Source organism: Rutidosis leptorrhynchoides, chromosome 1, assembly GCF_046630445.1.
Source record: "Rutidosis leptorrhynchoides isolate AG116_Rl617_1_P2 chromosome 1, CSIRO_AGI_Rlap_v1, whole genome shotgun sequence".
NCBI classification, from domain to species: Eukaryota; Viridiplantae; Streptophyta; class Magnoliopsida; order Asterales; family Asteraceae; genus Rutidosis; species Rutidosis leptorrhynchoides.
The window spans coordinates 713,017,795-713,089,883 of NC_092333.1; the positions used below are offsets into that span (position 1 = coordinate 713,017,795).

General features: G+C 33.6%; 2 protein-coding genes across 3 annotated transcripts; one reads left to right on the forward strand and one right to left on the reverse strand.

Moving 5' to 3' along the window:
* Nucleotides 1–29,509: 29,509 nt before the first annotated feature.
* On the forward strand, nucleotides 29,510–33,352 carry LOC139886217 (uncharacterized). 2 transcript variants are annotated; one of them, XM_071869960.1, is made up of 5 exons: nucleotides 29,510–29,592; nucleotides 30,494–30,965; nucleotides 31,512–31,540; nucleotides 31,619–32,529; nucleotides 33,067–33,352. In XM_071869960.1, exons 2-5 carry the CDS (start codon nucleotides 30,665–30,667, stop codon nucleotides 33,068–33,070), a joined length of 1,245 nt encoding a protein of 414 aa, XP_071726061.1. In that variant the 5' UTR covers nucleotides 29,510–29,592; nucleotides 30,494–30,664; the 3' UTR covers nucleotides 33,071–33,352. The 2 variants fall into 2 exon arrangements, with proteins under 2 accessions (XP_071726061.1, XP_071726062.1); XM_071869961.1 differs by lacking the exon at nucleotides 29,510–29,592 and adding an exon at nucleotides 30,362–30,380.
* A 2,356-nt stretch (nucleotides 33,353–35,708) lies between these two features.
* LOC139886218 (SUMO-activating enzyme subunit 2-like) lies at nucleotides 35,709–51,307 on the reverse strand. The gene is made up of 11 exons (XM_071869962.1): nucleotides 51,083–51,307; nucleotides 50,907–50,996; nucleotides 48,663–48,746; nucleotides 48,330–48,548; nucleotides 48,021–48,122; nucleotides 46,902–47,360; nucleotides 46,135–46,364; nucleotides 45,895–45,988; nucleotides 45,575–45,757; nucleotides 36,531–36,628; nucleotides 35,709–36,365 (listed from the first exon to the last, which is right to left on the reverse strand). The coding sequence occupies exons 1-11, from the start codon at nucleotides 51,113–51,115 to the stop codon at nucleotides 35,990–35,992; spliced, it is 1,968 nt and encodes a 655-aa protein (XP_071726063.1). The 5' UTR covers nucleotides 51,116–51,307; the 3' UTR covers nucleotides 35,709–35,989.
* Between the last annotated feature and the right edge of the window lie 20,782 nt (nucleotides 51,308–72,089).

Genomic DNA, 72,089 nt, shown 5'->3' on the forward strand with positions numbered 1-72,089 from the left:
TCCTTATGTCCGAAGTCAAATATTCCAACTAATTGGGAACTTAAACTGTAACAAGATTTTAATACTTTGTTTAATAATTACACCAGGTTATCGACTGCGTGTAACCCAAGGTTTTAATACTTTGTTATCAATTATGCCAAGTGTCCTTGTACATATGTCACCCCTGTTTTAATAATTCTAGTGACTATTAATCCATTTCCGTGTCCGGTTAAATGAACTATTATTCGTACATATAAATACCCCGCCCATCGTGTCCGATTGAGTGTATATGGTTATTTATAGGGACGTCCAATTGTAAATCTTTATATTAAAATTAACAAATTATCATTTAGTTAAACAAATATAAAGCCCATTAATAGCCCATAGTCTAATTTCCACAAGTATCGTTCTTTTGTCCAAACCCCAATTATGGTACAAAGCCCAATTACCCCGTCTTTAATATTTAGTCCAACATCATGATTACTTTGGCTCAAATAAGCATAATAATAACTTAAGTACGACACATTAATTTAAAAAGGAGAACATAACTTACATTGAGTATTTATCGCGTAGTGTTACACGGACAGAATTTCGACTTCAAAAACCCGTAAAATAACCTTTACATAACCCGAACTAATCTAATATAAAACTACCCTATACTATATATATTATATATATATATATTTATTACAGAGTATTATTATTATTATTTTTATTTTTTATCGAACGAATGCATGGCCTTTTATAGGCGTTTTAATCTCTGACAGCTCCGCGAGTCGTGGAGTTTTTGGCCTTCAAACTCCGCGAGTCGTGGAGTTTGAAAATCCAGCTCAGGATCCTTTGTCTCATAGCTTGTCGACATGATTATATATATATATTTATAATATATAAATAATTTATATAATTATTTATATATTATATTTTATTCTTGTGCATAGTTGACTCATAATTTTTGGTCCATTGCGTCAGGCATTGATAGTTGACTCATGTCCCGGTTCCGGATTTTCGAACGTCCTTGCGTACAATTTAATATCTTGTACTTTGCGTTTTGTAACTTGTACTCTTGTCATTTTTAGACGTTTTTCATCAATAAATTGAACCACTTGGATTGTATCTTGTACATTTGAGCTTTTTGGTCATTTGCGTCTTCAAATCTTCGTTTTCGCCTTTTGTCTTCGCACTTATTTAATATAAACGATTACAACTTAAAATAGGACAATTACAACTAAATAATTTACATATTGGGAGGATATTGCTACTAAATATATGTTCATTTGGAGCACTATCAACACCTCACTCGTACGTTTGGTCCTTGGCCAAATATCTAATTAGACAACAGTAGATCCGTACGGTTGACCATATGAGTGACATATGACTCATACGAGTCACATCTCAACTGTACGATCCAACTAGTAAATATAATAGTTCAAGTAACCACTCACTCGTGCGGTTCACCATGTGGTTGACCGCCTCAATCGTACGTGTGAAGGTTCACTCGTGCAGTTAAAAAAGAACATCAATAGCAACATGTAATGACATTTGTCAACCTATATTCATCATATATTCATTCATTCATAAGCCTATATCAAGAATTCAACCCATAATAACATATTAAAGCATGCACACTAGACACACACGCGAATACCTCTATTTCTAACACAAATAAATTTTCATATAGCTTCTAAAAAGTTTACCATTGGAAAGAATTTTTCATTACGATTCCAACAATACTTGATTCATAAAAAACGGATGTGAAAGTTATGACCAAAACAAGTTTCCACAAAGTTGACAGGTGCTCACACGCGTGACTGAGACCTCACTCGTGCGAGTGAGTCCTCACTCGTGTGGCTGACCCTCAAACGTGTGGTCACTCGTACGAGTGACCTGTCACTCGTGTGGGAGCTGAAGAACAGCTCCTGCACGCTGATTTTTGCCATTTTGGCCCAAAAACTCGATTTTTGCAAATTCTAACATCAAAACCACTTCCAAAACATCATATAAACTATATAGCAAATATTTCTAACATCAATTAAGCATAAAAAACACATAATCATCAAGATTCAAGCTCATATTCATCAAAAACCCATTTTACACCCCAAACCGAATTTCTATGAATTAAAGCACGAATTCAATCAATCAAACCTGGATAAAGGATCACAAGTATAACGACCCTCATTTTTCCATTCTATATTTCTCATTTTTCCATTCTATACTTTTCCTTATTAAATGCCCAACAATATAATTAAACTTAATAATTAAACTTTAATCAATAATTATTAAGCGTTAAGAATTATAAAATATAATGATTAACTTTGTAAACGACAAGTTAATAAAAGATAAAAAAATAATAAAGGACTTATTAAATTTTGTGAATAAATAAATTACTTTAAAACTTGTGTACTTAAAATAATTAAACTTGGATAATTAAGGAATCATTTGAACTAATCTAAAATACAAGGACTTAAGTGAAAAAGTTAAACCCTAACCCTAATAAAACCCTAGCCGATTTTGGAAGGGCAAAATTACCCTTCTACCCCTCTAATTTTCAGCCCAAACCAACAAACCTAACCTCCTCTTAAAGCTAACTTGTTCCCTAAGTAATTCCTTATTAAACCCTAACTCTAGAATAATCCTAACACTCCTATAAATAGAGGCCTAACCTAAACCTTTTCAATGTACCAAATCACAACAACAATTCTCTCTCTCAAATCTCTCTCCCTCTCTCCCTATTTCGGCTCCCAAAACCGAAATCACCACCACCACCCATCGAAATCATCATCAATCTTCAAGGTGATCTTCAAGTGTTCTTCGCGTTCTTCGTGTTCTTCAAGAATCTTCAAGGAGTTCTTCAAGTTTTTCAAGGATTTGATCTTCAATCTTCATCGTGTTCATCACTTCTTTGTTAATCATCTTGAATCTTCAAAGGTATAACATAAACTCTAACTTGTTTACATAATATTTGATCTTTAATTCATGTTATAAACTTGTTTATTCATAAGTATATACATCAACACACCTAGATCTATATATACATGAAAGAAAAAAAAATATGTATGTATGTATATATGTGTCGACTAGAAAAAAAAAAGGAAAAAGGAAACTTTGATCTTTAAACCCTAGGTTATTACATGAAAGATTTGTTTATGGTTAATTTAGGAAACAAAATAAATATATATACATATACATATATATCGACATATACATATATGTACATGTAAAAAAAATATTTTATATATATATATATATATATATATATATATATATATATATATATATATATATATATATATATATATATATATATATATATATATACACACACACATATATACGAATTACATATACATATATATATAAAACCCTAATTACTTAAAACCCTAATTCATTAAACCTAACCCTAATTATTTAATACCACTTTAATTATTAAAGCCCTAATCATTACCTAATCATTACTACATTAAATAAAACCCTAACTTACTAAACCCTAATTTATTAAACCCTAGGACATTAATTACTAAGCCTTAGTTATTAAATACTACTTCAATTAACTAACCCTAATTAATGAAACCCTAATACTACTTATACTATTAATTAACATGTATACACTATTACTATTACTAACAACTATAACCTACTACTTATATTGTAACATAAAAATATTTTAGGATATGTATTAGAGATGTATAGATCTTCGAACTTTCTTGATGAATGGTTTCTTCGAAACTCTAGGCGGAAGGGTTTGGATTTTCCGATTTAAAGGGTCATATAGCTCAAGCCCCTAGACCTGAAATGGCCATTTGAAGGGAAATGGGTGATTGGAAGCTTATCTAATACGGAAAGTATCCTAAAATGGAAAACACTCTTAAAAGTAGAAACTTTCTAGTTATAGAAACTTACTAAAATAAGGAACCTACTAAAAGTGGAAACTTTCTAAAAATAGAAATTTACTAGAAAAGGAAAACGAACTATACTTAAAACACTATCATACTTAAACATTTACTTAAACATGGGCAAAAACAATTACTACTCTTCAATGTCAATAGGTTGACTTTCTGTTTGTTCCAACTTTCTATTCCAAGGAATAATCGTCATCTCTCTCTGCTTACTAAGGTGAACTCATAGCCCCACTCTTTATTGCTAGCAAACTTACTTACTTTTATTGGGGTGAGACACATGCTGTTTTTACATTTTACACTTTAGACACAAGTACCAACTGCTAAAACTATGCTATACCCGGCTATGTCCGACTAAGTCCCTACAGTGATATTTTTAATTGCTCGTTGATTGCATGCTTAATTATTGGGGGTAGGCCTATCGGGAGTAATGTCCCCGATACATTTGACTAAGTCTTTATATTACTTAATAATGAAATTAAACCAACAAGGATAGTCACAACTTGTCATTGGGGCAAACTTGAACGTTTAGTCTAAATATCACGCCTTGGCATAACTTTTTTGATCCTGCGGGAGATCAACTTTACAAACTAAATCTTGTGGTCTAAAACAACGGTCAAACTTATTTATTAAACCTATGAACTTCACTCAACCTTTTTGCTTGACACTTTAGCATGTTTTGTCTCAGGTGTTGTTTGATCAGGTTATTTATCTACTGCTTATGTGATGCTACTTGGACATAGGATCAAGAGATATCACATTTATTACTATTGCATTTAAACATTTACTTTATTCCTTTGTAACGACATTTCATTTTCCGCTGTGTACTCTCAATAAAGTTTGATTTTATCATTTAGTATTGTTCTCGTTTATTATAATATGTTGGTTTGTTTGGTATTAAGTCACATTTCGCCCAGGCCCTAACTGGGGGTGTGATAACAAGGATGATAATAATCACTCCTTAAAGTCTCTTGATTCAATTTCTAGCTTGGATTAGATTAGGGTTCTGTGAAGGAGATGAAGTAGATACGAGCTTCTTTTTTGGAAGTTTGAAGAAATGGATGGAAACATCCAGATATTACACACTAAATGGGTTTAAAACTCATACCCCACAACACACGGGTATTTATCAGTTATCTAAAATCTTTCGTACTTAATTTGGCAACCCTAACGGAGTCCAAATTCAACAAACGAACCATTTCTGTGACCCTTGTCACAAACTGATCTTAACCACATTTTCAATTAACAATAAACATATTATTAAAATAAAAGCATATTTTAAACACAATTATAAAACTAAGGGTAATTAAGTAATCTTACTTCTAACCCCGATTTCAGTCTGTTACAATCGTCACTGGTGCAACCCTTATAGTGTTTACTCTTTCCTAGGCAAAGGTCGAACGGAAGTCCTTATATCACAAGCTATGACAATGATATTCACCATATCCCACATCTATTTCCTACATCATACATATACCTATATATCATTGTCACCATCAACATACATTCACTGTTACGCCCTAAATGTCTTAAATATGTTTATATTGTGCTATCATGAAAAAAAAAAGAAGAGGAGAAAGTGAAAGAGACGAATTTAAAAAAATATGCCAAAAATTGTGAAACGAGTGCCCTAAAAAGCATGGACCACTGAGGCATAGAAAAAAAATTGATGAAAAAAGAGAGTAGAAGAAGAGTATGCTAAAAATTGTGAAACGAGTGCCTTATAAAGCATGAACCACTGAGGCATAAAATTCGTTCTCATTGAAGTGTAAAGTCAAAATCAAAGTAACACTTCTCATAACCTCAAAAAAGTACCTATACCTTTCATGTAATGCCGCGTCAAAATGGGCAATGTAACCAATATCCGCTTCACCTGGCTTGTGGTATAAGGTATTTCTAACTAGACTTAGGAGGTTCATTGGTCTAATTGAAATTAATCGTTTTTAACGAACCTTTATGCACTTAATACTAATGTAGACAAGGGCATGAGTTTGGTTAGTTACAAAGTTAAGGAGGATAAAAACACAAACATATGCATGATTCTAGTTATAGTTGACATTCCGATTTAAGTTTAATTAATCTTTGTACGAATGAGGGTGATAATGCTAAAAACGAAAATATATTTCATAGCATTATCCCTCAAGAAAGATAAGCTTTTAGTTGCAATTGTTCTATTTACAAGTGATATTTGTTTAAATAATAAAAGGTGAACACAAAAGACAGATTCGACGAATTGAAGACGCAAACGACCAAAAAGCTCAAAAGTACAAAATACAATCAAAGTGGTTCCAATTATTGATAAGAAACGTCTCAAAATTACAAGAGTACAAGACGCGAAATGCAAAGTACAAGATATTAAATTATACGCAAGGCGTTCGAAAATCCGGAACCGAGACCAAAGTCAACTCTCAACGCTCGACGCAACGGACCTAAATTACAAGTCAACTATGCACATGAATATAATATAATATATAATTAATTCTTAAAATTAACATATATATTATATTATATATTATAAACGTCGGCAAGCTAGGAAACAAGCCCTGGTGAGCTGGAAAAAGGGGCCATGCGATCGCATGGCCTGGAAGAACAAATTCCATGCGATCGCATGGCAGTAGGTGGCTGGCCACATCCTATAAATTTCGCAGTTTAGTGATCAGTTTTATATATCTTTCCTCTATCTCTCACTCGTATAATATATATATATATATATATATATATATATATATATATATATATATATATATATATATATATATATATATATTATAATTTTAATTTTAATTTTAATTTTAATTTTAATAATAAGGGTATGTTAGCGAATGTTGTAAGAGTGTAAGTCGAAATTCTGTCCGTGTAACGCTACGCTATTTTTAATCATTGTAAGTTATGTTCAACCTTTTTAATTTAACGTCTCGTAGCTAAGTTATTATTATGCTTATTTAATGCCGAAGTAATCGTGATGTTGGGCTAAATATTAAAATTGGGTAATTGGGCTTTGTACCATAATTGGGGTTTGGACAAAAGAACGACACTTGTGGAAATTAGACTATAGGCTATTAATGGGCTTTATATTTGTTTAATTAAATGATAGTTTGTTAATTTAATATAAAGATTTACAATTGGACGTACCTATAAATAACCATATACACTCGATCAGACACGATGGGCGGGATATTTATAAGTACTAATAATCGTTCATTTAACCGGACACGGGAATGAATTAATAGTTAATGGACTTATTAAAACAGGGGTGAATTATATACAAGGACACTTGGTATAATTATAGTTTAAGTCCCCAATTAGTTGGAATATTTAACTTCGGATATAAGGATAATTTGACGAGGACACTCGCACTTTATATTTATGACTGATGGACTGTTATGGACAAAAACCAGACGGACATATTGAATAATCCAGGAAAAAGGACAATTAACCCATGGTAATAAACTAAAATCAACACATCCAACATCATGATTACGGAAGTTTAAATAAACATAATTTATATATTTCATATTTAATTGCACTTTTAATTATCGCACTTTAATTTATTGTCATTTATCGTACCTTTTAATTATCACAATTTTATTTTATCGCACTTTCATTATCGTTATTTACTTTATGCTTTAAATTAAGTTATTTTTAATATTTTACATTAGGTTTTAACTGCGACTTAAGTTTTAAAATCGACAAACCGGTCATTAAACGGTAAAAACCCTCTTTTTATAATAATAATATTTCTTATATATTTTTGTATTTTTACAATTATATTTTTTAAAAATATAGCGTTAAGCTTGTTTAAAATTTCCCTGTGAACGAACCGGATTACTAAAAACTACACTACTGTACGATTAGGTACACTGCCTATAAGTGTTGTAGCAAAGTTTAGGTATATCCACTCTATAAATAAATAAATCACTTGTGTAAAATTGTATCGTATTTAATAGTATTTTCTTGTAAAAATTAATACTATTTTATATACACCTCGCATAACACCAAGTATTTTTGGCGCCGCTGCCGGGGAACTCTTGCTTAAACGCCGGAAGCGCAACGCTATATATATAAAAAAAGATTTTATTACAATTTTATTAAGTTTTTATTAAAAATATACGTTTTTTTCAAAAAATATAAAAAATATTTAAAAAGAAAAACAAAATATATATATATATATATATATTTAAGAGTTTGTTACATATATATATATATATATATATATATATATATATATATATATATATATATAAAATTATAAAGTTTCTTTATCTTTATTTTTAGTTTTTAAGAATTAAGTTTTTATTTAATTTATATAAATATTTATTTATATTAAAAACAGAAAAAACAGAAAGAAAAAAAAGATATAAAAACACTCGAGGCCCGGTACTGTAGCAGCCCATAACCTGGCCCGAAACCCTAGCTCATGCGATCGCATGAGCCAGAAGGCAAAAGTCCATGCGATCGCATGACTGGTTCTGACACGCCACAGTTGACTGATTACAGCAATAATTACGGAGTATATTATTATTATTATTATTATTATTAAAACCCTAATTAGGGTTTAATTTTAAATTAATTAAGTTTAGTTTTTATTTAATTTTTTTTTAAGTATTAATTAGTTTTAATAAATTATAAATTAATACTTTTATAAAATAAATAATATAAAAATAATATTTTTATAAAAAATTGTACTTTTTACAACTTTAAGTATATTTTTATATTTTGTATCTTTTTATTTGTTTTAGCGTAATATTTGTATTTTTTGTTCGTATTTAGTTCTAAGTTATAGTTTTTGCCATAGTTATTTTTATTTCTAGATTTTTAGGCTTTGCCGTAAAATTCCTTAAGTGCTTTTTCTTTAGACTATGATTTAGGTGCTTTAGAATTTTGCGACGCCATTTTAAGTTTTTAGTACCTTTTTAAGTTATTGCCATTTGGGACATAGTATTTCTTTTAAGCTTTAATATTTTTAGCCGCAACCTTTATTTTTTTAGTTTTTAGTTTTTTTTTAAGTTTTGATGCGCTACTTTCTTATTTTTATTTTTCGACGCCTATTATTTTTCGACGTTTTTCGACGCGCTCTTTTTTCTTATTATTTTTCGACGCTCTAGTTTTTAGGACATAGAATTTTCTATTTCTTCTCTAAAATTTCTTTAAACTTCAACGAAAAATTATTTTAAGTGGTTAAATTGATAGACATCCAAATTTTCTGCTTCGTAGTAATAGTTGGATTTGTTAGTGGCTGAGTTGTGAGCTTCCGATTTAAAGGGTTCTGGCTCCCTGCTGCATCTATTGGCTATTTGAAACGTGGGCAAAAGCAGAAAAGTCTATTATTTTGATAACTTATATAATTTTTATTTTTATAACTAATAGGATATTCAGTGAATGCACCGAGCAAAACGTTCACCACCTTTCATACGTTCACCACCTGTAACTCGATCAAGACATCTAGCCAATATTGTCGCCGTTGATTTTTCTTTAGAATCATCATCAAGTCGAACAAGTACTCCAATTCAAATTTCCGATAATCCATTTTTTAAACCCGACCTCACAATTGAGAATCCGGAGGATATTCAGGGACAATTCAGAGATCCTGAACCACTAATCATTCCTCCTGAACCACAAATTACTCATCCAGAAATTGTCGAGGAAGAAACCATTAAGTCAGAATCCTCTAGTGATTCAGATTCAACAAATTCAATCATGAAAAATCTGGAACCTCTAAGTATGGAAGACCGAATGAGAGCCACACGTACGGGCCAAGGACACGCCATTATTAAGCCAGACATTAATGCGCCAGATTATGAAATTAAAGGACAAATCCTACACATGGTAACTAATCAATGCCAATATATTGGTACGCCAAAAGAAGATCCAAACGAACATCTTCGAACCTTTAATAGGATTTGTACTCTATTTAAAATCCGAGAAGTTGAGGATGAACAGATCTATCTCATGTTGTTTCCCTGGACTTTAAAGGGAGAAGCCAAAGATTGGTTAGAATCTTTACCTGAAGGGGCGATTGATACATGGGATGTTTTAGTTGAAAAATTTCTTAAACAATTCTTTCCGGCATCTAAAGCCGTGAGACTTCAAGGAGAAATTGTTACGTTCGCGCAAAAGCCAAATGAAACTCTATATGAGACGTGGACAAGATTCGGAAAATTGTTGAGAGGATGTCCTCAACACGATTTAGATAGTTATCAAATAGTACAAATATTCTACCAAGGATGCGACATTGCTACACGAAAAGACATCGACATAATAGGTGGTTCCATTATGAAAAAAACCGCAACCGAAGCTCACAAGATTATTGATAACACTGCCTCCCACTCGCATGAGTGGAACCAGGAAAAAGATATCTTTCATTCATCTAAAGCGGCTAGAGCCGATTCTAGCCATGACTTTGATTCCGTTTCCGTAAAAATAGATGCTTTCGAGAGACGAATGGAAAAGATGACTAAAGATATTCACGCAATACGAATTAGTTGTGATCAATGCGGTGGACCACACTTAACGAAAGATTGTCACATTGAACAAACGATGGAACAACGAGAGAATGTTTCCTACATAAACCAAAGGCCGGGAAATAATTATCAAAATAATTATCAACCGTCAAGGCCAAACTTTAATCGAAATCAAAACATTCTTTACAATCCAAATGGAACCAATAATAACTCATACAACCAACAAGGTCCGAATAACCAACCAACTCAAAACAACACTTTCAATCAACAAAGACCTGGTTTGTATAAACCACCACAACAAACCGAAGAGAAAAAGTTAAATCTGGAAGAAGTGGTATTTAAGCTAGTTGAATCTCAAACACAATTTATTGAAACTCAAACCCAAACGAATGAGAGGTTTGATCAGTCATTTATAACTCAACAAGCTTCCATTTTGAATCTAGAAAAACAAGTAGGTACTTTTGTTAGATTAATGAGTGAAAGGGAACAAGGAAAGCTACCGAGTAATAATGAAGTAAATCCTCGGAATGAAAATGTTAACATGGTATCAACAAATTCTGAAAAACCAACACCAGAAGATGGGAAAGTTTTAGATGTGAGTAACAATGAAGAAGTTACAACACCACCACCACCCGAGTATGTAAAGCCAGTGGTGGCACCATACAAAACACCCATCCCGTTTCCAAGAAAAGGAGTTGAGTATGAGCAAGTGATAGGTAATAAAGTTTGTGATACCTTTGGAAAAAAGAAGAAGAAGAAGAAGAATAAGAAAGTGCAAGAAACAAAAACTGTAGAAGTAAACACGGTGAAGACAGTTCCACCAAAACCTCCACCTAGGGTAGGTGATCCGGGTGAATTTATTGTTCCTTGTCTACTAAGTGATTCTGTCATGTATGATGCACTAGCAGATTTAGGTGTAAGTGTGAGTGTTATGCCTCTTTCATTATATAAGAGATTAGGAGTATGTGAGTTAAGTCCAACGGATATGAGTGTTCGACTCCTTGATCAAACCATTAAGCACCCAGTTGGAATTGCTGACAACCTACCCGTTTAAGTAGGTAATTTAACCTTTCTAGTCGAATTCATTGTCATTGACATAGAAGAGGACACAAACATTCCTCTAATTTTAGGTCGACCATTCTTAGCGTCCACTGGGGCGTTATTTGATGTAAGAAAGGGTAGAATGACACTTAGTAATGATGAGAAATCGATCACCTTTATGATTTAAAAGTCTAAATCTCCACCAACCAAAACCGTTGAACCAGCAAAAACGATTGGTAAGAACCATGTTGTTTTACCAACTCCAATGGTAGTGCTCAACAATAATAAAACGCCTAAGTGTGGGGAAAATGAAGTAACACCTAATGATGACCTGATAACAAAGAACCCCGTTGTTGATACGAAATTAAATGATCCCGTTATTAATAGTTCAATGAAGAAACTTATTAAACGAATTCGCGATGCTAGAACCAAGGGGAACTTTAAGTTATGTAACCGGTTAGTATCCAATCTGTCGCCTAAAGAAAAGGCGAAATTAGTTGAATTTATGGATATTACACAAGAATCCAACCAATGGCTTAAAGCAAAAGTCACAGATATGCAAGTTGATTATGGTCCAAGAAAAATTGACGATGAAGTTAATCACAATTTTGACACCACAGCTACCTAAGTGTGGGGAGATTCAAAATGTTCTAAAAAGAAAATGCTGTCTAGAGTTAGTTGTTCTGTTCTTGTGTAGTTCCGAGAATGGAATCTGTAACAACCCGAGCTTTTCCGTTAAAACTTCCGTTAAATACTTGACGATCGTTAGTTAAATCATACGATTTTCATACGCCGAATTTTTTTTCTTCAGAATAGTTAACAGTGGCTACGTGAAACTTTTCGTATTTAAAGTAATTAAATGCGTACTTGATCCTTAGTGAATTACTTGAATTAATATGTTATATTAATTAGTGAACTTAATTCGGTTGATGAATTAAACTAGAAACGACACGATTAAAGTTAATCGCCTATAAAACTTTTCAGTTAACGGAACTCAGAAAAATGATAGAATAATTATTGTTAATAATTATTGAACTTATGAAAGAAATTTAATTTATTATTCACTTAATGAATTAAACACGGTGATTTTGTTTCAACGACTAGTTAACGTTCTGGAGATTCGGTACGGTTAATGGCACTCGAAACGAACCACGCGCGAACGAGCTTTTACACAAAACGAGCCTGAGACCCGAGCCCGAGGCAACATGGCCATGACCTCATACCTCATCATCCTTGGTCCCATGAGTAGCCAATGCATGTTGACTATTAGTTTAGGCTCATGTTTGTTGACTTTTGGTAGTTGAAACACTAGTTCCTTCTTATACTATAACACACACATGTGCATACATGCATCAATATTATTTTTAACCCTCACACTACAGCCCTACTTTGATCATCAACATCTTCTACTATAAACCATCATCTTAAATCCCAAATTAAACATCACACAATTGCTTGATCGTTAAATTACTTGCGGATTCGTGTTCCTCTCATTCTCCTCTACGCGTAGATACAAGTAATTGCTTGATTTGTGGTAAAATCTCTCAAACCCATATTGTTAAAAATCTGATTTTTTTTATAAAGTTTCATAGTGTATGTTGTCAATTGCTCAAGTCTATACACGTACATGTTAATTTCTTTCGTTAATTTGATCAATTGATGTTGTTTACATGAAAAACGAATTTTATTCTCTAGGATCTGATAAGAGTTGACTTTTGATCTGATCTTATAACATGTTTAGATGATTAGCTTTCGAAAAACTATTAACTTTAGGCTTTGGAATCACTTGATTTCGTTTCCGGATGATCAAGTTATGACCAATTGAATTTAACGTTGTGTTTTTGTGATTGATCGGAAATTCTGGGTTTGATAGACCATGAATTGGATTGTGAAATTAATACCATTGGATAGGTAATTTAAAAACACTCAGGTTACACTAGGATATCATGTTGTTTGCTTATGTATAACTTGAGATATGCTTGATTTAGTGAAAAAGTTGATTTATACAGCACTTGCATGAAAACAGCCTTGTATGATAAAATGTGTTAACTTCTGGATTTAAAGATTTGTATATTTGAAATTTACACAAAAAGTACTTCATCTTTCATGTAGATATCATAGGCTAATTGTATCTTGATCTTCGGATAATCGCGTACGAATGTGACTAGCGAAACTAGAATCGAATCTGTAAATTGCTCTCTGTTTTATACTCTGTTGATTGTGTTTATTGAATGAGCATGTAAGCTTCTGGAATATGAATTTTAACATGATATGTGACTTACTGTTAGTTTATGTCAATCTCTGAAACCTTATGCATTGGGCACAATAGGGCCATACTTTATGTAAATTCTGATTTGAGCTGAAAAACTGAATGTTCAACTTGTACGAATAAACTGTACAAATTGGCTAAACAAAAATTGCTCAACTTTTGATATGTGTTAGTTTGATTTGTCCTTGAACCATGGACACTGGTCTTGTATCAATTGCATGTCCCTAGCTCCGGTTATAGCCAAAACGAAATCAGTGCGCGGTCAGAAACTGACTTGGCAAACCATAAATGTATCCCTTCTGATTCCTGACTTTTAATTATCGTATGAGACCCTGGCCAGACTTTTTGGAATCGATTTTGAGTATACTTATGATCTGGAGTTTTTCATGTTTGCATGAATTTTGTACTATGAGATAATATGCTAAGTTTGCTACATGTACATGAACTTTGTGCACAACGATAAACTGGAATTGTGAAATTGACCAATTATGATCTAAAACGTGTTGTTTGACTTAGGTTTGACATGTTGACCAACATTTGACATGAACCTACTGATGTTGACTTTAGTTGACTAATTTGACCAAGTTTGACTTTCAATTTGACTTCGGTTGACTTTGTTTGACTTGCATGAATTAGTTGACTGTATGTTGACTTCTACTTTGAAACGCGTCGATTCGAGCAATAAGACAACTTATACTATGAAACCACACTTGTTTAAGACATATTTATTGACCAACCTAAATACATATACTTAGGTTGCATTACTCGGCTATAAACCGTACAAGTAAATTGTCCACTTTTCAATCCGAGCTTTATACAAAGGTGAGTCTACAGTCCCGCTTTTTACATGTTTTCAGGGATGAGAATACACGCTGTTGTTACTTACATTTTTACAAATGCTTTTTGTATTGACACGAGTACTATATCTGCATATTGAGTTTGTACACAAAGCCTCTAGCTTGAATACTTTAAATACCATCGGTGTAGGCACAAATTAGATGGACGGATCCGTTAGGTTGACAACCTCACCCGCTATAAAAACTGTGGTGCATTTATTTTGAACATAATACATTCGTACAAGTGTATAACATTTTTATGAGGTAAAGGCGGGTATAGTGGATTCTATACTCGGGTCATTGCTAGTATTCAGGTGCTCATAGATTATGCAAACGTTTCGCAACTTGGAGTTGTACTTGTAAAATCTCGTGGTCAAGGAAACTAAACTATATTTCTGATAACTGTTTTTCAGATACTATACAACGTTATTTAAAATTGTGGTTTACCAACAAATGAGATAAAACTTGACATGGTATTGTCTACGAATATTTGAAACTTGACATGGTATTGTCAACAAACTTTTGAAATAGGACACGGAGTTGTCTACAAACTTTAACATTGAACCTTGGTGGTCTTCCACTAATAACCTTTTTCGAAATGTATTTCTTAACCATACTGTATTGTTTACCTAAAACCTGTAGATTCACTCAACATTGTTGTTGATCCGTTTTGCGTGTTTTATTCTCAGGTATTAATTGCTTCCGCTGTAGAATATTGCTGTTACGTAGAAGTCAAGCCAAGCACTGGGACCAGAGTTAACATTCCGTTAAAGGGATTTTTGACGGGGTGTTACATTTGGTATCAGAGCTTTGGCTATAGGGAACTAGGATACATTAGTGTGTCTAACCGTAGGGCGCATTAGTGAAGTCTAGACTATAGCCGTGTGTCTTGGACGACTTTTATGCACCGTAATTACACTGTATGTGTCACTATGCTACATGTAGGGCTACACATTACATCACATACATATACTCCTTACACTCATATGATATGGACTTGAACTGAACACCATACTACAAAACACATACGTACACGCGACGTGAGATTTAACTAAATTAAGTTGATTACGCCATCTTGAACTTATGGAGTGATGTCGAATGGAAATGTGAGATAGCGTAATGTAATGACCGGGATTACATTACGGTAACTCATATAGAAGTTCCGACACCGCAAAATAAGGAATTGGGAATGAGTCAAGTAGGTTACTTGGATAAATACCATTTAGAACATAAACCGTTTAATTTCAAATATGAGTAGAAAATTACACCGTACGATTTAATTGTTATTATAACCTATAAGGAGCGTGTAATCACGTCACAATTCGTCACTACCCGACACTGTCCGTCACCCCTGATTTCTACTTGGCACTACGAAGACACTGCCTGGACATACTCATCATCTTATACCACTACTCCTTGCTATTTATCGTTGCTTACTACTACTCAACGCCGCCTCTCACTGTTAGTCATGACCAATCACTACTTCTCAATGCTTATCATTTTTGATCCGCCGACATCATACTGCCATTATTGGAGTATAGACAAATCATATCTTATCATATCTTATCATATCTATCCCAATAGACTTTGTATAACACTTTTTCTAAATTTCTTCCGTAAATTACGGAAATCTTTTGCTATATATACACGTATTCAAGGAGACAAACATAGCATCCAACACTCAATTCATATCAAACCCTATTCCAAACACATAATATGGATTTCTCATCTGATTCCTCGAGCTCCATGGACAGCGTAACCGGAACGAACGAACCTATTAGCCATCATCTTTTCTGGATGAATTGGGGGTGGGTTCGTAGTCGACTTAATCAATGGAGGCGAGAAGAAGGCGATCCCTTCCACCAACCGAATTCACCTCTTGGTGAAGAACCTGAAGCACTTACCGGCGAACCTATCCGGAACACCATTTTCACCCTCATTTCCAGGATATCCCACCACGAATATCTAATATCCAGAATTCTAGATCTTATTCATCCACTTGTCCGAACCGCCAATCATCCCGGAATAGTAGAAGAAGTCAACGAGCTTCGCGCTCGAGTAGTGGCTCTGGAGAATATGGTGCGAAATCTAAGAGCATCAGCAGCACCAGCAGCATAGCCAGCACCACCAGTACCATCAACATCACCACCAACAGCATCAGCTTCACCAATAACAACATCCGCATCCCACACCTCAACATCACACTCGGTACTTCGGATATCAACATCATACACCCCATAGATACCAAGGAATATTATTAATTGTGAGTTAAGATGTATTGACTCATTCTTCCTGGAAAAAAAAAAATTATATGTATACTTTATATATATATGGTTTGGAACAATAATAAATCTTTTCGTACTAAACTATTACGTGTGAATCTTAACTAGTATGTACTACTTGGTTAAATCATATCACTAATATGCTATGATGTACATCCTTCGTTAATGACTTAACAATCATTAATCACTGCTTCAACACAATAAACTCCATTTCATAATAAACTAAGTGTATTATTCAAATACATGTTTGATTTTTCACTTCTATTTTCGATGTACTCGAAACTTTCTAGAAAACATTATTCGTGCCTTGTAAATTTCACAAGAACTTCACGAGCATCAATATCATATACCGAGGTATATCAATAAACAATTAACGATGAAGTATTGATTCATAACTTCATTAGCGAAATATTTCGCGACAATTATGAAATCTCTAAGGTTTTGGAGATTATCTTCAACCGTAAATCAAATGAGTTTAATATTATATTAACTCATTAAACCCATGATTACATCTGAAGAATATATACGAATACATATCTTCATTAAGATTGTAATTAAAAACTCTTTTGTACAAACTGTAAATTGTAAAAATATTTAACGGGTAGGTAAAACCCGAGAAATATTTATATCTCACATTAATATGTTACATTATACATTCTTCAAATTCTGATTCAATAATCAGTAACTATACTAATTACACTCACAAGATATGTGTATCCGTTCACTAAAGAACAACTACTACATATTCTGATTTTGACATATCGGAATCTAAGTAAAGCTTTAGCAAGTGTTATCTTCCTAAAGATCACTACATTCATGAATTATATTCATTTGTATTCTATGATGAATTATCACATTAAACCATCGAAATTATCATTCATTACTTTTGAAATCAACAACGCCTATTCGTCAACCATTAGATCCGTTAACGATTACAATCAGCGTTTAATCATCTAAAAATAAAATCTCTTGAAACCATCTCGGATTGATAACCAACGATTCAGATTCGTTAACCTTGAGAATGCTGACGAAGCAGCAAAAGCTATAGATGGTCTTAATGGCCAAAAGTTTGATGATAAAGAATAACGTATTGAAAAAGGCTCAGATTTGGAACTGAAAAACGGATTGAGCTAACCATGAAGGAGACCAAGGAAAAATACAAGGACCAAACCCTATATTCAAAGAATCCAGGTAATTCTGGATCCGATGACATCTTTAGAGAATATCTTGCTCCGAAGTCATGCTGAATTTTCAATGGAAGATGATGATTCACAGACCTTACAATCATCATGAACCATGTTACATAACTCTTTCATTCTATTTAACTTCTAAACATATCAAGGAAATATATTTCTTGATGATTCGGTCTTTTTCAGATATTCTGGTAATTTGACAAATCAAATTGTGCTATTACCTTTCCTTTCTACCTTGTATATTATGATCATTCGAAACTCCATACCTACGAATTCTGGACCATTACTTGCTTGATTTAAAGTCGAGAAGAGAAAACAAGGTAAAAATGGATACTATGACGATGAACAGTGAATGTTTCTGCATTATCACCAGCCATTGATCCGTATTATTTGACCATGTATAGAAGAACAAGTTGAAGATCTTCTTGGATAAAAAGCACGAGTCTTCGAAAAATAGGTCAGAATATAAAAGACAACAAACATGGAAGATCATAAACCATTTATATCAATAAGTATTGAAAAATAGAGGAGTGGTAGAATTAAAAATACTGTCACCCCTAGAGCATTATAGAAGAACAGAGATTCTTCTGGTGGTAGACTAAAAAGAAGAATGACTGTATACACAGTCAAAATAGTAACGAAAATCAAGAGCGGATGAAGCATCTTCACAAAATTTTCGAAAATAGAATTTTGAAAGTAAAAAGATTGAGGTTGAGAAAATAAGGACGCAGAGATGATTAATTTATATCAAAACTTTTTACCATAGCAACGCGTCAGCCGATTAAGATAATCGTATTAAATCAAAAAGAAAAGGATTCTAATTTCCTTAATTACCGGATCCAAATCTCACAGATTTCAAACGATTATATTCAAATCCCTTAAATTTAGGAGATTCAATAGTGATTACATCGAAAAGTCAAGGCGGACAACTATTACTTCAATACATCCGTTAGTGACATATTCAGTTGTATTTTTACACGTAACCGAATCATTTCATTCATATTCTTAATGATAAGAAATTCTATACACTTAACTCGTATTCATTACGAAACCGAACGGACCTTAGAAGTCCATCCGTATAGAGATCTCGAATGATTATTTAATCTTATCATATTCTTTGACGAAACACTCATATATGACCAAATTCTTTTATTAAAAGAATGTATGAAGGCTTATGTCTGGAAAGACAAACTATTCAAGCCAAGTATAAACTTTATTTGCAAACTTCGTTTTAGAATTCAAGCTCACGTTGAAACGTGGATTTCTAATGATACGAAAATATTTTATTTTCATCAATAACTACCATCATCCAAATTTCGGGACGAAATTTTCAATAACGGGTGGGTAATGTAACAACCCGAGCTTTTCCGTTAAAACTTCCGTTAAATACTTGACGATCGTTAGTTAAATCATACGATTTTCATACGCCGAATTTTTTTTCTTCAGAATAGTTAACAGTGGCTACGTGAAACTTTTCGTATTTAAAGTAATTAAATGCGTACTTGATCCTTAGTGAATTACTTGAATTAATATGTTATATTAATTAGTGAACTTAATTCGGTTGATGAATTAAACTAGAAACGACACGATTAAAGTTAATCGCCTATAAAACTTTTCAGTTAACGGAACTCAGAAAAATGATAGAATAATTATTGTTAATAATTATTGAACTTATGAAAGAAATTTAATTTATTATTCACTTAATGAATTAAACACGGTGATTTTGTTTCAACGACTAGTTAACGTTCTGGAGATTCGGTACGGTTAATGGCACTCGAAACGAACCACGCGCGAACGAGCTTTTACACAAAACGAGCCTGAGACCCGAGCCCGAGGCAACATGGCCATGACCTCATACCTCATCATCCTTGGTCCCATGAGTAGCCAATGCATGTTGACTATTAGTTTAGGCTCATGTTTGTTGACTTTTGGTAGTTGAAACACTAGTTCCTTCTTATACTATAACACACACATGTGCATACATGCATCAATATTATTTTTAACCCTCACACTACAGCCCTACTTTGATCATCAACATCTTCTACTATAAACCATCATCTTAAATCCCAAATTAAACATCACACAATTGCTTGATCGTTAAATTACTTGCGGATTCGTGTTCCTCTCATTCTCCTCTACGCGTAGATACAAGTAATTGCTTGATTTGTGGTAAAATCTCTCAAACCCATATTGTTAAAAATCTGATTTTTTTTATAAAGTTTCATAGTGTATGTTGTCAATTGCTCAAGTCTATACACGTACATGTTAATTTCTTTCGTTAATTTGATCAATTGATGTTGTTTACATGAAAAACGAATTTTATTCTCTAGGATCTGATAAGAGTTGACTTTTGATCTGATCTTATAACATGTTTAGATGATTAGCTTTCGAAAAACTATTAACTTTAGGCTTTGGAATCACTTGATTTCGTTTCCGGATGATCAAGTTATGACCAATTGAATTTAACGTTGTGTTTTTGTGATTGATCGGAAATTCTGGGTTTGATAGACCATGAATTGGATTGTGAAATTAATACCATTGGATAGGTAATTTAAAAACACTCAGGTTACACTAGGATATCATGTTGTTTGCTTATGTATAACTTGAGATATGCTTGATTTAGTGAAAAAGTTGATTTATACAGCACTTGCATGAAAACAGCCTTGTATGATAAAATGTGTTAACTTCTGGATTTAAAGATTTGTATATTTGAAATTTACACAAAAAGTACTTCATCTTTCATGTAGATATCATAGGCTAATTGTATCTTGATCTTCGGATAATCGCGTACGAATGTGACTAGCGAAACTAGAATCGAATCTGTAAATTGCTCTCTGTTTTATACTCTGTTGATTGTGTTTATTGAATGAGCATGTAAGCTTCTGGAATATGAATTTTAACATGATATGTGACTTACTGTTAGTTTATGTCAATCTCTGAAACCTTATGCATTGGGCACAATAGGGCCATACTTTATGTAAATTCTGATTTGAGCTGAAAAACTGAATGTTCAACTTGTACGAATAAACTGTACAAATTGGCTAAACAAAAATTGCTCAACTTTTGATATGTGTTAGTTTGATTTGTCCTTGAACCATGGACACTGGTCTTGTATCAATTGCATGTCCCTAGCTCCGGTTATAGCCAAAACGAAATCAGTGCGCGGTCAGAAACTGACTTGGCAAACCATAAATGTATCCCTTCTGATTCCTGACTTTTAATTATCGTATGAGACCCTGGCCAGACTTTTTGGAATCGATTTTGAGTATACTTATGATCTGGAGTTTTTCATGTTTGCATGAATTTTGTACTATGAGATAATATGCTAAGTTTGCTACATGTACATGAACTTTGTGCACAACGATAAACTGGAATTGTGAAATTGACCAATTATGATCTAAAACGTGTTGTTTGACTTAGGTTTGACATGTTGACCAACATTTGACATGAACCTACTGATGTTGACTTTAGTTGACTAATTTGACCAAGTTTGACTTTCAATTTGACTTCGGTTGACTTTGTTTGACTTGCATGAATTAGTTGACTGTATGTTGACTTCTACTTTGAAACGCGTCGATTCGAGCAATAAGACAACTTATACTATGAAACCACACTTGTTTAAGACATATTTATTGACCAACCTAAATACATATACTTAGGTTGCATTACTCGGCTATAAACCGTACAAGTAAATTGTCCACTTTTCAATCCGAGCTTTATACAAAGGTGAGTCTACAGTCCCGCTTTTTACATGTTTTCAGGGATGAGAATACACGCTGTTGTTACTTACATTTTTACAAATGCTTTTTGTATTGACACGAGTACTATATCTGCATATTGAGTTTGTACACAAAGCCTCTAGCTTGAATACTTTAAATACCATCGGTGTAGGCACAAATTAGATGGACGGATCCGTTAGGTTGACAACCTCACCCGCTATAAAAACTGTGGTGCATTTATTTTGAACATAATACATTCGTACAAGTGTATAACATTTTTATGAGGTAAAGGCGGGTATAGTGGATTCTATACTCGGGTCATTGCTAGTATTCAGGTGCTCATAGATTATGCAAACGTTTCGCAACTTGGAGTTGTACTTGTAAAATCTCGTGGTCAAGGAAACTAAACTATATTTCTGATAACTGTTTTTCAGATACTATACAACGTTATTTAAAATTGTGGTTTACCAACAAATGAGATAAAACTTGACATGGTATTGTCTACGAATATTTGAAACTTGACATGGTATTGTCAACAAACTTTTGAAATAGGACACGGAGTTGTCTACAAACTTTAACATTGAACCTTGGTGGTCTTCCACTAATAACCTTTTTCGAAATGTATTTCTTAACCATACTGTATTGTTTACCTAAAACCTGTAGATTCACTCAACATTGTTGTTGATCCGTTTTGCGTGTTTTATTCTCAGGTATTAATTGCTTCCGCTGTAGAATATTGCTGTTACGTAGAAGTCAAGCCAAGCACTGGGACCAGAGTTAACATTCCGTTAAAGGGATTTTTGACGGGGTGTTACAGAATCCGATTGGCCTTTTCCACTAGAAGACACTAAAGAACTAGTTTTCTCCCCCCATTCTGAATTTTTTTGTTTCGTAGGTTTTATATGAAATTGATATGCTTTTTAAATTTAAGTTTTGTGTGATTTTAAAAATAAAATTTACTTTATTTTATTAAGTTTAAAAAATGATTTCTAAAATTCATCGTAAGTTGAAAACTAGGTCATGGAACCGAAATTGCTTTACCCGAGGGCGGGGCGAAAAATTTTGTTATCATTATTTTTAATATTATTGATCTAAAGTATACCAAAAAAAAATTAAAAAAACCCAAAAATCTTTGCTTTTAAAACAATCGCTTTAAAAACGACAAATTTTAAATTTTGTCGAAGGACGGACTAGGTAAACATACCGAAACTACCTAAAGTAAAAGGAAACAAAATTTTAAAAAATTATTCATTTAAATTGTTTTAATAAATAAAGGTTTTTATATATTATATATATATATATATATATATATATATATATATATATATATATATATATATATATATATATATATATATATATATATATATATATATATGTTTGTAGTTTATCTTATGTACAAAACATGGTAAAACAACGCATTTTCAAAGACTGACATTAAGTTCAGCAAAAGCTACTAATTTTGACGACAAGACGAAAAATATCAAATGTGATGTAAAATAATATGCTTACAAACTCAGTAATTTTAATCATTTTTCTACACTAATCACCCTCATGAATTTAAATTTTTACTGATTTCTTGCAAATGAGGGCATTACAAGATCTCAAGTGTGGGGAAGAGTTATAAATTCTCTCGGGTTTACACTTGATTTAATTGCCAAATTTTGTGAAAATTTAAAAAAATTTCAACTAAATGAATTCAAAATCATGTTTATACATATTTATGAACGATAAAACTAGGTGATACTACCGAAATTATTGTTACCTTGGAAAGGACATAAATTGAGAAACAACCCAAAACGCTTGAATTCATTTAAAATGGAATAGAGGAGAATAAAAAGGCAAAGAAAGAAATAAATAAAAGTTGAGCGTGGGAAGAATTCACCAAGTTCTTTAAAACATATATCACATATCTGTACAAGCTTATTGCAGGTACTTTTGTTTTGGACTAAACTAATCAATTTTACCCGATTTAGTGTAATATATTTGAAAGAAAGATGGATCTACACGATGAATCAATTCCATCATTATAAGGAAGTAAAGTCTTCCGAAAAAGACACGCGCTTCTTGATTTAGGTCAAGAAGTTGTCGTCCAGACCAGCTGTAGGTTGACGAAAAATCTAGAAAAGTCATCTCTAAAATCAGCAGGAAATCCACGGACCTCAGCATCAAACAGGATCGCCATGTGGTCAGACTTATCCTAACCATGAGAGGATCTGTCTCGTAAAATGAGGAGGGCGCCGTACAAATTAGCTTGATAAGACTAACGAATCAGACCCCCAGTAAGGATAATCTCCTTAAAGATTAAAAATCGGCTTTTAAGCCTGATATTACTCAATCCTTGATATTGACTTTAAAGATTGAGAATTACAAATTCATGGAATTCGATGATATCTAAACTCGAACTTGAACGAGAAAATATTTTGATCAAATTACAAACCAATTTGTTTTCTGAAAACCTATTTTCAATGCGTTCATTACCATTGAATGTAAAATCCTAGAAATTCACCTGGAATTCATTAGGTCACCTGAACCAAATCGGGTTTCAACCGTAAGAATGGTGGTAGCATAGTATGGTCGAAGACATGACCTTGTGCCAAACCGAAAAATTATAAGGGTGAGCTTTACTATTGCTCCTACCAAGGATAGTAATTGCATCCGACACGTTATAGACCATAATTAAAAGCATGTCAGGGAACATTGCCTTAACAGTTGCTTGTTCAACGCTTTCCTTTACAACCGAACGGTAGTTTACCGAAAGGTAATATACGGAGCAAGTATACTGGATGTGTTGCTTTCCCAATACAAGGTTAGCAAGTGGGTGACACAAAACTGCAAGTTTTGAGCTAAAATTTTCAAATCTGAAACCCACAAAAACATTTTGCAACACCGGTGAAGGGTTATTCCGGAAAACTTATCTAAGGTAAAAGCTAGATTGTATTTTCAAAAGATCAAATGTTTTCATAAAGATCCAATTTCCTTAAGGATCTAAATTTTCATAGTCATGTGGGACTGTAAACCACATCGTTACTACCATTGTTTATACCGCCGTATAGAAATCACTAATGTACAAAGTGTGAAGAATAAAGAAGTGATTCTAGTATTTTTATTTCAAGACTATATTGCTTGAGGACAAGCAACGCTCAAGTGTGGGAATATTTGATAATGCTAAAAACGAACATATATTTCATAGCATTATCCCTCAAGAAAGACAAGCTTTTAGTTGCAATTGTTCTATTTACAAGTGATATTCGTTTAAATAATAAAAGGTGAAGACAAAAGACAGATTCGACGAATTGAAGACGCAAACGACCAAAAAGCTCAAAAGTACAAAATACAATCAAAGTGGTTCCAATTATTGATAAGAAACGTCTCAAAATTACAAGAGCACAAGACGCAAAATGCAAAGTACAAGATATTAAATTATACGCAAGGACGTTCGAAAATCCGGAACCGGGACCAAAGTCAACTCTCAACGCTCGACGCAACGGACCTAAAATTACAAGTCAACTATGCACATGAATATAATATAATATATAATTAATTCTTAAAATTAATATATATATTATATTATATATTATAAACGTCGGCAAGCTAGGAAACAAGCTCTTGTGAGCTGGAAAAAGGGGCCATGCGATCGCATGGCCTGGAAGAACAAATTCCATGCGATGGCATGGCAGTAGGTGGCTGGCCACAACCTAAAAATTTCGCAGTTTGGTGATCAGTTTTATATATCTTTCCTCTATCTCTCACTCGTATAATATATATATATATATATATATATATATATATATATATATATATATATTATAAATTTAATTTTAATTTTAATTTTAATTCTAATAATAAGGGTATGTTAGCGAATGTTGTAAGAGTGTAAGTCAAAATTCTGTCCGTGTAACGCTACGCTATTTTTAATCATTGTAAGTTATGTTCAACCTTTTTAATTTAATGTCTCGTAGCTAAGTTATTATTATGCTTATTTAATGCCGAAGTAATCGTGATGTTGGGCTAAATATTAAAATTGGGTAATTGGGCTTTGTACCATAATTGGGGTTTGGACAAAAGAACGACACTTGTGGAAATTAGACTATGGACTATTAATGGGCTTTATATTTGTTTAATTAAATGATAGTTTGTTAATTTAATATAAAGATTTACAATTGGACGTACCTATAAATAACCATATACACTCGATCGGACACGATGGGCGGGATATTTATAAGTACTAATAATCGTTCATTTAACCGGACACGGGAATGAATTAATAGTTAATAGACTTATTAAAATAGGGGTGAATTATATACAAGGACACTTGGTATAATTATAGTTTAAGTCCCCAATTAGTTGGAATATTTAACTTCGGATATAAGGATAATTTGACGAGGACACTCGCACTTTATATTTATGACTGATGGACTGTTATGGACAAAAATCAGACGGACATATTGAATAATCCAGGACAAAAGAAAATTAACCCATGGTAATAAACTAAAATCAACACGTTAAACATCATGATTACGGAAGTTTAAATAAGCATAATTTATATATTTCATATTTAATTGCACTTTTAATTATCGTACTTTAATTTATTGTCATTTATCGTACCTTTTAATTATCACAATTTTATTTTATCGCACTTTCATTATCGTTATTTACTTTATGCTTTAAATTAAGTTATTTTTAATATTTTACATTAGGTTTTAACTGCGACTTAAGTTTTAAAATCGACAAACCGGTAATTAAACGGTAAAAACCCCCTTTTTATAATAATAATATTTCTTATATATTTTTGTATTTTTACAATTATAGTTTTTAAAAATATAGCGTTAAGCTTGTTTAAATGTTCCCTGTGGACGAACCGGACTTACTAAAAACTACACTACTGTACGATTAGGTACACTGCCTATAAGTGTTGTAGCAAGGTTTAGGTATATCCACTCTATAAATAAATAAATCACTTGTGTAAAATTGTATCGTATTTAATAGTATTTCCTTGTAAAAATTAATACTATTTTATATACACCTCGCATAACACCAGAGGGTCACGTTAAAATTTCTAAATCTTATAAAGTTTGATTGGTTCGACATTCGTAACCGCTTTACACCAATTTTTATCCGAGTCATGGCCAACCCGATAAACCGAACCAGATGTAATTTAACCCATTTTGTGTTTCTTTTGACATGTTACTTAGGTACATTTGTATTTATTGTCTAAAAGATTAAGTATGGATCATGAGAAAGTTGTGGAAAATATTTGCTTTAGTTTAGTTCTAAGCGTTGATCCATTTGATGATTTGGGAAATGATTGAGACTTATAATGTTATGCATAGCGATGGAATTAGTAAGTTAAGGAAATGTCCTATGAGAAAAAGTTTTGTGATTGATGCATTGGAGGTTGAAAAATTGTTTGAGGTATTTAGTGACTGACCCGTATTGCCTTTACATCTCAATTAATAGTTAAAATTGTTTTGCGAAAAGTTATTTGAATTAAGATCAGTCACATCGGAGACTAATTCCTAGTTCAAAAGTTTCTATGACCACTTTTGATTTCAAATCTCAACTGGAAATGAGAAGGTACGTTGTGTTCGATGTAGCGCGTGAAGCTCACGCTCCGCTGCCTCAAAATAACGTGAAGGTACTATTGCTTCCAGATTTCAAATAGTATATATTGTGTTCGATTAAGAGGTGAGTTTTTTGTTTGAAGCAAACGTTTTGAGTAAGTTATTGTGTTCGATCGAGAGGGTATTTAATTTAGGAGCTTCAATATATGCAGGTGAAAAGAATGATTCATTTTGAGAGAGGGTATTTAATTTAGATATGAAGTGTTTAAGATTGAAGATGAATGTGAAGGATTAGGAAAAGTGGAAGATAGTTAAGAAGATGTAATTGCCCTCATGTGTCATGCTGATTGGATTTAACAGAAAAATTTAATGATCGTTACTTGCAGGGACCACCCACACAACTTGTGCAGATTACGGTGATCAACTACATAAAAAAAATACAGGCTTGGCTTGGCGGTATCGAGGTCACCCTTACAACCCTGAGGTTGAGGGTTTGAGTCATGCTTAGGACATTTCGTGGTGTATATATTCGTGTTAGTATTATGTGTGTGTGTGTGTGTGTGAGTTTGCTTTTCAAAAAAAAATAATAATAAAATACAGGGACCACCTGCATAATTTAGGGTAAATCATAATATAGGCTAAATCAGATGGACCTACAACAAAAAATTTTCCTGTAAAAAACTGAAGAGTCTTTTTGTGTAAATTAAGCTAAGTTGCGCTTCTATTAAAGGTATGTTTGTTTACCTCTTAAATGAATGGTTCAACGCTAAATGTTATATATTCATCATTCAGATTGTCTGCTTCTGATATCAGACTGACATATGGTGTTGAATGGTTCATTATTTCAGTGTTAGACAATTTAGAGTTAAAACACTCTCTTAACCATTAATCACATAAATTTTTCTGTAATATCATTCTCAAATTATAACCAGAACACTTATAAATTAAATTTTTTATTCATCTAACACATTACAATAATAACATTACATTAATAAGGTAATTTTAACCAATTCACATAGTTCATTCAATATGAGTTTCGAATGATTTATTTTCATTCATAATCAAATTTATTATTTAAAGACTGTAAACTATTTAGCGCTCATTAACCCTTTCTCTACAAGAGAAAGGGGTTATAAATAGTCAACTTCTTATCTTTTACAAAGTGATCACAAACTTTTTAATTTTTAAAAAGTAACCATAAACTTTCATTATTATTTATAATAAACACTTAACCTTTTAATTTTTATAACTTATAAATAATAATTAACTTTTTACCTTCTACAAAGTAATCACAAAATTTTAAATTTTTAAAAAGTAACTACAAACTTTTATTATTATTAACAATGAACACTTAACCTTCTAATTTTAATTTTTAGAAGTTATAAATAGTTAATTTTTTACCTTTTACAAAACAAACTTTTCAATTTTTATTTTAACTACAACTTAACAAGATAAACAAATTTCATACTCTACATTCCATTCCATTCCATTCCATTCCACATTCATCTAAAATGTAAACCTTATGAATAGTTCCATGTTTAAAAAATGTAAACCTTATGAATAGTTCCATGTTTAAAAGGTAAACCTTATGAATAGTTCCATGTTTCGCTCATTAAATGTCTGCACTCTCCTAACTAAAAGTTCAAGAGACCAAACAGTAACTTCTCTATATTCATAAAAAAAAAAACCCACTACCCCCAAGTAAATCTTCGACGAGCTATATCTTTTCGCTAGACTCGAGTTGCGTTTCACCGACATCACCGTTAAACCAGAAATAATCCACCTTTATCTAAAAGGTAAAGCTTTTGAATAGTGTCCTCTTTCGTGCATTAAACGTTTGTACTCCCCACTTTATACGTTGCACACACAAGGGCCCTTCACTAAAAAGTGCCAAAAATTCAAGGGCTACACCATAAATTCTTTTGGTCAAAAATTAAATATCATAAGGGTCCAATGTAAAAGTTCAAGGGGCCAAACGATAACTTCTCTATATTTTCATAAAAAAGCCACACTACTCCCACCTAAATCTTTGACGGGCTATATCTTATCGCTGGATTCGAGTTACGTTTCATCGATATCAGCGTTAAACCCGAAATAGTTTTACGAATTAAATGTAATAAATTACATTCAAAACGGAGCCTCCGGAGCGAATCAAGGCCTCCTAAACTAGTTCAGTCAAAAACCTAAGCTAAGTTATTAAGCTAAATTCATATGAAACGGCGAATGATTAACGCCGTTAATATGAGGAAACAATCTAATAAACGACTTTCGCTCCATCATTTTCATTTCTTCTGAACAAAAGGAATCAGATTCTCTTTCACACAGTAGATACACAAACAAATATGGCGGCCAAAGGTAGGGTTTCATCATCATATCACTAATACGGATTTGTTTATGTATATTTCATATACATACTCATACACGTCGATTTTGTATGTATATGTGTATATATCATAAATTCGAGTTTACAATAATTTGATTGATTATAACACTTTTCAAAAAAATGATCCTTGATTAATAATTTTACGGCTGTAATTTCGGATATCTGCTGCTTTCGAGTGATTGAAACTACGAATTTTGTTTATTTTAGGCTTTCTGGACTCGAAGCTAATAGTAAATTAGCAGTTGAAATTAGTTCAAGTAGAGTAGTAGTATTATTTTAGGTTAATTTGTTCTTTTCTTTTGCTTATGTTAATATTAATGTTGCTGATAAGGTGTATAGTGTTACAGTCTTATTGCTGCAGTAAGAATGTAAAATAGGTGTTAGTTGAATTTGTGATCATGACATAAAGTTATGTTCGATTGATATTTTGTTGTAAATAACTAGGTATTTTGAGATTTTGCGATTTGTAATTGCAGTAATTATTGAATGTGTGTTTGATGGATATAGATTTGTACTGTCAGTTTGTGACTTGAATTACTGGGAGATTTCTGGTTTTCGAGCTTGTACTGTTAGCTTAGATGATACTTAAATTGTCGAAATGGAGAGTATATACATTTCTTCGATAGACTGTTTTATACTTTACTTGATTGAGGTAAGCTTTTTAGGTTTTGATGATTGTTTGTATTTACAGGTGGTAGCGAATTTTTTACAGTAATATAAAAAGTAAAGCTTCCTGAACCTTCCTTCCTTGGGGAGAAATGTATCTAGCTTTTATTTTCGCTATACCTTTTGAATTGTGTCAGTTTGGTGATGCTACGTTTAACTTATATTCTCGTTCACCTGAAAACTGAAGTAGATTTTCTGTCTTTTCAGTTGCAGGTTTACATGTATGACAATTTGCATGTGCGAATTTCATATATATTACGACATCTAATCTTCAAAAATTTATAGATTTTAGAAGAAAACAGTTGTTGCTTCAACTAAGAACATTAGGTATCTAAAGTGCTCTGGCGGTTTTTGGTCCAAATTTTCATCCAAGTTAAGATGGGGGCTGCCTGTTGTGTTGCTGCTAGAGATAGAACTGTAGTAGATCGATCTGGTAGTGATGTTATAACAAGAAATGATCGGTATTCACCGTCGTGGAGCATTCGGTGGGATAATCGGAGGCGTGTAGCAGGTGAAGATTCATCCACTGATAGTGCTAGTATGAACGATAGATTGGACATTAAATCTCATACAACTGTAGAAACTGCAAATGCAACAGAAGGTAGCCCATTGGAAAGTTCTAGAAGCCTCACTTGGCATAAGTCTTCACTTTCTGAAGAAAATGGGGTTCTTCGGTCAGGTGAGTTTATTTTAATTACTTTATTATGTATTAGGGGGTTGTAGTTACAACCTTGATGATCCCTTTCTTCGCTAGACACTTTTGTCACGTGTTGTATTATTTATCACCCTTACATTGCCTTATCCGTATCTGTAGTTAAATTTTACAGTCATTAAACGCCTGAGTCTTTTGTTGACTAATGGGGCAAAGATGTAAAAGGTGTGAGAATTAATCTTAACAATGATGACAATTTAATAAATAAGTCCGATTCAATGACTGTGGATTTATTACCTCAATAAACTTTTCATTTGCTAAACTGTGCTGTAATGATGTATTACATATGCTCAGATAGCTGTCATGGCTTATATCCAACCGTTAGCTTCATTTCTGACAGATTTTCTTGTGTATCAAAGTGTCAAGTATACGATTATATTCAAACTGTGCCATACGCTGTATTAGTTGTATCTGTGAAGTCACTGTTCAAAATGTAAACCTTTATAAAATTACATTGCGCTTCAGATTATTATATTTCTTACGGAAACTCGATTCATCTATTTGTTCTTGCAGATCCAGTAAGTTTTAAGAATGTTCATGAGGTACGTTACTGAATGATTCAGATTTCTAAATAATGCAAATATCCGTTTCTCATTTTTACCCCGTTATTGTCTTTTTAGGTGAAGGAGACAAGGGGAACTACTGTATCTTTGGAAACGTCTCCAACCAAAATGTCAACACCAACACACTCAATTTCGTCCTTTTCTGCATCTCCATTATCTTCTTCCAGAAGTCAACTCATGCCCCTCTCGAGTTTGACTCCGTCAAGGTGGGCCCGTCGCTCGCCTGGTCACCATTTATTACGTCAAGTATCTGATAGCCGAATCCGAGGAATGATGTCACCCAACTTTTCAATATCTGAAGAGGGTTCACCTTTTATGTACCCTGGTTGGTCCAATAAATCACACACGGGGTCTCATAATGGGTCTTCAGATGGCTGGTCAAATAGAGAGAGGTGGTCTTTTGAAAGCGAGTCTTTTAGGTTTAGTCGTGACAGAGTTAGCCGATCTAGTGGCAGGGTTTACTCCTCTCCAGCCAATGAAATTCAGACATGTGGCGTTTGCTTTAAGCTTTTAACTGACAGATCGTCTTGGAGCAGTCAAAAAATTGTGGCCAGTAATGGGCTTCCACCTGTCGCTGTTATGATATGTGGGCATTTATTCCATGTAGAGTGTTTAGAGAATATGACACCAGAGGTTAACAAATATGATCCTGCTTGCCCAATTTGTACTTTTGGGTCAAAAAAGGTTGTCAAGCTGTCAGAGAAGGCCATGGGAGAATTGGATTTGAAGGGTAAATTCGGAAAGAAATTAAAGAGTCAGGTCGTGGATGGTGGTGATTCAGTTGTGTTTGATCATTTTATGAGTGACAGAGGTCAAAGGATGGGTTCAAATTCAAGCATGAAGAGATCCACAAGTACAGCAAAGCGATTTTTAAAGCGACACTTATCTCTTGGCTACAAACCGAACAAATCTTTGCCAGATAACGGTGTTAAGAAGAAGAGATTTTTCTGGTCAAAATCAAGCAAGGAGTGAGTTTTTTTTTTTTTTTTTTTTTTTCCTCCTATTAAAAGGTACAACCTTTTTCTTTTTCCTTGAATAAATTTTCATCAAAAGTCAACTAGAACCTTTATTACTTGGCTGACTAAAGTTTATTTGAGCTTCTATAATCTAAAAGGGATCAAATTATAAATCATAGCTGCTATAAGGGAACTGGTAAAATGGGTTAAAAATACTTCCAAGTGTTATTTATTGCATCATAATACCTCCTAATATCTTATTCTAAGATTAGTAGCTTATAGTTATCGAATTTTTGTTTGTTCATATTTATATGAAATGCGTTAGTTCATAAAAGTATTAAATATGGATAAAAATGGGTTTTCTAGGTCAACAAACATAAGCTCCTGAAGCATGTATGTATTCAATAAGTAGTTAACAACTTAACATTCTGTATAAAATGTGGTGAAGTAGGACCTTATTTCTAGGAACTTTAAGAATGCAAGTGTCTATATATTGTGTGTATTTTGATGGTAATGACTAATGTTCTTAATTACTCTGTACTTGTTTAGGTAGATTGGTTGATATTTCTAAACGCAGTAGAATGCTTGTCGTGAGTGACGATTCTCTAAAAGACAATTGGAAGCAGGTGAATATATACAGCTGAGGGAAATGATGACTTTAGATGTATTCATTTTCTTTTTACTTGTATTTTGTATTTTGTAAAGTGCTATTATATAATGTGCATTTATTCTTGCATTCAAATGAGTAGTTGTGCATGTATATACTCGTTCAGAGCTCATAAATTTCTCTTTGTATTACGTGTGTTCCAAGTATGAACTGTGGTAGCTTGTCATATTTCTGTGCTTTGGGGATTCTTAAAGTTACTATTGCCTGCCTTATCCTTGTTTCGGGATACCGCAAGCTTCGAATTTTATATCAAAGGAAGCAAAACGCCCAGGTCATTCTGGGTCATGCTTGGTGTTGTAATAAAGGGCCTAGGCCCTATAGATGGGCAAAAAAACCGGATCCAGATCCGATCCGGTGATCCGATCCGGAACCGGATCCAAGCAAAACCGGACACAGCAAAAACCGGATCCAAGCAAAACCGGACACAGCAAAAACCGGATCCAAGCAAAACCGGACACAGCAAAAACCGGATCCGGATCCGAGATCCGATCCGGTTCCACCCGGATCCAGTTTTTCAAGAAAACCGGATTTTTTCCGGATATAAACCGGATTTTATCCGATCCGGTTTGGATCCGGATCCGATCCGGTTTTTCAAAAAACTAGCCGTTTTTTTTTTTTTTTTTTTTTTTTGCATTTTCAGCCTTTTTTTTTGCAGTTTTTTGAGTTTTTTTTTACCATTTTAACCCCACAAAGTCCATTATAAATACATGGTAATGCCTTGGTTGAAAATGCACCAACAAACATTCTCATATTTATTTCTAAATCACTAAATATTCTCTAATCTCTAGTCTAATTATCCCATAATGGATAATTCACAAGCTTCCGTTTCCGGTTCCGCTTCCGTTGGAACATCTTCACAAGGCTACACTACGGCCGATATTGATTACAAAAAAGAAACAAAGTGAGAAGGGGACGTTTGGTCCAAATTCGAGTTGTGTGTAATGAAGGATGGTGCGGAAAAAGCTCGTTGTACACAATGTATGAAGTTCATGGGTGTTTCGGGTAATACAACGTTAAGAAAACATCTTGACAAAAGTTGTAGTGCAAGGCAAGACCCGAGACAACAAACAATGCGGGCCGATGGTTCGATTTTTGAATACGATGCCGAAGCTCTTCGGCAAGATTTGTCAAGGTTTGTCATTCAACAAGCGCTTCCTTGTCAAGGGTTTAGCGGGATTATCGCCTACAACAACCGAAGAGAATTCCGACAATGAACTAAACGAAGTGGGTGAAGGTGACTATGAACCGTTTGATATGGACCAAACCGAAATGAATGTATCGGGTTACCAACAAGCTTACCTTTCTCTAGTTGATGACCCCGCTTTTGAAGACTACGATCGAAGGCACAATCCTCAACGCGCTCAACAAGATAACACATTTGGGTCATTTGACGACTAAAGTATAACGGGTGATGGCCATGCCGAAGCTCGATATACTTTAGTCTTAATACATTATTGGGTGATGGTCATGCCGAAGCTCGAAATGTATTAATTATAATTGTATTGTTCGAATAAAAGTGTTTTTATTTTTATTATTGTATCGTTCGAATAAAAGTGTTATTTATATAATTGTATTGTTCGAATATTGTTATTTATATTATCTATTGTGTTGAGCACTTGAGCGTTATAACTTTTCTTTATACCGATTATATTATTGTTGTCAAACGTTAAAAAAAATAGAACCGGTAAAAATATAATTTGCAAAATCGAATCCTAGTCCAAGAAAAATCCGAAAAAATCCGATCGAGATCCGAAAAAGAACCGGTTCCAGAAAAAAATCCGAAAAAAATCCGACGCCGAGAACCGGAACCGGATCCGGAACCGGTCCCGAAAAATCCGGACAAAAAAATCCGGTTTTTTTTTGTCCGAATCCGGTTTTTTATCCGGTTTGTGCATCTATACTAGGCCCTAGGCGGCTGATTAAGGGTAGCAAAACGTGCTGGTCATTTTGGGTCGTACTCGTTTTACTCCCTACTTCTTAACTACCATTTTGTCTTGCATGTATGTATCAAGTGTATAAAAAACTTTTCCTATTTATTCTAATCTATTTATGAAAGTAAATAACCAATTTGTCACGACCAAGAGAAAATACGGAACTATAGATTTTGAACGGAATCTAATTTTAGGTGTTCAAAAAGGCTATCAAGTACTCCCAACATAGCAAGTACTCAATCTAATGTCTTGGCTATGTACACTTCGTTTAGCACCTTTCACAACATTGGTCATGATTCATTACAGTTGGAACTTACGGTCTAGCAAAAACTGTGTTTCATATTATATGATCACTCTCAATCCCTGCAATTTCTTTTCTAATGGATTCATAATTTGCATATATAACTAACACCAAGTTAACTATCAACTTCTTTCACAAAAAGCGGTGATGACTAGTAACTTCGTTCACACAAAATGTCTTGTATCACTCGATTGCGTTGTTTTGACAAGATAATGATTTTCTAGCCCAAGTTACCCGTCTCATACACTTCCCGCTAGTCAAAACCAACTGCAAAGCAAAAAGTATAGGGCCGCTAACTGACTGTCAGGCTGTCAGCAATATAATTCAATAATCTTTGAAAAAAATAAAAATAAAAGAAGTCCCTGTTGTTAAAGCCTTCAGGTTTGCTTCTACTTACACAAAAAACAAATCCTAACTTTCAAACGCAGAAAAAACATGTTACAATTCTAAAAACGGAACCTTTTTACCTGATATCAAACTAGCTAGACTGCAACAAAAAAGAGTGACCAGTGACATGATGACGATAATAATTAGAATAATTCCAATCAAATCCAATCAAATCCACATTGAAAATTACCGTGAAATATTCTTGCTATTGTCGTCATTCCCGTCATCCAGCATCACAACGACATCACCATCTTCTTCTTCAAGTTGCTCAGGTATCTTCTTGGCCCGTTTATCATCATTGGAAATTGTCATTTCGTCATTCGATACATCAGACAGCTTTCTTTTCTTTCCACCTGCAGGTATGGTCTCGATTCCTGATTCTAGTATTGTTAGCTCGTCGTCATCCTCTTCCATGTTGTTAACGGCTAACTTGGATGTAGATGATGTGCTGGCGCCATTGGTGGTGGTATTAGTATTATCCTTGTTTTCAACCACAGGTGCTGCTGGCGTCCATCCATGAAGAACCATTCCATCAGGTTCCTTCTCTTCATCAAAATCCTCCCTGAGAAAATGCATGTAAAAAAAAGAATTGAAAAACTCTGATAAACCAGTTCCCAACCTCCTATTTTTCCATCTTCAAAAGAATCTTTGGTACCAAAAAGTCAAGAATAATACAGAGTGATAATCCATCAATGACAAAAACTCAAATTAATAGTTGTACATAAACCTGTGCTTGATATTAATGTTGCATACAAGCTCTTGTTGAAGATCTTCAACTGTAATAAATGTTCCACCAGTGATTGCATATGGAAGTTCAGATAACACCTACATAGATTAAGATAAGGATATAAGAAAATGACAAAGGATATGCAAGAAGTCATAACCCCAACTATTTACATTATACGAGTTGATTAGGTTATATTTTCATCTACTAACTAATCAAATACCAACCCTCTAAAATGCTTACCTTATCATAATCAGATTCTTATTTCAATGAACCATCCCAAGATAGTCTAATGTTTGGGGCCCTAACATCCTCAGAAGAGGCCTCGGGTTAAAACCTAAAACCTCAGTAGCACCAAATCTTGAGGCGGCTAGGGAGAAGGGTCGAAAACGATCAAGGGATAGCCCGTTTGGGATGCATACATCCGAGTAAAAAATGCACTCCTTTCCCGGGTAGCATTGACTAAGAAAACCTTATCCGTTTAGGTTTGGACTTCTATTAATCATATCTAACAAAAAGTTCATTTATGAAATTCAAGATGCTTAATCATCATATTTTTAGCATATGGTCTGTTGGAGATTTTCAAAAGTTGGATAAAAAAGTATGCAGATCAATAAATCCACACATACTTGAAGCTACCTTTTACAGCCCATTACCTATGAAGAAAATGGTACCAGATTATAAGACAGAATAATAAAAATTAAGAACAAGAACGTATTGGAAATCCTTCTCCAATTATAGAAAAACTCTTAATAAAAACCTTTCTATTACATAGAGCAACTATCCCTATTTATAGTTGATTAACCTTGTCCATTAAGTAAATCTAGGATAATCAAGTCTAGAATAATCTAGGATAATCAAGTCTAGAATAAATTAGAAGTAATCAAGGAAGAAGCAAAATTGAAAACAATGACGGTTAGCCCACTTGTTCTCCGTTCACACGTTCCACCTCCTCAAATCCATTTGAGATATAATTTCACAAAATAAACCTCTAACTATTACTTTATGTCAAGATTGGTCCAACAATCACCCCCCAATCTTGACCTTGAGTTATCATTTATTTCTTTGAGTCTTCAATCCTTTGAACCCCAAGAATCTCTCATTTCAGCAAACTTTAACTTCGGCAATGCTTTTGTAAGAATATCAGCCCGTTGTTGATCCCCACTGATGTGTTCAACTTTAATCTTCTCCTTTTCAACACACTCTCGTATGAAATGATACCGTGTGTCGATATGCTTACTTCTTCCATGAAATACTGAATTTTTCATCAATGATATTGCTGACTTATTATCAACTTTGATCACAACTTGTTCTTCTTTTCTTCCAGTTATTTCAGCTAAGAGTCCCCTTAACCATATTGCTTGACAAGCTGCTCCAGTAGCAGCCATAAATTCTGCTTCGCAGGATGATAAGGCCACCGTTTGTTGTTTTTGTGAATTCCAAGCAATTGGTCCATCATTAAAGTAGAACATTAATCCAGTAGTACCATTTCCATCATCTGGGTCCACCGAGAAGTTGCTGTCGCTAAATCCAAGTAGGTTATTGCTACCATTCCTTCGATAGTGAATACCCAGGTCTACTGTACCTTTCAAGTACCTGAGAATTTGCTTAACAGCTTGAAGATGAGTAATTTTAGGAGTTTGCATATACCTACTTGCATATCCCACCGAGTATGCAAGATCCGGCCGTGTATGAGATCCGACCGTGTATGAGTGAAATACTGAAGGCATCCAATTGTTTTTCGGTATTCAGTTGCATCAACACATTTGCTGCCATCATCTTTCATCAACTTCAGACCTGGTCCCATTGGATATTTGGTGGAATTGCACTCCCACATTCCTGCTTCCTCTAGGATTCTTTTAGCATATCTTGATTGGTGAATTTTTATTCCATCTATGCCCTGTATTACTTCGAGTCCGAGATAATAAGAAAGTAAGCCCAGATCACTCATCTCGAATTTATCTTCCATTTGCCTTTTGAATTGTTTAATTTTCTCTGAGTTATCCTTCTTGTGTTCTTTTTGTGTATACAGCTTGTTCAAGCTTACACCTTTGAAATCCATACTCCTTTAGAACTCCATCTAATTTTGTATTCCAAGCACGTGGGGCTTGCTTCAAGCCATAGAGAGCCTTTGACAGTCTGTACACCTTTTGTTCCTTCCCCTTTATCACAAAACCTTCCGGTTGAGATACAAAGACTTCTTCCTTGAGGTCACCGTGTAGAAATGCTGTTTTAACATCTAGGTGATGAACATCCCACCCTCTTTGGGCTGCCAAAGCTAGAATAAGTCTAACAGTCTCAAGTCTAGCTACGAGTGCGAATACCTCGTCAAAGTCTACACCATGTGTCTGGATGTAGCCTTTGGCAACTAGCCGTGCGTTATGTCGTGTGACATTTCCTTTTGCATCCCTTTTAATTTTGTATACCCATTTTAGTCCAATAGGTCGGTGTCCCGGGGGTAGATCCATTAACTCCCAAGTATTATTATACCTATATTCTAAAAGACATAGTCCAAGTGAATAGCTCCCGAGGTATTTTCAACTTTTTGCTTTTTTTTTTTTTTTTCAAATTCAACCACAAACCACCCCACACTTTCTCTAAAAAATCAAATCCACCCCCAAACAGGGGGGTAAAGTGTCAATTAACCATTCTCATAAAAAATCTTAAACAAACTCCACCCATATACTCAACGGGCCATATCTTCGCACTCGCAACGAGTTAGCTTTTTTCAGACATAGTCCAAGTGAATAGTTCCCGGGGTATTTTCGACTTTTTGCTTCTTTTTTTTTTTTTTTGCAAATTCAACCACAAACCACCCTACACTTTATCCAAAAAATCAAATTCACCCCCCAAACAGGGGGGTAAAGTGTCAATTAACCATTCTCATAAAAAATCTTAAACAAACTCCACTCAAATACTCAACGGGCCATATCTTCGCACTCGCAACGAGTTAAATTTTTCCTCCACCATCGTTAAACTCGAAATAATTTTAGGAACACAATGTCACTAGCTATACGCAAAACGGGCGCTTTTTAAAAAACGCTAAATATTTGGGGTACTTTTCATACACGTTAATTTCCCGTTAAATTTTTAAAAGTCGACAACTCTATAGCGAAACGCGGAGATGCACATATATTGTTAATTTTAAATAACATTTAAATCTTTCACGAGTTATACCTTTTAGTTCGACTCGAGTTGCGTTTCAACAACATCATCGTTAGCCACAAAAAAAAAAAAATTCAAACTAAACGCAATAAAATACATTAAAAACCGAACCCCCGGCGCGAAGTGAGGGTTCGAACACTAGTTCCTTTCAATAGAAGCTATTTCACCTTTCATAGCTTGCTTCCATTCTTTATGTCTTGTAGCTTCCTTGAAATTTGTTGGTTCTCCTTCAGTAAGAAGATCATATATATCACTTTGATTTTTCCAACCTCGTGGTGGTGTATCATCATATGTCTCCTTTTCTGCCATAGATGGATCTGACTCATTGACTGTATCTGTCGGAAGACGAGACAGCATAGGTCCTCGTTGTTTTACTGTTGTTTCAGGACTGCTAACATCGGAATGGGTTATGCTTTCCTCATTGGTCGATCTTCCTTGACTTGAGGAGTTGCTGCTTTGTGGGCTATATGAGCTACTTGGGCTGCCTGGTTCAGTAGGCCCATTTTCGGAATTTTGATCAGCCGAGACAACTTCACCGGGGTTTATATGTATCACGAATTCTCCTTTGTGATTAGGTTATTGATTGTATTCTACTCCGGAATGCCAATCCCATTTGCGTGCTTCATCAAATTCCACATCTCGACTGATTACTATTTTCATCTTCTCGGGATCATACATACGATGCGCCTTAGTTCCTGGTTCAGTTCCTAAATAAACCATAGGAATACTTCTGTCATCAAGTTTTTTTACTTGATCTGAAGGTACTTTCACATATCCAACACATCCAAACACCCGTAAATGATCAAGATTTGGTCTTCTTCCTTTTAAAGCCTCATATGGTGTTTGATTTTTCAGAATCTTTGTGGGCAACCTGTTTAGAACATAAACCGAGTGACGTACTGCTTCAGCACGGAAACTTTGTGGTATATCCATTGCTTTAAGAATACTCCTTGTTGTGCTCATCATTGTTCGATTTCGCCTTTCAACGATACCATTCTGCTGTGGCGTGTAAGGTGCAGTCAACTGTCTTGTGATTCCAGCATAATCACAATACTGATTGAACTCGTTGGATGTAAATTCTCCTCCCCGATCAGTTCTAAGGACCTTTATTTTCCTTCCATATTGATTTTCAGCAATCGCCTTGAATTTCTTGAATTGCTCAAACGCCTCTCCTTTGGTTTTTAACATGAAAGACCACATAAACCTGCTGTGATCATCAACAATCAGCAGAACGTACCTGTTTCCGGCTTGGGTGGCAAGGGATATGGGTACGCACAGATCTGCATAAACCTGTTCCAGTGGATTTTGGGCTCTAAAAGTTGTCTGAACAGGAAAACTTTGTCGTGAATGTTTCCCTGCTAAACATGCTTCGCAAATCTGTGTAGGGTGATCAATAACCGGCACTCCATCAACTAGATTGTTGGCCCCTAACCGCTTTATTGTATCAAAGTTCACATGACCTAGACGGGCATGCCACAACCATGTTGGATCATCAATCTTGGCATGTAAACAGATTGGTGTCCCAACGTCCAGATTAATTTTATACAACCGATTAGGGGACCTTTGAACCTTCATTAGCAGCGATCCATCTACCTCAAACATATATAAGAAACCATGTTTGATCAAGATTACACAACCCCCTTCTTCAGCTTGCCCAAGACTAAATATGTTAGTCTTTAAGTATGGGATATAAAGTATGTCGGTCAACAAACGTTGTTCACCATTCTTACATGTTAAAAGAATAGATCCTCTTCCTTCTATACACGAGTTATCCCCAAATCTCACTGTACCACCAATATCCGTATCGAGTTTTGAAAACAGTCCTTTGTTTCCTGTCATGTGGTTTGTTGCTCCAGTATCCAAGTACCACATGTTTTCTCCACCATCATGTGACTCATACTTTGCTGGAAAAACCTTCTTTTCACTTAGATGAATTACTTCCTTCTCGCTTCTTTGATTGGCTACGGACATCAATAGTGCAGGCCTGTCATCATTAGCCACTGGTAGTTCGGTTGATCTAGCTTGAGTCAAATTTGCTTGTTCTCTTTTCTTTCGTGTTGGACAATCCGATGAGAAGTGTCCAAATGCATCACATCGAAAACACTGCAGCTTGGATCGATCTTTAGTTAAGTTTTCAGTTGTTTGTCTTCCAGCAGGAGAGTTTTGTCTGCGGACCGAACCCCTTCCTCGACCACCAAATTGTCCACAACCTCGGCCCCTAACTGATAAGGATCAAAGATCTGTTGGAAGACAAACGCTCTTCGCAACAATCAATTAAAAACACCAACGTGTTCTTAATACGGAACAAAACGTAAATAAGCTCTTAAGCTATTACGTAAATATAAATATAAAGAGTATATAACTCAATTTAATTCAAGATGCAATATATCGATTCACGTACAGATGTGGCAGTATATATAATAATAGGACAACCTACCTTAGACTTCTAGGAACGTATGGACTAAGAGTCCTAATACAACTCTAATTTAAGTAATTAAATTAATAATAATAGATAGATATAGATATAGACGATCTTAATAATTAAAATAGGATATTCTTTAGCTTTTTGGGCAAGCAACTCTCGGCTCAATCCAATTTAGCTTTTAGTCCCACATCAGTCTTCCCCAGTTGAAAAGAACTCGTCCTCGAGTTCCAACTCAAATATGACGATATACCCGGATCAAAGATAAACCAATCAATGACAACTCGGTGAAGAGTACAACTCATATAAAATGATATGCCCTGGTCAAATACAAACACACCAATTACAAATTCATTATTGCCATTCCAAATAAGTTTGCGACAACCTCTTGTAAAAGTATTATGCTCTAAAACCTTTTGATCCTTCTCCCCTTCTTGAAAAGAACTCGACCTCGAGTTCTCAATGCCCGGTTTAAACACAAACAGATCTCCTTTATTAATCCTCTTGCTTGCATCCATGGAGTTATTTAAATAAAAATATGACATTTTCTTGTCTACATCATCTTTTGAAACCGCTACAACGTCACCTTTATCATGAATGCCTTCAAAACTCGGAACTACTTTACATATAGATAAATCCTCCTCGTCTTTACCCAAGCATAACAAGTCAAAATCTTTTGTTGCGGATTCGTTACTTTCTTCAACAGTAACAACAACTATATCATTTTGCACCCCCTCTAAAATAATTTCTTTTTCTGGATTCGAGGACACATTTACTGCTTCAACCTGACTCTCCTCAACTTCTTTATCACGCTTCTCCATACGATCAGATTCTGAATTCTTCAACCTCACTATTAAACTTTTCATCGAATCAAAGAACTCTTCTGTATCGAGATTCTCCTTAACAGGTTGACTCTGCTGGTAGAGTTGTGGTTGATAGTAGGGTTGTGGTTATTAGTAGGGTTGATGGTAGGGTTGTGGTTGATAGTAGACGGGGTGTTTATGGTATTGTGGTAGTTCATATTGATGATATTGTTGTGACTCGATCCAAGGTTGTACACCATAAGTAGCTCTTCGGTTTTCTTCTTCATTCCATCGTTGTTTTGCACGCTCGTTGGATTTGTTAACTATATCTAGCGTGTTCTTGAGTCTTTTGAGGACGATAGCGAGATCATGATTTTGATTACTTTTATCGTCGGTCATTGAAACAAGAAAAGAAAAGAAAAAATCGTGTTTTTTTCGGATGAACAGTAACACGACGGTTGAACAGTGATTTCTGACGATGAACAGTGCTCTGACGGATGAACAGTACCTTGAACAGTGATTCTTTTTTTTTTTTGGATATCAAAATCCAAACATGGGAGAGACCCAAGTAATCGAATTAAGATATGTGGAATAAACTATCAAAATCCAAACGTGGGAGAGACCCAACTAATCGGAATGATGATAGGGTGGATCGATTGCTCTGAATACCAATTGATAAGGATCAAAGGACCCGTTGGAAGACAAACGCTCTTCGCAACAAACGATTAAAACACAAACGTGAATTAACCCGGGGAAATACCCACGTAAAACTAATGTTACGTAAAAGAAGAGTATAAACTCAAAACACTTTTTATTAATTCAAGAGATGATAGATTCCTAAGCTACATGTACGTATGTGAATATATATATATAATAAGGATAAACATCAACCACCGATTTATAATCCAGATCCTATAATTAAGTAAATAATTAAATCTAATAACAAATAAATAATGTAAATAAATTAATAGCTTTCTTTTTCTCCAAGCAAGTCTTGGTCAAACTCAAGTGCGTTCCACATCAGTTGATACCAATTGATAAGGATCAAAGATCTGTTGGAAGACAAACGCTCTTCGCAACAATCAATTAAAAACACCAACGTGTTCTTAATACGGAACAAAACGTAAATAAGCTCTTAAGGTATTACGTAAATATAAATATAAAGAGTATATAACTCAATTTAATTCAAGATGCAATATATCGATTCAATAATAGGACAACCTACCTTAGACTTCTAGGAACGTATGGACTAAGAGTCCTAACTTAAAATTAAATTAATAATAATAGATAGATATAGATATAGATATAGACGATCTTAATAATTAAAATAGGATGTTCTTTAGCTTTGTGGTCAAGCAACGCTCGGCTCAATCCAATTTAGCTTTTAGTCCCACATCACTAACCCGGGTGTCTTGGCCATTCCCTCGACCTCGACCAAAGCTGTTTTCCCTTTTCTTTCTTGAGTCCCATCCTTCATAGGAAAACAGAAGTTGGTCATGGCTGTTATTTGTAGTCTTTAGACTGTTTCGTTCTTCGTAAGCTTTTAGCCTACCCACAACTTCCTGGAATTTCACCGTTTTGAGATCAACCAGTTGTTCGATAGTGGCTGCCATATTTAAGAATTTTTCTGGTATGGCAGTTAATATTTTTCTCACCAACGTGGTTTCCTCAATGACGGTTCCAAGTGCAGCTGATTTTGAGGCAATTCCAAAAAGTTTTGCTGCAAAATCATCAATTTTTTCGTTATCTTTCATCCTTGCTGCTTCAAATTCAGCTTTAAGAGTTTGAAGCCTAGCCTCCATTACTCGTTCAACTCCAAGGTGACGGGTCTTGATTGCATCCCAGATTTCCTTCGCATGGGTGCAACTTGCAACTTGAAGAATCAAGTCTTCAGGTAAAGACTGATACAGATAAGCGAGTGCAGCATTATCCTTTTTCTGATCGACATCAGTTTCAGGTTCAATTGATTCCCAGATTCCATGTGCCTTAAAAATCGCTTTAATCCTAAGCGACCAGATGGGATAATTGGTCACAGTTAGGATAGGGCACTGGAACATAAGATGGATGGTATCCTTGATTGCATCCGAGGTATTGATAATATCCCCCATGAATCTGGTCTTCGATCGACGCTCGTATTTTTCTGTCTTAGAATCTGGTGATTGATCTAGTCCTTTTGATCAACAACACGATCCCTTTTGTAACTTAGCTCTGATACCGATTGAAGTAATTGGTACCAGATTATAAGATAGAATAGTAAAATTTAAGAACAAGAACGTATTGGAAATCCTTCTCCAATTATAGAAAAACTCTTAATAAAAACCTTTCTATTACATAGAGCAACTATCCCTATTTATAGTTGATTAACCTTGTCCATTAAGTAAATCTAGAATAATCTAGGATAATCAAGTCTAGAATAAATTAGAAGTAATCAAGGAAGAAGCAAAATTGAAAACAATGACGGCTAGCCCACTCGTTCTCCGTTCACACGTTCCACCTCCTCAAATCCATTTGAGATATAATTTCACAAAATAAACCTCTAACTATTACTTTATGTCAAGATTGGTCCAACCTCCTAATCCATCATACACATAAGTTCATGCCGAATCTAAATTTTGCAAGGACAAAGAACATGAAGCCACTCAGAAGAGAACGCGTACCTTATCAAGATTGGCTTCATAATTAGCAACCATATCTTGGTCTAAGTCATCACCAACTTCGTAAAGAAGCCCTGACCCATGTGTAATCAATGGCAGATTCATGCCAAGCTTTGATGTCACAACTTTCTCCACCACATCCCTAAGCTTGGCGCGGTGAGTATTCACTTCTAGCAATAATGGAGTCTGTTTCAAATTAGATGAGCTTAGTTCTAATAAAAAAGAAGAAAAATATAACTTACTTCCGGTATAAGGCTATATCACACAAAAGATGAACAAACCTTTTAGCTTTTATCACTAAACATGTTAATGTTAAAACTTACCTCAGAACAAACATAGCAGGCTTTGTTCGGCTCAAACGGCTCCACAGGCATAAGAAGCATCTTCCTTGATGGATGTTCGAGACAATATGTCATTCTGCGGAATTATTATTTATTAAGAACTATGTCAAAGAAATAAGACCAACATGACTAACAAATATATTTAATAAAGTTGGCATTTCTATTTTTGTATATAATAAAAAAAAAGTTTCACTTAAATTGCAAGTGAAGAAGAGTAGCAACCTGCAATTCTTTGTATCAGTCTGCAGCACCTTAATTGCCTCTATGACTATCAATCCTGCAATAATAGCATTAGTTGTTGCCACTGCATGCACAATATTTCCGGCAATACCTTTGGCTTCAAAAAGACTGTGCAAAGGAATCCCGAAAGAGGCTGCTCGAATATTTGCAGCAGCCGTCACAAATTCTACAGCTAGACTGTCATCCTTGTCAAAACTCAAACTACCAACCTCCTAAATGACACATCAAAAGAGACAGTCAAATAGGTTTGTAATAAACTTGCTTTAGAACGAGAGGGGGGCTATTTAGAACCAATTCACAAGAATGGGTTGTACAATATACTAAACGGGTCAAACCCTTAGAAGTAGCTGTAGCGGAAATGGTCAAATAGGAAGTCACCCAAAGTATATTTAAAAATATGAAAATCCATCCCGATTATTGTACTCAATGCTCGGATTACCGTTGTAATAAAAAAACCAATTACGAGTGTAGGTAGATTCAATCTACCATCCGGTCTGTTTTAAGCTTTTCTACAAACTCTTAACTCATCAAAAAGTTAGCCAACCCGCCCGTCTTGTCATCTCTTTTCAGATAAAAACAACCAATTCAAACCTTTCGTGGTTGTAATAAAAAAAATACAATTACAAGTGTAGGCCGACTCAATCTAATAAGGTTGTTTTAATCTTTTTTCAAAAAATTTAACTCATTAAATAGTTAACCAACCCGCCCATCTTGTCACCTATTTTGAGATAATAGCAACTGATTCAAACCTCTTGCCTCTTCGAAAAGAATAAATTCAGTGCTGCGAAGAAAACCCTAGAATTTTCCTTGAGGCTCCAGATATCTTGTGGATTCTTCAAGCCCAGGTACGCCATTGCAGACGGTGTAGATAAATTATCAACTGATAATACTTTGTCTGCATTTCCATTTTGTTGAAGAGGTTCATCAGATAAAGCATCTTTAACATAAATAGGCCTCGGTTTGTTGCGGTTTTTCCAAGTTTCCTCATTGGACAAAGCACTTTCGATATTGTGACCAAAAACGTGATCATAAATCCGCTTTCCATACTGTTCGATATCTTCATCCTTTTTACGCTCGAAGACGTCTTCTGAATGATCAGATGAGCTGGAAGCATCATTAGAACGGACGTTGAGATCGTTATCCTGGTTCTTGTCTCCAAATAGTTTAGCGAAAAGCAGGTCTTTAGCCCACACAATACAATGTACAAACTGCACAAAAGAAACATTCACATAAAAGGCCATAAGTATTTTGTGATAAAGCAGATTGAAGTATAAAAGCAAGCTAGGGAAATAATAGTACATGTTACAACCAACTAAATAAGTGTTTAATCCTGGAATTCAGGAAATGTACAGATTTAAGTTTTGAAACTTATTCAGTTTATGTATGAACAAATGATGTTTCGGATGTTTTAAGGGTCAGATAACCAAATCCCATACAAGCTGCAACGAAACTTATTATCTAAGAGTACAGTTAAAATACATACTAGGTTATTAACCACCTCGTTAAATCAATATTAACAGACTTCCACTCCCGTTTCATACAGATTTTCTGCTTTTTCAAAAAAATCTCTTTTTTATACCTATAAAGTATAATCTCTCTTTAAAAATAACCTAAGTTTGTAGCAGAAGCAAATCCAACGCCAAAATATATATCCTGTAATTAGAGTTGACTATTTGATTTTGATTACTTTGTATCACATACACGAATTAACCGCACATTAAAAAACCTTAAAGCCATACTAACGTGTCTTAGAAAAGAGAACCCGACATAGTAGTCAAAAATCTCATTTAAAAGAGCATACGGGATTTATATGTTACTTTTAAATATAAATAAATGTACAAGTAAGTGAAAGCAGCCCTTCATATTACCTTTGATGGAGTACTAGTAATAGTACACACAGGGTAGGTCTTTGGGGCTGGTTTAGGCTGGCACTCATAACACTCCGTTTGTCCCTTAATGTGCACGGTGACCTGAAATGTATAAATAAAAATAAATACACAAAATTTAGTTTTAAATTTGAACAGCACAAGAAATAAAGTAGACACACATGGAAGGTAAGACGTACAAGAGCCAGCAACATACTAAAAGAAAGAATTTACTGAACTAGAGATAACATAACTGTAAATTGAAGTGTTCAATTTTCAAAAAAAAGAGGATAAATCTTGAAGGCAGTTTACCTGACCCAAGAACCCAGTAGTACCACTTTCGACCAAGGGAACATCAGCAGCCAAACAGAGGCGGTTCACATGCCGCCGAGCATCCAAGTTGTCGAGCCCATTCAAAACAACACTGAATTGCTTGAAGAAGTCAACATTGAAGTCCGAATCTTTCACATTTGCATGGTAAGGTGTTATGCTAATCTGGGGCCTAAATCTTAGCACAGCATCACGAGCAACCTGATAACACACACAAAAAACACAAAATAAAATGCATTCAACCAGCAATAAAAGACGTTTTTTTTATAAAAAAAAAAAAAAAAAAAAAAAAAAAAGAGGATAGCATCTGCTCACTTTTGCCTTGGATTGACCAACATGAGACTGACGAAATAAGAACTGCCTATTTAAGTTGCTCACTTCTATTGTGTCCATGTCAATCTGCATTTAAAAACACCAATTTGAAAACCGAGGGTTTAAAAGCTGAACAGCATCAAAAAAATGGGGGTCCAAGTGTCCAACATGTCAGCTAATATAGAAAACTTAATACAGAATATTCTACAACCAGCAAAAAAGGTTTAAAAGACGTTCGTTAAAAGTACTACAAAAAATATCTGGAAAGGGAGTAGGGTCTAAGCTATATAATAACAAGTTAACAAGAACTTGCTTGATGCCACTTGCATTATCAGACCTACAGAAATAAAACTTTCAGAAAAAAAAAAGAGACGAATTCATTACTTGTATGGAATTGTGGATTAATGCGAGTTATCTAATGTAATTAGTCTCGTCTGTTATCATTCGTAACAGACACGGGTAATATTTCAAACTATTCCTGATTAGTTATCACTTTAAATATTACAAGCAATACAAATTTTTCTAGTTTATTGAGCTAAAAAGATCACTCGATAATGTATGGTTGGACTCCGTAATTATGATAAATACATGTTCATCTGCTGAAATTTTAGTATTCCGATATTTCATACTTACATGTCACGTCTTATCTCATTACTCATAAATCAGAACTAGCATTATGTCTTTGCTAAGCCATGTGTACCAATGTGAACATTAGAAGATAAATACCTTTACAAAAAATAGACAAAAAGTTGCAGTAAACAAATCATAGATCACGCTGAAAATCACAAACACCAAATAATAAATAAACAAGATACAGTGGTAGACATCTCTCTCTGCAGATTATTTTGTATCTTGTTAGTATAATAACTGAAGAAACTAGATAAGATTGGTGGCCTCAAAATGTGGCTACATTGTGAGAGATGTCAAGAAATAGAGACATCAGAACCACAAAGAAATAGTAAGTAGTGGCTACTCAGATGCCCTTTAATTACATACCAAATAGATAATAGATAATAAAGTTATAAGCAAATTATCAACTTTAACTCCGGAATAGATAAATCACTAAATTATACTAGTAGTAATTAGTTAGGAAACAAACCATGCAGTGACAATTTACCTATGGCATATTCTAAAACAATAAAAGCCAAATCTTAAACTGCTTTATCAACCTATGTCAATCAATACCTTGGAACTATATGGTAAGTTTGGGGTAATAAATGCAAATCTACTCCTAACAATCCATTGCATCTTACACAAACAAAACATCTTATAGTTTTAATTGTAATCAAGCTAATCAAAGCGAACCAACAATCAAAATGCTCGAATCGCAGACTATATATAAATGAAAAATTAACCCAAATTTATAATTCCACCCAAATTATATTAACATGAGCGTCATGTTAAATTTTTTCGACATGAGCGTCATGCTCGAAATAATTTTACGAACAAAACGATAAAAAGTACGTTTGAAACGGACACTTTTTAAAAAACGCTAAAAACAACGACAGCCCGTATCTTCATTCTCGCCGCGAGTTATATTTTTTCGCCAGCACCGTCAGACTCGAAATAATTTTATCAACAAAACGAAACTAACTACGTTCGAACCGGACAGATTTTAAAAAACAGTAAAGACGACAACACCACCAACGGCGCTTAACACATAAACCGTTTTCTATTCTGTAAATACATAAAACTACGTTAAATATGAATACGCAGGCCGAAAGCTCCCGCCGCATCGCGCGGGCCGGACCCGAACTAGTTAATAATAAAAATGAAGATCTTCAAAGTTTCACAAGTTTTCCATTACAAGCTCCAACAGAAATTTAATATTATATTAAATAATCAATAAAAAACACTTCTATTCAGAATCATATCAGTTACATAATTTGATATATAAGCATAGTCGACTCAGCTTACATCGTTAACAACGTATATAATTCTTAAAGAAAATGCAACTAATATAGCATTATGCAATGAGATGTTCAGACACCTCCTGATTCATTTATGTATACTAAAACTAATTACTCATGAATAAATAGTAACAATGAACAAATATATCAATTTTCATAGAAGTATAATAAAATAGCTAAACCCTAAACACTTCAAAACTACACAGTGAGTATACAATACACTAGCCACTACCTACTCATTAAACATGTATTAATATTAATTTAAATTAATAAGTTAATGACAGTAATACTAATGCTAATTGCAATTATAATAATAAGTGAAGCATAGTTGACTTACGATGTGTATGTCATGAAAACCAGATAGAGCTAGGGTTTTGAGAAGTTCGCAACCGATACCACCAGCACCAACCATAAGCACTTTCGAGCCCTAAAAACAACACAAAATTACTATAAACTGAACAGAATATCTGAATTAGATTCATATAGATAAAGTGAATATAATTAATTAGATACCTTAATTGCAGATAACTGTTGGCCAGACGCCATTGAAACAGAATGATTGTGTGTGTGTGAGTGAGAGAGAGAGAGAGAGAGAGGGTGAAAGAGATGTGATTAAGAAGGTGAAAATGAGAGGGAGAAAAGGCGCCAAAAGATCTGAAGGAAACTGTGCGCTACTCGTCGTGTTTCGTCTGGTAATTTGACTAAAAAGGGAAGAAAATAGAGAGCAAGCGGCTTTTGTGTGTTTCGGCCTCCTTTTCAAGATTCTCAAGCTCCTAAAGTGGATACTCAACCTTCAATTTTTATTTTTATTTTTTTTGTTAGTTGTCTCCACTTTCCATTGTATATTGTGAAAATTGTTTGAAAATATATTCAACTTTCACCAAATTTTTATTGTATGTATTCAATTTTCAGATCTCCTATTGTATGCATTCAACTATTTAAATTGTTCTATTATATGCATTAAGTAACTTATACATCAGGTATCCAGTTAATATGTAAAAAAGTTACGTGATTGGTCCTTCATGGTCACACAAGTTAACACCTGTTAAATTTTTCCGTTAAATTTTTCCGTTAAATCTTATTTAATCCTACTATTCCTTCATCATTTTCAAGAACATATTCATCTTTAAAATACCTTCATCTTCAAAACACCTACATCGCCAATAATTTCAAAAACACATTCATCACCACAAAATCAATCTCTCAAATTAAACATTAAATCAAAACATTCAAAAATAACAGTGCTAAAAGCCTTAAACTTTTTCCAAAAATATATAAAGAAACCACACCTACATTTTGATGTAGCTAACTTAGGGTGATGTTTAACTTTTAACTGTTTAATGTAGTTACATGCACATCAAATAACGATCGCTCCAGAGAAAAAACATATAACTGTAAATGGACATTTGGGAGGCAAAAGATGATGTACTAATTACTACCATCATTCTTCATAACTTTTGTATTTTTGCTGCAGATTTAAGTGAATAAATTAGTATTAACACATTAAGGAGTATGATACAAGTAATTTGTAATCGAGTATGTTGTAAGTAAAGTCCACCTTCTACCGTGAGCAGATCTTCAATTCTCACGCACCCTATGTATACGAAACCTGCTGCTGACTCTAGATCTAATCTTCAATCTCTTATTTCAATCAATTTTCCTTATTATCATCGTTAAAAACAGTAGCAACACTCAACTTAAATTCAAAAATTAAAATCAAAATCTAGATTAACCGTCGATTACATTTCTGATTTGGTGTGGAATATTAGGTTTGCCGACGATGGTACCCCGAATGGCTGTCTGTAGTTGCCGGAAATGGTTGCCGACGGTGATTGGATGCCAGAAGGTGCTTGCCTCTGTTGACTGCTGCCGGAAATTGGTCGGTGGTGGCTGACCGTGATCTTCCTACAGTGTTAAGAAGCTGTACGAAGTGCAAAAAAATAGTACGAAAGTGTGGTGTGTCAAAAGAAGTGGTAGTTGGTTGTAAATGCGTTGAAAGTGGCATTAGTTTGCAGATCTTGTTTATTAATTTTGGTCAGCATGGTGAGTTGTTAATTTTTTTTAGTATGTAACTAGAAAAATATCGACCCGAGCGATGCGGCGGGGCCTTTCAGGTTGCATATTCGTGTTTCGCGTAGCGTTATTTATTTACATAATTTAAAACGCGTTGCTACGGGTATTTCTGGAAACACTTGGTTACTACCTAATATACATAATGTATAGCGCGTTTTTTACGATGGAAAAATCTCGTAGAAAAGGGATCAGAACCATCGATATGAGGTGGTTAGTTTGAGATGTTTATTATATGTGTATGTATATGTATAAGAAATAGCCCAAAATTATTTAGCGTTTTTTTAAAAACAGTCCGTTTTGTACGTACTTAGTTGCATTGTGTTCGCAAAATTATTTCGAGTTGAACGATGGTCTCGGAAAAATTTAACTCGAACCGAGCGAGAAGATAGGGCCCGTTAAAAATTCGGGTGGAGTTAGTTTTTTTTAATTTAATAAAATTATATATTTACACTTTCTACCTGTAGTGACCCGAACTTTTCCATGTTTATATATATATTAAATGAAATTGTTATTTACATGATTAAGTGTTTCCAACATGTTAAGCAATCAAACTTGTTAAGACTTGATTAATTGAAATAGGTTTCATATAGACAATTGACCACCCAAGTTGACCGGTGATTCACGAACGTTAAAACTTGTAAAAACTATACGATGACATATATATGGTTATATATATAGTTAACATGATTTTATTATAAGTATGTATCTCATTAGGTATTTTAACAATGAGTTATATACATAAAAATGAGACTATTAATTTAAGAAACTCGAAAACGATATATATAACGATTATCGTTATAACAACGTCTTACTAGGTACATATGAATCATATTAAGATATTGATACACTTGGTTAATTATGTTAAATGATAAGTAAATATATTATTAAGTGTATTAACAATGAAATACATATGTAAAAATAAGACTACTAACTTAATGATTTCGAAACGAGACATATATGTAACGATTATCGTTGTAACGGCATTTAACTGTATATATATCATACTAAGATATATTATATATCATAATATCATGATAATATAACAATTTAACATCTCATTTGTTATAATAAACAATGGGTTAACAACATTCAACAAGATCGTTAACCTAAAGGTTTCAAAACAACATTTACATGTAACGACTAACGATGACTTAACGACTCAGTTAAACTGTATATACATGTAGTGTTTTAATATGTATTCATACACTTTTTAAAGACTTCAAAACACTTATCAAAATACTTCTACTTAACAAAAATGCTTACAATTACATCCTCGTTCAGTTTCATCAACAATTCTACTCGTATGCACCCGTATTCGTACTCGTACAATACACAGCTTTTAGATGTATGTACTATTGGTATATACACTCCAATGATCAGCTCTTAGCAGCCCATGTGAGTCACCTAACACATGTGGGAACCATCATTTGGCAACTAGCATGAAATATCTCATAAAATTACAAAAATATGAGTAATCATTCATGACTTATTTACATGAAAACAAAATTACATATCCTTTATATCTAATCCATACACCAACGACCAAAAACACCTACAAACACTTTCATTCTTCAATTTTCTTCATCTAATTGATCTCTCTCAAGTTCTATCTTCAAGTTCTAAGTGTTCTTCATAAATTCTAAAAGTTCTAGTTTCATAAAATCAAGAATACTTCCAAGATTGCAAGTTTACTTCCAAGTTTTCTAAATCCATTCCAAGTAATCATCCAAGATCAAGAAACCTTTGTTACTTACAGTAGGTTATCTTTCTAATACAAGGTAATAATCATATTCAAACTTTAATTCAATTTCTATAACTATAACAATCTTATTTCGAGTGAAAATCTTACTTGAAATTGTTTTCGTGTCATGATTCTGCTTCAAGAACTTTCAAGCCATCCAAGGATCCTTTGAAGCTAGATCTATTTTTCTCATTTCCAGTAGGTTTATCCAAGGAACTTGAGGTAGTAATGATGTTCATAACATCATTCGATTCATACATATAAAGCTATCTTATTCGAAGGTTTAAACTTGTAATCACTAGAACATAGTTTAGTTAATTCTAAACTTGTTCGCAAATAAAAGTTAATCCTTCTAACTTGACTTTTAAAATTAACTAAACACATGTTCTATATCTATATGATATGCTAACTTAATGATTTAAAACCTGGAAACACGAAAAACACCGTAAAACCGGATTTACGCCGTCTAAAAACTATGATAAATTTTGATTTAAAAGTTGTTATTCTGGGAAAATAATTTTTATTATGAACATGAAACTATATCCAAAAATTATGGTTAAACTCAAAGTGGAAGTATGTTTTCTAAAATGGTCATCTAGACGTCGTTCTTTCGACTGAAATGACTACCTTTACAAAAACAACTTGTAACTTATTTTTCTGACTATAAACCTATACATTTTCTGTTTAGATTCATAAAATAGAGTTCAATATGAAACCATAGCAATTTGATTCACTCAAAACGGATTTAAAATGAAGAAGTTATGGGTAAAACAAGATTGGATAATTTTTCTCATTTTAGCTACGTGAAAATTGGTAACAAATCTATTCCAACCATAACTTAATCAACTTGTATTGTATATTATGTAATCTTGAGATACCATAGACACGTATACAATGTTTCGACCTATCATGTCGACACATCTATATATATTTCGGAACAACCATAGACACTCTATATGTGAATGTTGGAGTTAGCTATACAGGGTTGAGGTTGATTCCAAAATATATATAGTTTGAGTTGTGATCAATACTGAGATACGTATACACTGGGTCGTGGATTGATTCAAGATAATATTTATCGATTTATTTATGTACATCTAACTGTGGACAACTAGTTGTAGGTTACTAACGAGGACAGCTGACTTAATAAACTTAAAACATCAAAATGTATTAAAAGTGTTGTAAATATATTTTGAACATACTTTGATATATATGTATATATTGTTATAGGTTCGTGAATCAACCAGTGGCCAAGTCTTACTTCCCGACGAAGTAAAAATCTGTGAAAGTGAGTTATAGTCCCACTTTTAAAATCTAATATTTTTGGGATGAGAATACATGCAGGTTTTATAAATGATTTACAAAATAGACACAAGTACGTGAAACTACATTCTATGGTTGAATTATTGAAATCGAATATGCCCCTTTTTTTTAAGTCTGGTAATCTAAGAATTAGGGAACAGACACCCTAATTGACGCGAATCCTAAAGATAGATCTATTGGGCCTAACAAACCCCATCCAAAGTACCGGATGCTTTAGTACTTCGAAATTTATATCATATCCGAAGGGTGTCCCGTAATGATGGGGATATTCTTATATATATGCATCTTGTTAATGTCGGTTACCAGGTGTTCACCATATGAATGATTTTTATCTCTATGTATGGGATGTGTATTGAAATATGAAATCTTGTGGTCTATTGTTACGATTTGATATATATAGGTTAAACCTATAACTCGCCAACATTTTTGTTGACGTTTAAAGCATGTTTATTCTCAGGTGAATACTAAGAGCTTCCGCTGTTGCATACTAAAATAAGGATAAGATTTGGAGTCCATGTTTGTATGATGTTGTGTAAAAACTGCATTCAAGAAACTGATTTCGATGTAACATATTTGTATTGTAAACCATTATGTAATGGTCGTGTGTAAACAGGATATTTTAGATTATCATTATTTGATAATCTATGTAAAGCTTTTTAAACCTTTATTTATGAAATAAAGGTTATGGTTTGTTTTAAAAATGAATGCAGTCTTTGAAAAACGTCTCATATAGAGGTCAAAACCTCGCAACAAAATCAATTAATATGGAACGTTTTTAATCAATAAGAACGGGACATTTCAGTTGGTATATCCGAGCGTTGGTCTTAGAGAACCAGAATTTTGCATTAGTGTGTCTTATCGAGTTTGTTAGGATGCATTAGTGAGTCTGGACTTCGACCGTGTTTACTTGAAAAATGATTGCTTAACAAATTTTGTTGGAAACTATATATTTTTAACATGTGAATATTATGTGATATATTAATCTCTTAAAGCGCTTGATATTATGTGATAGATGTCTACCTCTAGAACAAGTCTCATTGACTCACCTAATAATAATGAAGAGTCAAATGTAAATTGGAATGATTCGTGGACTGATTCACAAGTTCCCGAAGAGGAACCGGAAGAAGAGTCGGAACCGGGAGAAGAATCAGAACCGGAAGAGGAGGAACCGGAGGAGGAAACAGAACCGGTGGGGGAAATAATAAAACGGTTAAGTAAAAGAAAATCCTCAACCAACCGACCAAGGTTAATTATGGTCAATGGTGTTTCCGCCAAGGAAGCAAAATATTGGGAGGATTACCAATTCTCCGATGAATCGGATTCCGACGAGAATTCCGATGATGTTATAGAAATTACCCCAACTGAATTTAAAAAGGCAAAAGAAAATAATAAGGGAAAGGGCATAAAAATAGAGAAATCTAATTCCAACCCCGATGAACTTTATATGTATCGTCAACCCCCGAAGCCCTTAAGTTGTAACAATGACCCGGGAACCTCTAAACCACCAGGTTTTTCTAAACCAATGTGAAAAACGACGGTTCGTATTAGGGGAACATCATATATCCCTAGAAACTTGGCAAAACGAACCAAAACCGAAGAAGAAGAAACGAGCGAGTCGGAATAAGATAGTTGTATTTGTGTGGTGTAATATATGTAATATAGTGTGCTTATGCTTTATGATATATGTAAAAATTGCTTGTATTAATAAGTAATTTTTTTTATGAATCTAACTCTTGTCTATTTTACAGTTTAAAAACACAAAATGGATAGACAACCCAATATTTTAAGAGACCTACCCGGAGACATGATTGATGAAATCTTGTCTAGAGTCGGTCAGAATTCCTCGGCACAACTATTTAAGGCGAAATCAGTTTGTAAGACATTCGAAGAACGTTCCAAGAATGTCTTGGTTTATAAGAGACTTTCGTTTGAAAGATGGGGGATATCACATTGGGAAACCCATAAGTTACGATGTGTTTACTTTGACGCATATATTGCGGGGAACCCAAATGCTATTTTACGCAACGGGTTAGGAAATTATTTTGACTAAATGTATCCGAATATAGGACTTCATGATTTAGAAAAAGCGGCTAACATGCAACATAAAGAAGCATGCTATTCTTACGGGTTAGTAATGTTCGCTTCTCACCAAAGTGAGAACAAGAACATCGGGCTACAACTATTAAACAAAACGTTCCCACAAGTAACGGAGTCGGTAATTGGGGTAAGAAATGAGGTTTTTAGATTGTTACGGGACTGTTGGACATTACGTAACCCTCGTCCTTTTGACGACGTTACAACACGCTGTCTTATCAACGGCCATAACGGTTATGTTCCACAAGACCAAGGATGGGAAGTAGTCCTAGTAAAACCAGAATGCATGACTTGTTTCTGGACGTATGAATTACGTGTCTTTATTGCCTTTGCTGAACGACTTGTGTACTAGCTAGAATTATCTTCACAACTATCTTGTATCAAAGTTATTGTGTGCTATATTTCATGCTTTATGTAAAATAAGCGGTATTGTAAGTTTGTAAAATATTGTATAAAAGTTTGAACGCGAAATATTATTATAATTAGTTTTTCATATAGAATTGTAGTAGTTGAATTGTATATTAGCTACTAAGTATGAACTTAACGGGTAGGTACTACCCGAATTTAAACTTATAAAACGCTAATATGAAGAAAAAGCTTTTATAAATGAGTTCATATTATGCTACGAAATACTATTAACTACTCTTAATATTCTGTATGATTAACTTGTTCCATTTGACTATTTTGGAGGAAATGCCACCGACTACTCGACACACCGTGAATATGAATGAAGAGGAATTTCGTACTTTTCTAGCTTCAAACATAGCCGCAGTACAGGCTGCGCTACATACCAACAATAACCTTGGATCTAGCAGTACAGGAAATCGTGTAGGATGCACCTACAAAGAATTCACTGCCTGCAAACCTTTGGAATTTGATGGAACCGAAGGACCGATCGGATTGAAACGGTGGACCGAGAAGGTCGAATCGGTGTTTGCCATAAGTAAGTGTACTGAAGAGGACAAAGTGAAGTACGCTACGCATACCTTCACAGGTTCTGCGTTAACATGGTAGAATATCTATCTAGAGCAAGTAGGACAAGATGATGCGTACGCACTACCGTGGTCAGCATTCAAGCACTTGATGAACGAGAAGTACCGTCCCAGAACCGAGGTCAATAAGCTCAAGACAGAACTTAGAGGGTTACGAACCCAAGGATTTGATATTACCACGTACGAAAGAAGATTCACAGAATTGTGCCTATTGTGTCCGGGAGCGTTCGAAGATGAGGAAGAGAAGATCGACGCGTTTGTGAAAGGATTACCGGAAAGAATCCAAGAAGATATAAGTTCACACGAGCCCGCCTCCATACAACAGGCATGTAGAATGGCTCACAAACTAGTGAACCAGATTGAGGAAAGAATTAAAGAACAGACGGCTGAAGAGGCCAATGTGAAGCAAGTCAAAAGAAAGTGGGAGGAAAACAGTGATAAGAATCACCAATACAACAACAACAGCAATTACAATAATAATCGCAACAATTATCCCAATAATCGCAACATCAATCGCAACTACAACAAACGGCCCAACAACAACAACAAGAACAACAACAACAACAACAACAATAACAACAGCAACTACAACAATCATCCCAACAACAATAACAACCGCAACAACAACAACAACAACAACAATCAGAAGCAGCTATGCCAAAGGTGTGAAAAGTATCACTCAGGGTTCTGCACCAAATTTTGCAACAAGTGTAAAAGAAATGGTCATAGCGCGGCGAAGTGCGAGGTCTACGGACCAGGGGTTAACAGAACGAAAGGAACAAATGGTGTCGGAACGAGTAATGGCGGAGCAAGTAGTATCGGAGCAAGTTATGCCAATGTAGTTTGTTATAAATGTGGAAAACCGGGCCACATTATTAGAAATTGCCCGAACCAGGAGAACACGAATGGACAAGGCCGCGGAAGAGTTTTCAATATTAATGCGGCAGAGGCACAGGAAGACCCGGAGCTTGTTACGGGTACGTTTCTTATTGACAATAAATCTGCTTACGTTTTATTTGATTCTGGTGCGGATAGAAGCTATATGAGTAGAGATTTTTGTGCTAAATTAAGTTGTCCATTGACGCCGTTGGATAGTAAATTTTTACTCGAATTAGCAAACGGTAAATTAATTTCAGCAGATAATATATGCCGGAATCGAGAAATTAAACTGGGTAGCGAAATATTTAAGATTGATTTGATACCAGTAGAGTTAGGGAGTTTTGATGTAATAGTTGGCATGGACTGGCTGAAGAAGGTGAAAGCAGAGATCGTATGTTATAAAAATGTAATTCGCATTGTACGAGCAAAAGGAGAACCCTTAATGGTGTACGGAGAAAAGGGCAACATGAAGCTACATCTTATTAGTAATTTGAAGGCACAAAAACTAATAAGAAAAGGTTGCTATGCTGTTCTAGCACACGTCGAGAAAGTACAAACTGAAGAAAAGAGCATCAATGATGTTCCCGTCGCAAAAGAATTTCCCGATGTATTTCCGAAAGAATTACCGGGACTACATCCACATCGATCTGTTGAATTTCAAATAGATCTTGTACCAGGAGCTGCACCAATAGCTCGTGCTCCTTATAGACTCGCACCCAGCGAGATGAAAGAACTGCAAGGCCAACTGCAAGAACTATTAGAACGTGGTTTCATTCGACCAAGCACATCACCATGGGGAGCTCCTGTTTTGTTTGTCAAGAAGAAGGATGGTACATTTAGGTTGTGTATTGACTACATAGAGTTGAACAAACTTACCATCAAAAACCGTTATCCACTGCCAAGAATTGACGACTTATTTGATCAACTACAAGGCTCATCGGTTTATTCGAAGATTGATTTACGTTCTGGATATCATCAAATGCTAGTAAAGGAGGATGATATTCCAAAAACTGCTTTTAGGACGCGTTATGGTCATTACGAGTTTATGGTTATGCCGTTTGGATTGACTAACGCACCAGCTGTGTTCATGGACCTTATGAACCGAGTGTGTGGGCCATATCTTGACAAGTTTGTCATTGTTTTCATCGATGATATACTTATTTACTCAAAGAATGATCAAGAGCACGAAGAACATTTGAGAAAAGTGCTAGAAGTATTGAGGAAAGAAAAACTGTACGCTAAGTTTTCAAAGTGTGCATTTTAGTTGGAAGAAGTTCAATTCCTCGGTCACATAGTGAACAAAGAAGGTATCCAGGTGGACCCGGCAAAGATCGAAACCGTTAAAAAGTGAGAAACCCCAAAAACTCCGAAGCATATACGTCAATTTTTAGGATTGGCTGGTTACTACAGAAGATTCATCCAAGATTTCTCCAAAATAGCAAAACCCTTGACTGTATTAACACATAAAGGGAAGAAATTTGAATGGAAGGATGAACAAGAAAAGGCATTTCAATTATTGAAGAAAAAGCTAACTACGGCACCTATATTGTCATTACCTGAAGGGAATGATGATTTTGTGATTTATTGTGACGCACCAAAGCAAGGTCTCAGTTGTGTATTAATGCAACGGATGAAGGTGATTGCTTATGCGTCTAGACAATTGAAGATTCACGAGCAATATTATACGACGCATGATTTGGAATTAGGCGCGGTTGTTTTTGCATTAAAGACTTGGAGGCACTACTTATATGGGGTCAAAAGTATTATATATACCGACCACAAAAGTCTTCAACACATATTTAATCAGAAACAACTGAATATGAGGCAGCGTAGGTGGATTGAATTGTTGAATGATTACGACTTTGAGATTCGTTACCACCCGGGGAAGGCAAATGTGGTAGCCGACGCCTTGAGCAGAAAGGACAAAGAACCCATTCGAGTAAAATCTATGAATATAATGATTTACACTAACCTTACTACTCAAATAAAGGAGGCGCAACAAGGAGTTTTAAAAGAGGGAAATTTAAAGGATGAAATACCCAAAGGATCGGAGAAGCATCTTAATATTCGGGAAGACGGAACCCGGTATAGGGCTGAAAGAATTTGGGTACCAAAATTTGAAGATATCAGAGAAATGGTACTTAGAGAAGCTCATAAAACCAGATACTCAATACATCCTGGAACGGGGAAGATGTACAAGGATCTCAAGAAACATTTTTGGTGGCCGGGTATGAAAGCCGATGTTGCTAAATACGTAGGAGAATGTTTGACGTGTTCTAAGGTCAAAGCTGAGCATCAGAAACCATCAGGTCTACTTCAACAACCCGAAATCCCGGAATGGAAATGGGAAAATATTACCATGGATTTCATCACTAAATTGCCAAGGACTGCAAGTGGTTTTGATACTATTTGGGTAATAGTTGATCGTCTCACCAAATCAGCACACTTCCTGCCAATAAGAGAAGATTACAAGATGGAGAAGTTAGCACGACTGTATTTGAAGGAAGTCGTCTCCAGACATGGAATACCAATCTCTATTATCTCTGATAGGGATGGCAGATTTATTTCAAGATTCTGGCAGACATTACAGCAAGCATTAGGAACTTGTCTAGACATGAGTACTGCCTATCATCCACAAACTGATGGACAGAGTGAAAGGACGATACAAATGCTTGAAGACATGCTACGAGCATGTGTTATTGATTTCGAAAACAGTTGGGATCGACATCTACCGTTAGCAGAATTTTCCTACAACAACAGCTACCATTCAAGCATTGAGATGGCGCCGTTTGAAGCACTTTATGGTAGAAAGTGCAGGTCTCCGATTTGTTGGAGCGAAGTGGGGGATAGACAGATTACGGGTCCGGAGATAATACAAGAAACTACCGAAAAAATCATCCAAATTCAACAAAGATTGAAAACCGCCCAGAGTCGACAAAAGAGCTACGCGGACAGTAAAAGAAAAGATATAGAGTTTGAAATTGGAGAAATGCTCATGCTTAAGGTTTCACCTTGGAAAGGCGTTGTTCGATTTGGTAAACGGGGGAAACTAAATCCAAGGTACATTGGACCATTCAAGATTATAGATCGTGTCGGACCAGTAGCTTACCAACTGGAGCTACCTCAACAACTCACGGCTGTACATAACACTTTCCACATTTCAAATTTGAAGAAATGTTTTGCTAAAGAAGATCTCACTATTCCGTTGGACGAAATCCAAATCAATGAAAAACTTCAATTCATTGAAGAACCCGTCGAAATAATGGATCGTGAGGTTAAGAGACTTAAACAAAACAAGATAACGATTGTTAAGGTTCGATGGAATGCTCGTAGAGGACCCGAGTTCACCTGGGAGCGTGAAGATCAGATGAAGAAGAAATACCCGCATTTATTTCCAGAAGATACGTCAACACCTCCAAATGCTTAAAATTTCGGGACGAAATTTATTTAACGGGTAGGTGCTGTAGTGACCTGAACTTTTCCATGCTTATATATATATTAAATGAAATTGTTATTTACATGATTAAGTGTTTCCAACATGTTAAGCAATCAAACTTGTTAAGACTTGATTAATTGAAATAGGTTTCATATAGACAATTGACCACCCAAGTTGACCGGTGATTCACGAACGTTAAAACTTGTAAAACTATACGATGACATATATATGATTATATATATAGTTAACATGATTTTATTATAAGTATGTATCTCATTAGGTATTTTAACAATGAGTTATATACATAAAAATGAGACTATTAATTTAAGAAACTCGAAAACGATATATATAACGATTATCGTTATAACAACGTCTTACTAGGTACATATGAATCATATTAAGATATTGATACACTTGGTTAATTATGTTAAATGATAAGTAAATATATTATTAAGTGTATTAACAATGAAATACATATGTAAAAATAAGACTACTAACTCAATGATTTCGAAACGAGACATATATGTAACGATTATCGTTGTAACGGCATTTAACTGTATATATATCATACTAAGATATATTATATATCATAATATCATGATAATATAATAATTTAACATCTCATTTGTTATAATAAACAACGGGTTAACAACATTCAACAAGATCGTTAACCTAAAGGTTTCAAAACAACATTTACATGTAACGACTAACGATGACTTAACGACTCAGTTAAAATGTATATACATGTAGTGTTTTAATATGTATTCATACACTTTTGAAAGACTTCAAGACACTTATCAAAATGCTTCTACTTAACAAAAATGCTTACAATTACATCCTCATTCAGTTTCATCAACAATTCTACTCGTATGCACCCGTATTCGTACTCGTACAATACACAGCTTTTAGATGTATGTACTATTGGTATATACACTCCAATGATCAGCTCTTAGCAGCCCATGTGAGTCACCTAACACATATGGGAACCATCATTTGGCAACTAGCATGAAATATCTCATAAAATTACAAAAATATGAGTAATCATTCATGACTTATTTACATGAAAACAAAATTACATATCCTTTATATCTAATCCATACACCAACGACCAAAAATACCTACAAACACTTTAATTCTTCAATTTTCTTCATGTAATTGATCTCTCTCAAGTTCTAACTTCAAGTTCTAAGTGTTATTCATAAATTCCAAAAGTTCTAGTTTCATAAAATCAAGAATACTTCCAAGATTGCAAGTTTACTTCCAAGTTTTCTAAATCCATTCCAAGTAATCATCCAAGATCAAGAAACCTTTGTTACTTACAGTAGGTTATCTTTCTAATACAAGGTAATAATCATATTCAAACTTTAATTCAATTTCTATAACTATAACAATCTTATTTCGAGTGGAAATCTTACTTGAAATTGTTTTCGTGTCATGATTCTGCTTCAAGAACTTTCAAGCCATCCAAGGATCCTTTGAAGCTAGATCTATTTTTCTCATTTCCAGTAGGTTTATTCAAGGAACTTGAGGTAGTAATGATGTTCATAATATCATTCGATTCATACATATAAAGCTATCTTATTCGAAGGTTTAAACTTGTAATCACTAGAACATAGTTTAGTTAATTCTAAACTTGTTCGCAAATAAAAGTTAATCCTTCTAACTTGACTTTTAAAATCAACTAAACACATGTTCTATATCTATATGATATGCTAACTTAATGATTTAAAACCTGGAAACACGAAAAATACCTTAAAACCGGATTTACGCCGTCGTAGTAACACCGCGGGCTGTTTTGGGTTAGTTAATTAAAAACTATGATAAACTTTGATTTAAAATTTTTTATTCTGGGAAAATGATTTTTATTATGAACATGAAACTATATCAAAAAATTATGGTTAAACTCAAAGTGGAAGTATGTTTTCTAAAATGGTCATCTAGACGTCGTTCTTTCGACTGAAATGACTACCTTTACAAAAACGACTTGTAACTTATTTTTCCAACTATAAACCTATACTTTTTCTGTTTAGATTCATAAAATAGAGTTCAATATGAAACCATAGCAATTTGATTCACTCAAAACGGATTTAAAATAAAGAAGTTATGGGTAAAACAAGATTTGATAATTTTTCTCATTTTAGCTACGTGAAAATTGGTAACAAATCTATTCCAACCATAACTTAATCAACTTGTATTGTATATTATGTAATCTTGAGATACCATAGACACGTATACAATGTTTCGACCTATCATGTCGACACATCTATATATATTTCGGAACAACCATAGACACTCTATATGTGAATGTTGGAGTTAGCTATACAGGGTTGAGGTTGATTCCAAAATATATATAGTTTGAGTTATGATCAATACTGAGATACGTATACACTGGGTCGTGGATTGATTCAAGATAATATTTATCGATTTATTTCTGTACATCTAACTGTGGACAACTAGTTGTAGGTTACTAACGAGGACAGCTGACTTAATAAACTTAAAACATCAAAATATATTAAAAGTGTTGTAAATATATTTTGAACATACTTTGATATATATGTATATATTGTTATAGGTTCGTGAATCAACCAGTGGCCAAGTCTGAAGTAAAAATCTGTGAAAGTGAGTTATAGTCCCACTTTTAAAATCTAATATTTTTGGGATGAGAATACATGCAGGTTTTATAAATGATTTACAAAATAGACACAAGTACGTGAAACTACATTATATGGTTGAATTATCGAAATCGAATATGCCCCTTTTTATTAAGTCTGGTAATCTAAGAATTAGGGAACAGACACCCTAATTGACGCGAATCCTAAAGATAGATCTATTGGGCCTAACAAACCCCATCCAAAGTACCGGATGCTTTAGTACTTCGAAATTTATATCATATCCGAAGGGTGTCCCATAATGATGGGGATATTCTTATATATATGCATCTTGTTAATGTCGGTTACCAGGTGTTCACCATATGAATGATTTTTATCTCTATGTATGGGATGTGTATTGAAATATGAAATCTTGTGGTCTATTGTTACGATTTGATATATATAGGTTAAACCTATAACTCACCAACATTTTTGTTGACGTTTAAAGCATGTTTATTCTCAGGTGAATACTAAGAGCTTCCGCTGTTGCATACTAAAATAAGGACACGATTTAGAGTCCATGTTTGTATGATATTGTGTAAAAACTGCATTCAAGAAACTGATTTCGATGTACCATATTTGTATTGTAAACCATTATGTAATGGTCGTGTGTAAACAGGATATTTTAGATTATCATTATTTGATAATCTACGTAAAGCTTTTTAAACCTTTATTTATGAAATAAAGGTTATGGTTTGTTTTAAAAATGAATGCAGTCTTTGAAAAACGTCTCATATAGAGGTCAAAACCTCGCAACAAAATCAATTAATATGGAACGTTTTTAATCAATAAGAACGGGACATTTCAGTACCCCTGAAAAAGTGTAAGCTTTGAGGGGTCGATATTAAAACTCGTCAAAGTTGAGGGGCCGAGTGTAGTGCGAATGCAAACATGAAACGACAATCCAAAATAACTGAAACGACGATTTGTTGGACGGGTTTTAGTATATAGGATAAATAAATAAATAAATAGCAATAAATTTAGTTTTTTTTAAATAAAAGTGAGGTACAATGGATGGAAAAGACGAAAATACCCTAGTACTATTCATCATTTTTGTCTAATAGATAGTGTGACGACCCGAAAATTTTCAACCAAATTTAAACTTAATTTATTATGAATTCGACATGATAAGCAAAGTCTGTTGAGTTGAATCTAAAAATGTTGAACTTTGTCTATGTATTTATTTTAACCCTTGACTATTACCGACGATTCACGAACTATTGATTGAATATATATAAATATATATATATATATATATATATATATATATATATATATATATATATATATATATATATATATATATAGGTGTATATAATAATTTGAAATAATAATAATAACTAATAAAATACAAGATAATAAGGTTGTTAAAAATGAATATATATATATATATATATATATATATATATGAATATGATCCTTATATAATTGATGATTTTATGTCTATTGTAATATATTGAAATGTATAAAATATTATATATATATTATTATAATATAATTAGTAAATAACATATAAGTAATAAATGGTAATATAAATATAATAAATGTAACTACAAGTTAAAAATATAATTTGTTAAAACAAATATTACTATTACTACTTTCATTAATATCAATGTTAGTAATATTAATAAATATTAAATATTAAAATTTTAGTAAATTTAATGTTATGATTATCAAAATAAAAACTTAAAATATAAATATTACTATAAGAATGATTAAAATTATTATTAATTGTAATTTAGATATTATTAACTATTATGATTAATACTATTATTATTATTAATATTATTATTTCCATAAATATAATTTCCATTATTATTAAAAACATTATTAATATTATCATAAACATAATACAATTTATCATTAATATTAATTTTTTTTTAAATATTGATTATTATTATTATCATAGTTGTTATTATTATTATTAATTATTATTATTAGTATTAATATTAGTATTAATATATTTATTTATTTATTTATACAAACTATATATAAAATCAGATAAATGTATATATGGATTCTGTCGCCATTGACTGTATCAAATTGGTACTTCATGCTTCCAAAATTTGTTTCATATCATTTTCATTAGTACCAATCAAATAAGAAGCATATTCGATTTTATCTTATTTTATTTAATTTATGTTTTCTTTCTTTTGTCTGATTGAGAAATCGATACCAACATCCCTTATATGATTAATCAATTGTAGTGTTAATTAATACCAGTTGTTTACACATTATCAATTATCACTAACTATCACCTCTTACAGCCTTTATTCCATCTAATTAAAACAGAAAACAACGAAGAACAAGAGGAACTACTCTGTTCTTCCACTTTTTATCCAAGTCTCGAAATCGAATCAATTTTCAAAAAAATAGAAATGTAGTTCTGCTAGGAATCTCCTATTAAAACTACCTGCAAAGTTTCAAGCTTCAATTTTTGATATCAAACTCGAATTCGTGAGTCAAAGTTTTCAAATCAAAAAGTCAAACTTTATTCCAAGATCAAATTAAAGATTTATGTGAGGTTTCTGTTGAAATGGATGTTTGAGAAAGTTTCTAGGATGATTTAGCATCTCTTTAATGTTTTGATCTTGGTCTAAAACGCATTAAAATTTCGAATTTGATTTATGGTTCATGTCGAACTGTATATTGTTGTGCAGCAAAATTTTTTTAAACCTTTTATTGTTTTAATGATTTCACTCTACCTCTAAATGTTTCTGTACTCTTTTCAAATCTTAATTCCAACCCTAAATTAGTTATATTGATTATACTTTGAGTGTTTCCCCTGGTCGACTAAGTCCTAAGAAGAAGATGAACATAAACAGTCGGGTTTTATATATTTGGGTTCGGTATAATTACAGAAATGGGGCAACAGCCCAATGGTTAAGAGTGTTAGCGCTGAGCGGGAGGTCACGGGTTCGAGCCCGGTTGGGTGCAATATTTTTAAAAAGGGCCTATTAAAGGTAGTTTTCTTTTTCAAATTTATTATTATTATTATTATTATTATTATTATTATTATTATTATTATTATTATTATTATTATTATTATTATTATTATTATTATGATTACCATTATTATTGTTATTATTATTATTGTTATTATTAGTATTATAAGTCTTATTATTTGTATTGTCATAAATATAAGTATTATAACCATTATTATTATTATTAGTCTTATAAGTATTATTAATATATTTATTATTATTAATTTTATCATTTAAATAATGTTATTATTATTATGATTATTATTATTATTATTATTATTACACTTATCATTATTGTTATTATTATTATCATTATCATTAAGTATTAGAACTATTATTATTATTAGTATTATTATTAGTAAGTATTATGAATATTAGTTATTATTGTTATTATTACTTATATAAGTATTAGTTACCAATTATTATTACTGTCATCATAACCCTAGTTACAATTATCATCATTATTATTAATATTGTTATTACTAATATTATTATCAATACAAGTATTATTATTTAAGTAATATGATTATTAATATCAAAAACTACCTATTAAACAGATAAATATTTTGTACATAAAATATACTTGTTACATATACTATAATTATATTAAAATTTCACATAACTATATACATCAAACCTATTAATATTATTACAAACTATCAATTTTTAAATATAACATTAAACAATTATGTATATAAATATGAATATATGAATATAACTATATAAATATTAACCATTATGAATATATATACAAATAAACACACATAATATATAAATTAAAGATATAATAAATGAATTTGTTCAATTACGATTATATGTTTTAATATATATATTATTGAATTAGGTTCGTGAATTCGAGGCCAACCCTGCATTGTGAGTTCATTTGATTCTCTTTTACTCTTTACATTTTTGGGACTGAGAATACATGCGCTGTTTTTATAACTACTCTATTAAATGCTTTTGAAATATATTTTGAACTGAGAATACATGAAATGCTTTTATAAATATTTGACGAGATAGACACAAGCAAAACATTCATCGAATGAATTATTATGCAGACAGAAGTTCTGCGGATTATTATTGAATTATGTGGACATAATAATTGTCACCATTGAATTATGTGGACATGATAATTGCCACCATTGAATTATGTGGACATGATAATTGCCACCATTGAATTATGTGGACATGATAATTGCCACCATTGAATTATGTGGACATGATAATTGCCACCATTGAATTATGTGGACATGATAATTGCCACCATTGAATTATGTGGACATGATAATTGCCACCATTAAATTATGTGGACATGATAATTGCCACCAATTGATGTGAATATTTTTTCCATGATTATTATTGCTTAGTAACCTATGAATTAGAAACGGGTATGGCCCTAATTCACGCGAATCCTAAAGGTAGTTATCGGGTTTAACACTCCCACCCAGAATGTTCACTAGACGGAAGAGCTAGTGGGCGTGGTGTTTAGTACTTCGAAGTTTATATATTTTACAGACGAGATGTTCTGTTTTAGGGATATTATTGATGCGCATTATATGTTAAGGTCGGTTACCAAGCCAAGCAATGAAAGCAAAGTGAATGTTATGTATCGAGAGAATGATTTTTATACACAGGTTATGTGTATGTTATTTTGTGCACGAGATATGTGTACGGTTACTAAGATTTATGAAAGATGATTTCGTACACCAGAAAGGTGTACTGTATTTAAAAGATATCGCATGTACATTACAGGTGGGTATAGGATTCGGGCCCATTTGTACCATGCAGTATTTAAATATTGTGGTCTATCAAAATGATGAATTTTATTGTTTTATGATAAACCTATGAACTCATCAACCTTTTGGTTGACACTTGAAAGCATGTTTATTCTCAGGTATGAAAGAAGCCTTCCGCTGTGCATTTGCTCATATTAGAGATATTACTTGGAGTAATTCATGACATATTTCAAAAGACGTTGCATTCGAGTCGTCGAGTTCATCAAGATTATTATTAAGTCAATTATAGTTGGATATATTATGAAATGTTATGCATGCCATCAACTTTCGATGTAATGAAAGTTTGTATTTTAAATACGAATGCAATGTTTGTAAAATGTTTCATATAGAGGTCAAGTACCTCGCGATGTAACCAAATGTAATGTATTCGTCCAAATGGATTAGGACGGGTCGTTAAAGATAGTATGATAATATAAGATTAGCAAACCACTTAGTTTATATCCTAGGACTGAATGAAAACTTTGATCACTCTAAACGACTCTAAGATATCAAAAATCTAATTCTAATTAACACAAATATATGTATAAGGACTAAAAGTGCAAAGTTGCTCGAGTTAGAGACATAGGGTGACTATTAACACAAACGTAAGTGTAGGGGCTAAAGTGTGAAGTTTTTTCAAATGTGAAGCCAGGCAAAATATTACTCGGTTTCAAACAACTCCATAAAACCTGGGTCTACCCGAGAAATCTATTTTTTTCGGTATTTTATATTTTGTGTAATGTATTTCATTCAGATATATTAAAAGGATTATTTTCTCAAAAGTTGTTCAAAAAGATGGGTGTTCTTAACTTTTGCTAACTTTCTTAGTTAAGTGTCAACTTTGCAAAACATGTCAAGTCCTTTATCGACTAAAATTTTCAACTCGCGATTTCGACGCACGTATTCGATGTGCGATTCCGACATGCGTTTTCAACCTGCGTTTACGACGCGCTTTTTTTGAGGCGCGTTTTCGATGCACGTTTTTACCAGAGTTTTCGACAAGCGTTCTCGATGAGTGTTTTCAACTGGCGATTTCGAGGTGTGTTTTCGAGGCGCGTTTACGAGGCGCATTTTTCGGCGCGCGTTTACGAAGCGCCTCGAAAATGCCCGCCGAAAAACGCGTCACGAGGTGAGTTGAAAACGCACCTCCAGAACGATGGTCAAAAAAAGCGTCAAAAACACATGTCGTAAACGCATTTCGAAATCGAGCGCAAAAAACATTCGTCGAAATCGCGAGTTGAAAATGTTGGTCGATAAAAAACTTGACATATTATGCAAAACTGACACTTAACTGATAAAGTCAACAAACACATCTTTTTAATTAACTTTATAAAAGAAGACTCTTTTTTCTTTTTTTTAATAGATAAAATTACGCTCGTCGTCCCTGAACTTGTATCCAGCCTTCTCAGATCATCCTTAAACTTCTTTTTTTGCTTACGTCGTCTCTGAACTTGTATTTTGTAACTCATGTCATTCATCCGTCTATATTCCGTCCATTTTTTCTGTTAAGTTGAATCATGTGCATATCATGTAGGGGTATTTTTGTCATTTTATCCTTTCTTCCCTTTTATTCAT

Bases quoted from the DNA above. Each gene is read 5' to 3' on its own strand.
- LOC139886217 (XM_071869960.1), top strand. From the start codon at position 30,665: ATGGGGGCTGCCTGTTGTGTTGCTGCTAGAGATAGAACTGTAGTAGAT. The intron at 30,966-31,511 runs GTGAGTTTATTT...TTGTTCTTGCAG, and splicing joins AAATGGGGTTCTTCGGTCAG to ATCCAGTAAGTTTTAAGAAT. The intron at 31,541-31,618 runs GTACGTTACTGA...TTGTCTTTTTAG, and splicing joins GTTTTAAGAATGTTCATGAG to GTGAAGGAGACAAGGGGAAC.
- LOC139886218 (XM_071869962.1), bottom strand. From the start codon at position 51,115: ATGGCGTCTGGCCAACAGTTATCTGCAATTAAG. The intron at 48,549-48,662 runs GTGAGCAGATGC...GTGTGTTATCAG, and splicing joins TTGGTCAATCCAAGGCAAAA to GTTGCTCGTGATGCTGTGCT. The intron at 36,366-36,530 runs GTTTATGTACAA...GCATTTTCTCAG, and splicing joins AACATTAATATCAAGCACAG to GGAGGATTTTGATGAAGAGA.